This window comes from Cyprinus carpio, unplaced genomic scaffold, assembly GCF_018340385.1.
Source record: "Cyprinus carpio isolate SPL01 unplaced genomic scaffold, ASM1834038v1 S000006482, whole genome shotgun sequence".
NCBI lineage: Eukaryota > Metazoa > Chordata > Actinopteri > Cypriniformes > Cyprinidae > Cyprinus > Cyprinus carpio.
In genome coordinates this window covers 37,430-109,518 of record NW_024879157.1, presented here as the reverse complement: position 1 = coordinate 109,518, position 72,089 = coordinate 37,430, and the positions used below count along the sequence as shown (strand labels likewise).

The 72,089-nt window shown below is 38.7% G+C and overlaps 1 pseudogene; it reads right to left on the bottom strand.

The window, feature by feature from the left end:
- Nucleotides 1-18,155: 18,155 nt before the first annotated feature.
- LOC122143684 lies at nt 18,156-64,246 on the bottom strand (annotated as a pseudogene).
- Nucleotides 64,247-72,089: the final 7,843 nt, after the last annotated feature.

Here is a 72,089-nt window from a genome sequence, read left to right as displayed (position 1 = left end):
ATCATGGCAGTTCAAAAAAAAAAAAAAAAGTCTGGTTTTAGGGGCTTAAAGTGTTTGAAAAAAATTTTACTGCCTACAATAAGCACTACCCCCAAACCTAACCGATAGTGGTTTAAAAAAAGCAAATGTGAGGTTTAAAATGATTTTTCCAAAAAAAAACCCGGCCATTTGACAACTCTTTTACCCTCTTTGATCTCTTTTATAAATGTTGTTTTGGGGGCTTGTATCCAGGGGGCCACATTGCAATTATAATGTTGGTTGGGTGAGTAACAAACAAGGGGTTTTTTAAGGTTTGAAAAAACCTACATATGGAGCTTGTTATGTAAAAAATGTCAAATATATTAAATTTTCAAATCATGCATTTCCTTAAAATGTTTTTTAGGTCCAAACATAGTATTGTGTGATAATTTTTTATTAATCAATAATTCCTCTGTAAACATGATTTGTGGTTAAAATTGTTTTGTTGTAGGGCCCTTTTTGGGTTTATTTTTAAAAAAAACTGAAATAGTCAAATTAAATTTGTTGGGCTTTTTATTTAAAACATTTTTTTTTCAAAGCAACGACAATTCCCGGAATTAACCCTTAAAATTTTTGTTTTTTTTTCAATTGGGTTAGGGGTTGGATTAGGGCCCCGGGAAATATCCAAAACCCGGGTGAATAATATAGTTTAAATTTTTTGACTATTTAAAAAATTTAAAAAAGGGTTGGGTATGCCCATGGGATTGGGAACCCCAAGACCCACCCCCCCTTTAAAAAAACAAAACAATGATATTGGCCCACTTTTACCCTTTCTTTTGGGGCATATGTTTTTCACTTTTTATAGGCCCCCCCTCAAAACCATTCCAAATTGAGGAATCCTTTAAAAAAAATTAAACTTCCCTTTTCCCATTTTATCTACAGCCTTGACTTCTTCAATACTGCTTCCTAAAAATTTATTTTTGCGGCTCATTCAAAGTCCTATAAATTAAAAACCATTCCATTTTTCTCCCGGCGCCCGCCCCCCCGGGAAAAGCAAGATTAAAACATCTCAGCTTTTTGCTGCTGGGGGGGGTCTGGCTGTGTGTCACAAAATTTACTTAAAAAAAGCTGCATTTTAAACCAAAAGTTCATCATTTTTTCCTGCCCCCCTTTTTAAAAGGGATCATATAGTCTTTTTTGGTTTGGGACTGAATAAAAAGTTACACTTAAAAATTTTTGGGGCCCACCCCCATTTTTTTTGCTTCTGACGCCCATGTGCTATAAAAATAATATATACAATGGTGTTTTTAAAAGTGTTTGGCCCCCCTTTCCCGAAAATTTTTGTTTTTTTTTTTGGTTTTCCCCTTTAAGTTTTAGATCATCAAACAAATTTTAAAAATTTTGTAAAAGATAAACAAGTGAAAACCCCAAAATGCAGTTTTAAATGAAGGGTTTTATTATAAGGGGGAAAAAAAAATCCAAAAACAGGCCCTGTTTGAAAAAAGGGTTTTCCCCGAAACCTAATAACTAGTTTGGGGCCCCCCCTTAGCAGCAAAAAACTGCTTAAGCATTTTTTTATAAATTGCAATGGGGTCTGTTACAAACTGTGGAGGAATTTTTGGGCCCTCATCTATGCAGAATTGTTGTAATTACCCCCATTGGAGGGTTTTGGCACGAACACCTTTTTTTAAAGGTTTTATGCCACAGCATCCAAAAAGGATTAGGTCAGGACTTTTTACAGGCCAAATCCAAAATCTTTATTTTTTTTTTTTTCCCAGCCATTTAGAAATTCGTTTCAGTTGAGGTCACGGCCGATGGTCAGACATTCTCCTTTTGGAATTTTTTTGGGGGAAACAAAATTTGGTTTCCTTTTTTTTACAGCAAGTCTTTAGGTCCCAAAACAGCCAAAAAGCCCCCGACCATTTTTACTAACCCCCACCATAATTTTTTCTGGGGGTAGGGTGTTCTTTTTTTTAAATGTGGTGTTACTTTTATGCCAGACATAATGGGACCACAACCTTCCAAAGTTCAACTTTTGTCTCGTCCGTCCACAGAGTATTTTCCCAAAGTTTGGGGATCATCAAGATGTTTTCTGGCAAAACTGAGATAGCCTTTATGTTCTTTTGCTCAGCAGCGGTTTTAATCTTGGAACTCTGCCACGCAGACCATTTTTGCCCAGTCCTTCTTATGGTGGAGCCATGAACACTGACCTTAACCTGAGGCAGTGAGGCCTGCAGTTCTTTGGATGTTGTTGTGGGGTCTTTTGTGACCTTCTTGGATGAGTCGTCAGTGTGCTCTTGGGGTAATTTTGGTCGTGGTGGCCATTCCTGGGAAGGTTCTCCACTGGTTCATGTTTTTGCCATTTGTGAATATGCTCTCACTATTTAATAAACAACAGCCATCAAAAGTGCTAGGCACAGTCAAAGTACAAACCGCGTCAGATATATAGCATTAGGTTATATAAGATATAATGTTATGAGACTTTGCCCTCGCCAAAATTTGCTCTGAACAGATAATCGATAATGAACCAAAGACTGCCTTAGATTTTCTAAAATAATATCTCATTCATTAATACACTGTAAAGGACATAAAGTGGCAAATTTCAGAAGAACTGGCCGAGGTGAGCTGCTCTTTGGCGGGTTCGTTAAGTGCTGAACGGAACGCTGATTGCCCTGGACTCAAAACGTCAAAGCAATTTTCAAAAGACTTATCTTTATTAACAACCCTATTTGAAGTCTACACTACATTCTGCTAATAACTCGTTAAACTACATTACGTGGCACAAACAGTATTAATTTATACAATTAGAGTGGATTAGGCATCCCTTAGACACACTGTAATACTGCAAGCGGGTATACAACAGTGAAATGGTTAGACTCTGTTATCACTAGAATATCGCTTGCGAAAAGCTCTCAAAATCAGATTCGAATCCAGAAAAACTGTTGTATAAAATAATATACCTTCATGTGAGTATACTGAATGTATCGGAATAAAGTTGGACACACTTTATATAAATAGCTGGGTGATAATAATTCAAATTTAAATTTAATTCAAGTTTATTTGTAAAGCGCTTTTTACGATACAATCGTAGTGACTGTCAGTTTATGCAAGACATGGCAGAAATGTATAAAACCACCTGCGCAAAGAATTTAACCATCAAAACATGAACAATATTACGGCACCACAAAATTGCCATATAAAGCAAATTAATTAGACAAAAAAAAACCAGTCATGATCTGTCATCCTGTCTTCCATGTGAGTGTAAATTGCATTTTAATTGTTTGTCTCAAGGCCCATTTTGCTAAACACCACAGTTAAGATTCTACCATGTCACAACATCAGGTACTGCATATAGCATGCAGGCATGGATATACTGTTTTCCAACTTTAATATCCCAAGTAGCCATAAAATGGTTTTCAAATATAATTTTTGACCATATAACCTAATACAAAATATTTGCTACATGGTACATACCTCCTCAACTATGCTTGAAACTGCATTATTCTACTGCATTATTCTATCCTAGCTGTATAATTTCATTATTATTAATTAATAAATTATTTGTTATGTGGGGACGAGCTAATTACTTTTTGGTGATGTGTAACACTGACACAGTGAAGTGACGGATATAAATGACAGTGTTAAAATTTTTTTATAATATCACCCCCACTTAAACACTATAACTTCTCAGTTACTGGTAACCCTCATTCCCTGAATGGAGACATCACGTCAGTGATCAACAAATTGGGATATCGCAATTAATCGAGAGTGACCGAGTGAAAGGGAACTGAGGAGTTAATTGAAAGTAGTCATGGCATAATATATAACATTGTACATTGTATAAATTTATGTACTGGTAAGTTTTTTGGAATTTTGCCAAAATGTAGAGTAAAGGCACATTTTTCCAATAAGCATAGGATGAAAACATACACTAACAGCTAACAGCGGCCATTTTGCTACGTTTTAGCTTATTTTTTTTTTGTAAAATACTGCATAGTTATGCTACTGGTAGCTTGAACAGCTTGCCAATTTTCTTTAAAACCCTGCTGTGTTGCTGCTTGTTTATTCAAGAGGATTATTTGCAATTTTTGGGATGAAATTATATTTATTCATCTGTGTGAGACCGATTGTGTGATTGTGCTAGTCAGGCATTGTGCTCATAAAAGTGTATGTTTTGGTGCGCGGTCCCTGAAAAAAATAGATGCCAAGGCTCTTGGGTATAACACTCATCCACACGATGATGTCAGTCCCTGCAGCGTTATTCCCCTTCACTGGCTAAATAAATGCTAAAAAGCTAAAATATCTCTAATAACAATAGTGCAGTAGTAAGCAGTGTCTGATAACAAGCAAACTGCTGTTCAAATTCGCATCTCAGCAAGGGTTTTCTCTTATGGAAGACTAATGACATGCAAAGCTGCTCTCTCAAAAAGTTTTCCCTGATTAGGAGATGCACAGCAACTGCTATCTGTAATTAGTTTTTTCGGCAGCAATCAATGCATTCTCGCCCGTGGTTCGAGAAGGTAATGCAAGAGTGCTTGTCTGAAGGTTAGCGTTCACGGATGGAATATTTTCATGTTCTTTATAACTCTGCTCCATGTAGTTAGAGGGGTTAGGGCTCTTCCCCTAGAAACCAATTACTCATTGAACGGCTGCCGTTAAACAGAGGCAATCATTAAAACATAAACCTTCTGCATACACACATGTTTACTACACTAACGGGCTGTTTTCCCAATGATGCATCCAAAATGTACACATTTTTTTTGTGTGTCGGCGTTTCTGAAATAAACAAGAAACCAGGACACTATACCCTCTTTTTGGGAGCTCAATATTTACAGTCTGCTGAGACAGGAAACCGAGCGGAATAGCGAGGGGCATTGGGCCAAGTTTCCTGTGGGACCAGCATAGCAAATGTGGAAGGATCTGAAGTGCCCCCGGAGCACACGCACGGTTCAGAACAGCAGTTTGTTGTGACAAAGGTCAAAACCCATCTCATTAGAATAACAGTGTGCTGTGGGGCCGGATAGGAACTTTCAAAATGCTTTTTTTTTTAAATAAGAGATACAATGCAATCCACTGGGAGATAATTTTATCTTTAACTTGCTGATTAGAGAACCGGCAACGCCGACCAGAGTTGTGGAAACAAGAACGGCAAGAGTGCCCGAATGGTCACAGTGAACTTAGAAGAGGTTACACAAGATTAGACACATGCATTACACACACACAATAGGAATATGATAGTTTTTTTGTTTTTGTTTTGTTTAAGGACGTTTAGAGAGCTACAATTATTTATAAAGGACATCATGTAACTGAATCAGATTGAAATCGGGATCGCTGTAGTTGGACATTACTTCGACTTTTAAAATGTTGTTCAAATATTTGTCATATGAAGGTCAAATTCAATTTGGCATGAAACATAATGAAAAAAAATATAATGTGCATGGATAAATTCATTTATAATAAACACTGCTAACATTACATTGAAAGAAAATAACGAACTGTCAATGTTTGATTTCACGGAGGCTTTAAACTGTCTTTGAAATTCAGATATTCATTTTTACTATGTACAGATTTTACTATTTGTACACTTATCTGAGACTTTGTATTCTTAAATCATGGTATACAAATTAGAAATGATTAGGCCGATTACAAAATGAGGTAATCCTAGGAACAAATTGTGAAATAAATTGAGAAATTTTAACTGTTTATTGTGTAGAAATGACCTTAAATCTTTTCTTAAAAAAAAAAAAACAAGACCTATAGTTTTACTGCAATTTTCATTCACACCAAACCGCCACACACTAAACTTTATATGGGCTGCTTTTTGAAAAGAGGTCTGAAGTTAAAAATAACTGCAGTAAAAGATGCAAAAAAAAAAAAAAAAAAAAGTAAAAAAAAAAAAAAAGTAAGAAAATAAGAGTTACCCAACTGTCTTGGAAACGTTTTACCATGCCTTCATCAATAAATTTACTAAAATAAATTATGTACTATGTAAAGATTGGGACTATTTTCACCTTTATCTCAGATTTTTAAATAAAGCAAATACTGTAGAGTCTAGGATTGGATCATTATTTAAAGCAATTAATATGTTTCTGTTATGTTTTGCAACAATTCTTTTAACAATAACTGCTGTAGTGTATACCATTTAATTTCACAACACAACCATGTTGGAATGTACACATGTCCACATTCCAGGAATGTATGCCAAGATTCATCAGGCTCAAATTGCCAACATATATATGGTCCTTAAATCTGATTGGCTGAGAGCTTTTTTCCAACGGGTGCAATATTCTAGTGATAACAGAACTCAAACTGTTTCAACGTTTGTATCACTTTCGCTTGCAGTTTTTCTCATAGCGAAATATATACATAATAAAGGATACAAAAATGCTAGCTATGAAATTAACTTTAGCAAGACAAAAGACATCCATTCTCTTTAAAAATGTAAAATGTCAGCTTTGTTCACCATAATTTCTCCACAGAATGCTATAAAAAAATAAAAACATAATTTGAGATGTGGTGGGAAATGTTTGTGACCTCAGAAAAATTTAAAGAAAAGAAAAAAAGAATTACAAAAATGAATTTGCATGTTTGAATATGTAACATTGGACTTTGCTAAACCAAAGGTCCAATAGCATTCTACAGATGAAGAAACACCACAAAAAATTATAAGACTAGTATGCAATTACGCTTTCCAGAATTCAGTTTTGATTACCAAGGAGTGTTTGTTGTTTATAAGTAGGTGCTTTGGAAGGTCAAGTGCTCTGGATGATGTGTGCATCATGAAAACAATTGAAAAAAATGATTTGCAATATAATTATAGTGTTATGAATATAATTAACTGAGAACTGAATTAAGATTTCTTAGAGGAACCCCCGAGTTAGCTGAAAAACACTGTAATTAACTCTGTAATTTTTACCAAGGCTGTGTAAGAATTAAACCTACGTCTGCGAAACTCCAATAACTTCCTCAGGGAAAACTAGTCCAATCCAAATACAGCTTATGTGAGATAAACACCAGGGTTGTGTGCTTTAAGCACTTTAGATGCACAAACTTACATTAGCATATATTGACATCCACTTAGTCACCCCAATAACTCATCAGGATATCAAGCAAAATGAGTCTGAAACTTTTTCTCCCTGCTGTGAAATTTTGTGTGTGTGGTGCATCAGATGGTACCAGAATGGACGTGAATCCTGGACTGGACCCATATGGCTGCTGGGTCAGGGAGAATACTCTCCAGATGGTCCAGTAATGACAAGCAGACACAGGCTACAAACTGCAAATATATGAGGAAACAAAACAGTGGCTAATCTTCAGGAATTAGGACATTTTAGAAGTATCAAACATCAGGAAATTAGACAGGGGCGAGTTTTGAGTAGCATATTGTGACGTTAATGCACAGACGCACCATTAAACCTGTCATCCGTGTCTAGCCCCCCAGGCTCCTGTTGTGCTCCTCAGACATACTGTCTCACAGCAGGAGATCCTCTGCTCCCCACAGCCAGATCTCCCTAATCACACTCTGAGCTCCAACCCTCAAACACTCCGGCAAATGGTGTTTCACATTACCACAAAACAATACATCAGCTTATGTAATGATCTAGATTAGTGTCAAAATGGTGATTCAAACCTAGCAGTCACTTCACTGTGTATGGATCAGAGTGGGAAGCTTAGCTTTCTTCCAAAACAACTGCCTTCTGAGACAATATCCCAACAGACATGGAACCTCATAAGTGACCAAAATCTGGAGTGTTTCCTATAGAGTACCTTTCAAAAGTTCAAAAAGTTACTTTTTGGAAGGTATTATAATATATAACACTATTATTCAGCAAAGACACATTAAATTGATCAAAATGACAGTAAAGACTTTTATTTCCTTTGATCTTTCTGCTCATCAAAGAAATGTTTTCCTCATCAAAGCAGCAAAATCAGCACATTAGAATGATTCTGAATGATCATGTGACACTGAAGACTGGAGAGTAATAACATGCTGAAAATTATGCTTTGAATCACAAGAATAAAATTGCATGTTATAAGCATGTTCAGCACCAGACTTAAAGACAAGATTTAAAAAACATACAAAAAATCTAACCCAACTCCAATCTTTTGAATGATAGTGTAGACAGCAACCTTGCAGTGGGAGAGATACTTGTGTGTGTATATATATATATATAAAAAACAAAACCCGATCAGCCAATCAGAGTAGTGGGCACTAGGCAGGCTCTATGCAAGCACACTGCTGTCTTCGCACATGCAAACAAAATTGGGTAAGTACATAATCAAATTTATGAAAATTTAAACAATTGAACATTCAAAACAAATTCTTTGGTGACTGATACAATATTTGTCAATACAACACTTGTTTCTCCACAGAGTTCACAGTTTGAACATTTTTTAAGTTATTATTAAGATCTAAGGTAAATTAATTGGTGATTTCATTATGAGTCACACAATAATGACATCTGAACTCAAACCAATTTAATACTGTAAAAAACACACATGATCTGGAGATAATCATTGAGCTGCATCAGCCATGAAGTCCCAGAAATATAAACCATTTTAAAAATAGAATCCCATGTCGTGGCTGTTTAGGCCACAGTGTAAGCAATTCTTGCATGAACATCCTTTATGTTCCACTCTTGTGAAAATACCCAAAGCTGTGTAAAGAACCTAGACAAACTATATGTTGTCACAATCTAATTCTGACCTGAATATTCTTAAGTGTAAATCTTATTCTGATTTATACTTCAACTGTCAAAATGCGTTTTTAAATGTTTTCTGTTAAGCTGTATTTATAGAAACACAAACTTCCTCTACGAATTACTGCACCAGTTTGCCTGTAGGCCCCGCCCATTTATTTAAAGGCCCACCCAAACGGTGCTAATTTTGTATTGGTTGGTGATGTGTGAACTTGTGGAGTGACAGTTGGAACGGCAGTGGAATGCAAGCGAGTGATGCTTAAATAGCGGTGCAGAGAAGTGAAGGTATGCTCCATAATGCATGGTCCACAAACTGCCCTCTGGGCTTTGCCGCAAGATGGAGTCCAACTTCATTGTCTTCTAACTCAAATCCAGTTTTCCACAACCAAGAGGAGAGAAAACCACACAGGCAATCGAGAGAACAGAGATGGATAGTATGAATGAAACAGAAAGAGAAGGGAGTGGGAGATAGACAATGAAACATGGAGAAAGCAAATTCTATTAGCCAGCGCTAATTAAAAGAGTTATTAGATAATTGCACTAGTCTGTATTGGAAAAGTATTAAAATAAAATTCAATGTCATGAAGTGAGTGATGGCTTGTTTCATTTTTTTTTTTTTTTTTTTGCTCATTTCTGTCTTTCATCGTCTGTGACAAGCTGCAGGGTGGGACTGAATGTGTCCCATGTCTAGAGAGTGTTTCAGTCCTGAAACTGTAGTTTTGCTGTATCAAGCAGCTTTTATGGAAGACAGGGTGAAATGAAAGCAACAAACACACTGCGTATAAACCCATGCACAAAGGCACACCAAATCACACACAGAAGAAAACTGTTACAGTGATTGTAATGCAATTTGTTGGAGCATTAAGACCATCCTCCCCGTATCTCAGTGGAATAATGCTATAGATAACAAGACTAGAGGCTATAACTCTAATAGAGAGGAGAGAGACACACACACATATTCAAGCCAGGCTTTACTGGGCGCCATTGTACCTTGAAATGAAGGATGAAGAAAAAAAGAAAATGGTTGGCATGAGACTTCATAAAGCCATACATTTTAATTTAGTGCACAGGCATTGTAGCAGTTCAGAAAAGATTCTCTTTTTGGTTCTGCGAAGAAAAAGGAATTGCTGTATTTCCAAATGAAAAAGCATATGCAAGAAGAAGAAGAGGAAGAAGAAAAAACATTTTATTTGGGATGGTGGGCTTTACATAACATAATGGAACAGGAGCTATCAGGAACATGCTATCTACTGTAGCAAAACCTTGACCTCTTTGTTTAGAGCCGTTTAACTATTTAGTTGAAGAAGCCATTGACTTCCATAGTATTTAAAAAAAATACTATGGATGTCAGTGGCTACCCATCAACTATCTAGTTAGCAGCATCAAAATATCTTTATGGTGTTTAACAGACAGAGTGTTTAACTCCTATTAGGTTTGGAGGAAGGGGAGGGTGAGTAGTAAATTGTTATTTTTGGGTTGATATTAGGGTGAACTATGCCTTTAAGTGCTGTCCACAGAAAAGGGAAGTTAGATCATTTTGGGGGCCACTTATCAATACTGTGCTGCTTAATATTTTTTTGGTGGAAACTCTGATACCTTTTTTCAAGATTTTCGAAAGAACAACATCAATTTGAAATAGAAATCTTTTGTAACATTATAAATGATAAACATTCTAAACATTATACAGTGAGTTGTAATGTAGTGTAGAACGGGTAGTGTGTCAAAATATTATGAAATATTTGATTCTTCCTTACATGACCTAATCAAAACATTATAAATATAAAAGGTTTTGACATACACTGATAAACTTAACAATAAAACCAAAAAAATATGCATTAAGAAGGGCAAACGTTTTAGCCATACTGCTGTTGTAATACAAAGAGGGACAACAGAGTAGTACAGAGAAGAGGAAAACAATTAAGGAACAGAGAAAAAGGACGTGCCATATGTAATGAAAAGAGGACCATCTCTTAGCTAAAGAGGAGGAAGAGAGGAAAAGGCACTAGACTTGCGCACTAGTGCACATTCGCGTACCTCTGGCTGAAATTATTCAAACCAAACATTTCGAAATGTGTAGGACCACAAACATGCTCTTCAAAACACTATTTTCACCTCAGCTGGAATAATAACATCTTGGAATCTTTCTTGTCCAAAAGCAGAATCTGGCTTTAGAGGCGTTAAGCAGTATTCATGCTTTTGTACCGTGGCATATTCCTTTGTAAAAGTCTATTATTCTCCAGGAGTATTCACAGACACAAGGCCTTTATTTCCGCTTGCTAGTTTGATGTAGGTCTGCTTTCTATCCTTTCACTTGATTTGGGTCTGTTTAATGTAATGCTCCATTGCGGATTCTATCATTATGAGCAGTAAGACACATTTCCCGACCCAGCAGTTTGTAACCTACTCACACCATAAAAGTATTCAGCTGTTCACACACACATTTATATGCGTGATGTGGTTATGGAGAGTAAAACTTTACTGCTCACTGCTCAGAAGTTGCTTTTTTAATAGCTCAGTAGACTTAATGCCAGTTTTCAGTTATTTAGATGCTTCTCTGAAAACTCCTTATGAGGATTAAAATGAACACAAATGAGACAATTCTGACATCAATATGAGAATGAAGACATTAATGTGAAGGCTATAGCCAAATAAATGCTCCTCCAAAATTTGAGTAGAAACATTTGTGTTCATATACTGAAACCTAATTTTTGATTGCAGAATTCAATCTCGCAAAATCAGAGCACTGTTTGAGATTGTGGAGTCATAATAATTCACAAGTAATCCACATGACTTCAGTCCATCAATTAATGTCTTAAGTTTTAAGTCAAAAGCTGAAAGTGAAGCATGTTTGTAAAGAAAATTAAACAAGGCATTTAAACTTTAAACCGTTGTTTCTTTAAACAGAGTTCATAATCCGTAATAATGCTTCTTCCAGTTGTCCTCTCATATCCAAATCTACCCACATATTTGTTATATACATAACTGTTTCTGTGCTTAATCTGTGCATATTTCTCTCCTAATTCAGACAGGATGACCTTTTCACTGGAGAAAGCAATATTAATGGATAGACGACTCATATTTTAGCCAGAAGCAATGGTTTGACATTAAAAACTTGTTACAAACACGCTGGTCTCTGCACAAGATTGATTGATGGAATGGATTTGTGTAGATTATTGTGATGTTTCTATCCTCTGTTTGTACTCTCATTCTGACGGCACCCATCACCTGCAAACGGATCCATTGGGGCAAGTGATGTAATGCTAAATTTCACCAAATTTTCTCCAAATCTGTTCCTAAGAAACAAAGTCATCTACGTCTTGGATGGCCAGAGAGTGAAGTATATTTTTGGCAAATCTTAATTGTTGTATGAACTATTCCTTTAGGAAAAAAAAAAATAAAACAAAACAAACAAAAAAAACCTTTGTCATTTTCCTGCAAGTGTCCACAAGCATATTATGGTTTAAGATGTTCTGATTGAAAGCTGGTTTCAAGCAGCACCTACAGTAAACCACCTGAAAACAGGCAGTATGATATTTCATCAGAGGACATTTGTCTTAAGCAGCCTGTTTTTTGAGACACAGCATGGCAAAAGTGCTCTGATTTACTTGATATTTCAGCAGACCAGCATCCAAAATGGTTCGGACTGAATGCATTATGTGAATGACTCTTCTCTTCCCTCAGAGATTGTGGACAGACCCTGTCAGTTACAATGATATAGCTGGCCCAATCTCGCTCTTCACCCCCCCTCCACTCACTGTCACTCACCTCAGTACAGACAGAGAGAGAGAAGGCCCTTGTTTACTCTTCAGGCCATTTCTGTGGACGACAAGCCAAAGTAAACGTCCTGCATCATTCCTTTCGTCATGTGATCTTGAATGTCCGAGCATGTCTGAGCAATTTCAAAAGCAAAAAATGAAGGGTACATTATGATTTGTAGTACATTAGGAATCTACGCATTCAATCATAGATTGGACATGTTAAATTAATCAGATTCATTAATGTAGCTGCTATGGGGAGCACAAAAATCCCACTCACCCAAACATGTCTACCCTCCTATACTATAATTACAGAAATAATTTGACCAATAATGACATTTCTGTCATTTATTCACAGGATATTGCAAGGCATTTCAAACTCATATGGCTTTCTTTCTTCGTTCCTTGGATGAACACAAGGAGATTTTTTGAAGAATGCACTGGATGCTGATATACACTGTAAAAAAATATTTTTTTAAAGTCATAAATAAAAGAGATCATTGGAATATGTTTTACATGGAAATAATATTTAAGTTTTTCTACTTAAAAATGTAACATTCAATCTGATGTGACACTTGCCATCTTCTTGTAATTGTTTTGTGAAATTTTCTAGCAATTTCTAATTGAAATATAGTTCTTCTACAGCAATTTTAAATCTATCTTACAACAAGATAGTTTTTTAATCAACGGTGAATGGGAGGGGACTACGGTTTTCAAGCTACAAAAATAACAAAAAGCATAAAAATATCATCAAAGTAATCCATATGACTATATTTTAAGTCTTCTGAAGCCATATGACAAAAAAAAAGAAAAAGAAAGATGTGTAGTGTTTTTGCCAACCCACCCTCGAGAAAATGTATCTAATTTTTACAAAGTGGTAATTTTGTATGGGGGGGGGATTTCTTACCGTGTGATTTGTATAGAAATGCATTATTTTTTTTTAGAAAAAGGTTGGCATGAAGGTCCACCCCTAAAACATAACCATCATTGGGGTGTAAGCAGATCATATGAAAACTGAGATTGTTTTTTAATTTTGCCATTTACAATGAATAATAGACAAACGTTTTAGCTTGTATTACAGCATAAAGGAAAAAACTGACACATAAAAACTCAACCACTTTAGCTTGTATTACAGCATAAAGGAAAAAACTGAGTCATGCACACGCAAACACGTACACACTCACTACACTGTGAAGGAGTGAGTTTGACCCTGACAGCAATGGCAAAGCAGGAATGTAAAAGGGCAGAGTTAAGACCTCGGAAAAGAAACAGAGAGAAAGAGAGTGAGGTGGGGGATGAGAGAGTTGTTCTCCCTGTATCAGTGATCAATGTCATCTCTATCCTCCAGCCTGCACTAAGTCCTATTTTTAGAGACTCAAACTCAAACTCCCCTTCACACACTCTTTCCCTTACATACACATGCAGGCCTCCCTTTCCCTTTACTTTTGTACAATTTACAGCTGTGCTCATAAATTTACATTCCCCTTGCAGAATCCCCTTCTAAGATGATTAACCTACTTGGTTATAAATAGGAAAGAACATAAAACAGTGTTCCTGCAGTGCTTTTCAGCACCACGGTCAAATAAATCATGGCCTATTTACCTTGTGTTGTGAATGGGAGTTCTCAGTCTGTATTCTGTGTGATTCAGAAGACCTTGTATCGCCAAATAATCTCAAGAAACGACTTTCTGTTGTGTCGTCCTCTCGGGCGTACGCGTAAACAAACTTACTGCGACGACTAGTATAGTTCAATTCACAAATGGACAAATGACCCTTATGACTCGAGCAGCTCATATTAGTGAATCAAAAACCTGCATTGTGAACAGCGTGGCCCTGAGCTTTGCAATGCATGAGCCAGTATAGCCTTATTTTCTGAATGAGCCGGGCTTTTTAATAGTTCAAAAAGACGAGTTTCCTGTCTAAATCAGTGTAATTAATTATTCTCTGAACTGAATCGATCATAGTGATTCACCTAATGAATCAACATTTGATTCACTTACTGCTTTGTGTGTTATTTTTTGGGAAAGTATGTTAAGACATTCATGCATTCATTCATTCATTTATTATGTAGCCTATGTATTTATTTATTTAAAAAAATCTCCATTAAAATGTAAAATTTACTGTGATTCTTTACAGATATAAAATTTCACAACATATATTTATATATTTAATATTCACGTATATACGATTTCAATATTTAATCAATGGATAACTCCATATACATCTGCAGAGGTGTGGGCTAAGCCTAAAGACATTTTTACATATATCCGTATTCTGAATAAAAAAAAAAAAAAAACAAAAAAAAAAAAAGATAAAAATACTCCTACAATGGGTATAAGTTTTTTTTATATGATCCTCTTATTTAAAACATACAAACAAAAAGATAAAAATACTCCTACAATGGGTATACAAACACATGAACAAAAATATGTATCTCATCCCAAATTTTAAAACTCTTCCCTAGTAAATCCCTGCACTGCCTTTCCTTCTCTTTATTATTCACACACACACACACACACACACACACACACACACACACACACACACACACACACACACACACACACACACACGTACCCCTTTGGCGTAACAAAGGATCAAGTGTTCCACTGGACTGGCCAGACCATTACTGACAAAACCAAGCACAAAAAATTGAAACAAAGGACAGAGAAAGAGGGGGATGGAACATGGAATATAAAAAGGAAATAGGAAAAGAAGAACTCTAAATATAAAATGCAGGAAGGAGTTTTATATGTGTGTATATACTGTACGTAGCGAGTGTGGAATGAAGGAGATAGCAGCACAGAGAAAAGCTTTTTCCCCATCCTTCATGTGACCTTAAGAGACAAGACTTCCACTTTTTAGCTCTCTCCTTCTCTCTGTCACACACAATGGGACGTGGGGAGGCCAGGCTTTGATGTTGGGCACAATAATCTTAGTCCCTGGAGAACGTTAGATAGAGAAGGCGGAGCAAAGGATAGCCCTGAAGGGAATATAGAAATACACAAGTTGGTGTGTGTGTGGACTGTAGACTGACTCAAATGATGGAGGCAGGCACGCACAGACCCAGATAATGACCCAGCTGCCAGTAATCACTTCTGAGGTCAAGGTATGCAACGGCATATTCCTTTTCCATTTAATGGAGCCCATTTAGCATGCATATATACAATTATCTCATACCAAAACCTAGTGAGCTGCCTACATAGGCAGCATTTTAGAAACATCTCAGACACAAAGGCTGTTCTGAAAATGTCGGCTAGTTAATTAACATACAATAATTTTATCCAAAGGCAGCAATAGGTGATCCCATAATGCACTGCGTTGAGCTCAGCAAAATAATAATTTTTAAAATGGTGGATAAGGCCAGAGAAATGTTATTATAGATAAGTATTTTATTCAATACTGAAAAATTACTGATAAATTGTTCTGTGTAATGAAAAATGTATTATTTTACATATAAACGAATGCATTTATTTTGCGATGTATTTATCAGTGTTATCATTTTATTGTATCATGCTCTTAGGTGATAAATTTAAAGCCTTGTAGTACAAATATTAAATTTTATATTTTAGTTATATAAACTGAATTATTTTATTCATTTATTTTTACACCTTAGTTTTTTGGGTGCCTAAATTTCGATGCATCACAAATTTTTTATGCTTATGAAGATTTCAAGCTATGATTTATTAAGAAAGCTCTTAGTTCAGCAACATACTAACTCTATTTAAATCAACTGGGAGTCGATTCTCCCATGTGGAGCACTATTTATGATTTGCTTGTCTATATCGGTCACTAGTGAGATCCCATGATGCTTAGGTTCCGTGTCTTGGAAGCCAACTGTCTATCTAGGGACTTGCTAGGTTTCGGAACCAGAGCTAAAACACTAATGTAGCAAAGAAAAAACACAAATCATCATCTCCAAAATTAGACTTTTATTGGTCATTTGGGCTGCAATGGGTCATAAAATCAAAAAGGTAACTGCAAACAGAGCCGACAGAACTCTGGACAGCCATCGTTCATTAAAAAGCTGTTAATCATCTTATGGCTGAGCCTCATGAGTGGACTGGCCTTGTACTTCCATCCTGCTCTTTTAATGGGCCCTCTCTGACGGCATCCAGTGATACACACGCGCACACACACACGGTTTCTCTAACAGGCAGAGACCGGTTATGATGAGGGCTTCGGTCCACCTTTTCAGTTTTAGTTCAAAACATGAAGATCCCGAAGGATCATGCATTTAGGAGTATGGCCTCGAACGTCATCGAACCCTCTTTGATCCATGAGAGTGGCCTGGGGGAGAAGACACAGGGAAATGCAGAACGTAGGTCAAGAAGAACAAAAGAAGCGAAAGGTCAACACGGAATCCTTGACCGCAAATGGAATGTTCATTAACTGGGCCGAAAGGGCGAAACCAAAAAAGGAATGAAAGCAGTGGGGTATTTGGACCAAACTTCTCTGAAACTGTTTGTATTTGCTTTAGTCTCCTTCGAGGTGGGCAATTTCTTAATTGTGTGGAAATAAATTTGACTGTTTTATACCGGAAACGATAAAAACATGCAAAAATCCTTGTGTCTGTAGTCCAAATTATACATATACAAGTTCTTCAACGCCCTGTCGGTTCTTTTTCGTAAGACTTTACATCAAAAAGAGGAAAACAAAATAAAAACTATGTTACACACCATTTAATTTACAGTGGAGTAAAAAAAATGAAAGAATACCAGGATGACCTAAGGCAGATGACAATTTGAAAAAAAATAATAACAGGATGTTTTCATTTGCAAATCCTAACCCACTTCAATAAAATGGCAGAGAGAGAGAAATAAATGAACAAAACAAAACGTTCTTGCTACCAAATAATAATGCTCGTCTCCCATTTCGCAACCAGCTGCATAAGTTAACGTTTTTTTGGTGGAAAAACTGTGAATATATATATATATTTATAAAAAAAGGAGGAAAACGCAACCCCCCAAAAAACGAGAAACTGAAATCTATTTTGCTAGCATACTGTACAAAGCTGTTCTCTTCTGTCTAGATGCTCTCACTCTTCAACAGTCTTCGTTTTAATACTGAACGAATAGCGCGATGGTGAGAAACGCAAACAGCAAGTGTGTAGAAGCATACGTTATAACATACGTTATAAACAGCTCAGGCTCACGGACAAAAACACTCCAAACTCTGAGCCACCAAAGCCATTGAACAGAAAAACATCATCAGTCAAATCAACAAAGACCGAAAAAAGAAGTAAAAATGAACCAAAAAATGTACAAAAAGGCACATAATATCCCAGTGCTTCTGTACTGTGTATATCCAAAGTGTAACTTAGCATTCATATTAACGTTCTTCAAGCGTCCTTCACACGTTTCGTACCGATGATCCTTCAAAACTTAGGGCGAAAAAATCCTGGACTGAACCGAAACTAGGCAGACTTCCTTCATTAGACCCCCTCTGTTGTAGACAAGACCTCGGAGAGACTGTTTTTGTTGCCATGGTGATCTTCCTCCTTCCACTTTCTTGTCTCTTCGTTTTTTAGTCGTTTTCATTCTCTGTCTGTTTCTTTAGGGTATATTGGTTTCTTCTTCCACTTTCTTGTCTCTTTCGTTTTTTTATTCTGCACTTCATTGTCCACCGTCCCCACAATAAAAAAAAAGTGCCCACACTGTTTTTTTTGATGTTTTTTCTTTTAATTTTCCTCCTCCTCCGGTTTCTTCCTTCTCTTTCTGTGGTCCTGCAGTGATGGCGTAAGCTAGTCGTCGTGGCCTCCGTACATGTCGGCAAGTTTGCGGAGGCGAGGGCCCCAGTCGTTGAGGTAGTCATAGTCCTGGTCGCCTCCGGCTGCTGGAAGAGTGAGAGGGAGCCTGAGCGATCCGTTTGTTTGTGGAGACCGCTGCCCTCATAGTCGAAGACCAGCAGGGAGTCGTACGGAGGGGCAGTGGGATCCGTAATCGGCCGCCTTGAGACCCTGGGGAACATGATGAGCCTACGGATGTGGTTTTCTAATAGACACATTTCATAATATAGCACATCAACACGGTCTAGTACAAACCATTTTACATATTACTCATTTGGTATTGCTGTTTAAAAGTGCAGAGGGGGGATGGGGGATGGAGAAAAAGAAGTAGGAAACAAACGAGGAGGCAGGGGAGATGGGAGGAGAGGTAAGTCAGAGAAGGATTGGGGTCGCGTGCAAACAGGATGCTGGCATCTGTGAACAAGGCTAAAAGCATTTTTTATAAGCGGCTACGTTCTGGAAATGGCCCAGCTAAGCACAGTCCTGAGCTCGCGCAATTAAACAAATGAAACCACTGAACCCCCGCGCTCTGGTCAGGGCACTGGATGAGAAACAACTGAAGTGAGAAAAGGAAAGGAAGGAAGGAGGAAGGAGTGACAATACAACTGAAACCCATTAAGTAAAAGCGGTGTGTGCATCCTATTTCAACATGTGATTCTGCCACCATTTTGTAGTATATTGTGTTGTGCCATGTGAATCTGCAAAATTTGAACGAACACAAATGACCACTGTGTACTAGACCATATTTCACTATTGATGTAAGGAAATGTGTCTCGCCTCTCTGAAAACCTGACAGTCATTCACAATGTAACATGTGCTCCAGCTAATTGTTTAACCTCTTAAGGAAGTTCCTCTGAAGTTGTAATCTTTTGAAGCTTCTCATAATCAACTGAATATCTTAGAATACAGTAATTTGCAATGTTATAGAATGGCTAATATATTAACCATCTCTTGATTGCTAGGTTGTTTTGAAAATTCGCATGTATTGAACTGTATTAATACATTCACTTAATTTTAATTTTCTGATTTCTTTCTTCGTTTGTGGAGTCACTTTCGTATTTGCATGCTTTTGTCTGTAATAATATTATTAAAAACTATACAAAATGTAAAAAAATACAAGCAAAGTGCACAAATGCACTACACAGCATAAATGTGCTAAAGCTAGCATTTGAAATGGCATTTCCTTCAAATGGAAAACGAGTAGTACTAAGTGCAGCATTTCGCACACAAATTTAGATACAAACACGCGAGGCTACAAACCTTCTAAACGCAGGTAAAACATTTATGAGCATCACGGACAAATTCAAATGTTTGCTTTACATGTTTCCCAACTGATTTTGGTAGTGAATCACAACATCCGAATGCCACATTAAATTTGAATGTTTAAGATACGCTTTGTGCTTAAAAAATGATGGTCTAGGTAGGCAGCCTCACTTGGTTTTGAAAGGCCTGCCATAGTTGTACAACATAAAGTTCTTTATTCTTGGCATAACACAGTCCAGGCAGAGTGCTAGCATAGACTTAACCGGTAATATGACGTGCAGTTGTGACATAATTCCTGAATCCTGAAATTCACTTGTCACAAACAAATCCGTTCTGCGACAATAAACAAAACTCATAAGTGACAATTTTTGTTGGAATACTAAAAAACAGCTAAAAATCCTAACTGCTGTGTTTCTTTAAAACACAGTTTGGCAAATGCTGCCGTCTACAAAGACTGTCTGTCTTTTAAGTGAGGCTGATGACATTTAGCATTAATGTTTAATTCATTACCTGATTTAAGCAGTTTCTCGCTAATCTCAAACTGCTTTGAGTGCAGTCGCACTGCTTAGAGCATGTGAGGTCTGCATGTGTGCGTGTGCGTGCAGGAGGAGCAGCCATCCACAGAGTGTAGCATGAGGATACTGAATCCCTGAGCCTGGCTAATAATCAGACAAAACTAAAAGCACCTTGTTCCAGGTAAACCAATCAATCACAAACTAAGTCACTATCACTGGGTACCATGACTACATTTTATACTGGCGACATCAGGACGAAAAGAAGCGCCTGCAGTACCTCATGGATGAACTCTCCTATGTCTCCGGGATGGGGTGCGGCCCGGCGGATCGATAGTTGATAGGAGTGCATCGGTGCATATCCAGCCGAGCGGATCCCGACGGAGAAGCGGAACATCTGGCTCAGAGTATGGACTTACTGCGGCTCAGATCATAGTCCTGAAAGAAACACAGATAGCAGGAAAGACAATCACAAATGGGGTTAGAGGTCTGCTCAAAGCCCTTGGTTTCTAGGCTCTGGATGAAGAACAAAGACGTTTTTGGCCTTATTAATGCTAATTTCAATTTGCTTTGTTCCATAAGAGAGGTATTCATGGACTTTACTTTTCAGAAATTTAGCTAAATATGATAAAAGCCTTCCTTGTATGAAAGGATGTTTAGAATTGCTTGGTTGCAGAATACATAAAAAACACACTAAATAAAAGCGTCAAAAAAATAAAATAAATAAATAAAAGTTTTATTGCTACACATGCATTTGTGTCCTTTTAGGTTAGCAAAGTAGTCATAATTAGTGTAAAAAACAAAACAAAAACCACAATCCAACTATATAAGTATTACCTCCTTGCTTAGCTAGCACCAATAGCAAAAACTATTCTATAAAAATATGATTAGGTGATACAGAACCATACACACACCACAGCTGGGCTGCTGTTTTCAAGCACTAGTTAGAAAAAGACCGATGATGAAAATGGCAATAAAAATAAGCATAGTTTAAAGGTTTAAGCAGCAGAAATGGACAATGCAAGGAGAATATACCTGCCATTTAAAAGACTTGAGATAAAAATATGACATGTCTGTAAGTGCCCAGTTTACCACAGAGTATTCCTTTGAAAATGCTTTAGATAGAAACCACTTTATTGCAAGATGTTCAAGCCAAGTGGAAAAAAACAGCAAACCCCCGGGCTTAAGTACATTAGGCTAATGGATTTTTTAGATTGTTTACCTGCGCCCCTCGCAATTCACAATCAAGTATGCCAAATGGTACCTGTGGAGCACGTTTTGTCTAGCCCCCCCCCCCCCGGGCCGATAGAAAAATATCGTTAAACTCATTGGGAAAACATAGAACAAGTCACCAAAAATGATGATAAAACAGAAAATGGTTGAGTGTTTTTTATTGTGTGTGTGTGTGTGTGTGTGTGTGCGTGTACGCAAAAAAAAACCACAGTTTGGCTCAAATGAAATCTGTGAGTCCCCCACCTTTTTGGATGTCTAGGTTGGCAAGAGTCTTCTCTCTCTCTCCCCCACACCCGCACATACTCCACACCACTGGAAGCAAAAGCAGGAACTGTTTCATCAATTTAAAATTAATTAAGCTTACATGCTATGACTTTATAATCAACATTGCTGCACAATGAATGTAGCAAATCAGTCAGTCGTTAAATGTGCACCATGCAGCTTAAATTAAAATTCGTGAACATTTAATCTGACTGGTTAAAATGAAACTTTTAAAAATGTTTGACACATTAAACAAGTTAGGATTGTAAAGAAGTATTAATTCTGGAGCTGTGAAAATAATTGTGTATGCCCAGCCTTGCTTGGCAGCAATAGAGAGGAGTGCATGTACCTGGTCTCTCCCTCTCCACCCCGCCCTCCCTCATAAATATTTGAGTATGCTGGTCCTGTAAGTCGTCCTCTGGATCAGACAAAGCAGCTGCTTGGCCTGTCTCTCTTTGTCGTCTCTTCATCACATCACAAGCTTATCTCAACACCAATTACTGCGAAGGCAGAAAGTGAGATAAAATCAATATAAAAGAGCAAAAAGTGACTTGAGATCAGACAGTTAAAAAGGTGCAGTGTGTATTTTTTAGCGTTCTAAAAAACGTTGCCCCTTCGCTACGGCTTACAATCTGTTAATGGTTGACATCTCAGACAAGCTATATTTTTATTGACTTTGTTCTGTAAAAATGAAGAGCTAAAATGAGGGTCACCCCCATGCTCAATTAATGATTATGCATCGCTTACTTCTGTGTGATATTATTCCGCGTCAAAAGTATTTCATCTGCTGTTTTTTTTTTAAGTTTAATATGTAAATTATGCTAAGTAAAAGTGGGTTTAAGGATTTGCAGAGACTTCGATATCAGAGGTGTTTGGAGAGTTAATCACCAGCTATTTTTCCCATTCCAAGCTACCAGAGATTTAATTTAACTTGAAAACAGGTTTAACCATCCCATGTGATCCGAGAGATACACACCCCCCACACCACCCGCGCACACCACTTTCACAAGAAGTTTGAACAAAACAGAAATGGAAGTTGTAGCTATTGGGAGGAAAACTACTGTGGCTTTTTCTATTCAAGTGTTACATAAAATTACGCTTCCCCGGCGCAGAGACAAAACATTCAGAAAAAATGTCGTTGCTAGTAAATGACTTATATTTGAGAGGCGATGGTGTGTATCAAACTGTTTTGGAAGGTGAACAGTAACCCAAAACCCCCTGCCCCCCCGTTTTTGTTGAAAGGATTTGGCAACCACGTGTTTTTTGAAGACCAGAGCCCAGTTTATGCAGAGGATATGGTCTGAAGTGAACTATTCAAGCGATGACTCGATGCACATGGGCCCATGTGTTTCCATCATAGGTTGATGTGGTTATGTCTTGCTGAATATAAAACATTAATCCACCTCAATAGAGCTTAAGGTTTTTTTTTTATTATTATTTTTATTTTTTTACTGCACATGAAATGAAAATCTTTTGTGACTATAACTCCTCTGGGACCAAAAAGCAGATCAATTGTGTCGGCAACGATGTGACCAATTGAAAAGAACTCCACTGCTAGAAAAAAGCTACAATCTCTGTCTAGTGTGTCTTACCCAACAGAATAGTAATTACAGATATTCATATTTGATGATGGACAGCCGGTGCCTGGCCCAGCTGCCCCATGATGCGTTCCATGTCCACACCTGATCGCCGTGGGCTGATCGCTTTTCCTTTACTTTAATGTTTATGGAGGTTAGGTGGTGGTGGACATGGGCAGGTTCCCCCAGAGTCTGTGATGCTGATGGGCAGCTCGTATATCACGCTTTCCAGGTAACTAATCTTCAGACTTAACTGGGCATGGTCGCCTACAAACCAACCACAAGTATGACAAAACAAATGGTTCAGATAAAGTCTGGCAAGAAAAAATAAAAATAGAATTGAGTAAATGTTAATCCCAGCGAAATCTTTTCGATGTGGCGTACCACTGATTCGAGTCAGTGTCCAGTTCCTGCGAATGTCAGAGGGTCGGTTGGGCAGTTCGAAAGCATAGGGCCCTGCGTTGGGGTTGAGGTCTCCGTCTACGGCTGTGATATTGATGGCGTTGGGTTCGGGACGCTCGCACACTTCTGCTTCTTGAGGAAGACTCGAGGTGCATTATCGTTTATGTCCAGCAGGTTGATCTGCAGAGTACCCGTTCCGCTCGCAGGGGGGACACCTGTTGAGGGACAGAAGGAAAAAGACAGAGGCGAAGTTAATACAACATAAGCTCGTCCCAATTCAGAGGCTGTTCCAAACCAATTTGAAGGCTCCATCAAATGTGGCCTCAAAATGCGGCCTTTGTTTCCCGGACCATGAAGGATACAACAGATGGATCCTTTACAGCCCAGACTATCTCAAGATTCAATGCCATTGAAGACATGATTTTTTTGAGAGAAAATGCTGGATTACACAATTAAATGTAAGTTTTGCGTTTCAACTTGAATATCAACTTGGTTTAAATGTTGACATGTCTTAGTAAGATGCGATGCAATCCTCCGTAGGCTAGTTCCAATTTTTAAAAATTGTTTTTTCTGCTATAAAACAATTAAAAAACTGCATACAAAGTTAATAAAAACTGTCACCGGGAAGCCTAAAAAAGACCTTTCAGCCAGGGTGGAAATCACCCAAAAAAAGAAAGTTTCTAGAGTAAAAGCCCTTAAACTTAGACTAAAAAAGACAAACGAAAAACGGGCTTCGACTTTAGGTGCCCTTTTGGGTTCTGGCATAAACCCAAATTTTTTAACCTTAAGCCCTTAAAACCAATCATGACAAGTTCCTTAATTAGGGAACAGGAGCCATCAGCAGAACTGGAATAAAGTTCTGAAAGGAGCCTTAGTTCTTTTCACACAAGATTTAAAATCCTGACTAAAAAAACAAGAGAGAGGTTGGGCAGTTGGCGGTCTTTCTGCTTATTTTGGCATTAACAACATTTTTTTTAAAAATTTGTTCCACCAAAACCCCAACCCCATTAAAAGATTTAATAGTTCAAGTGCGTTCGCAAAGAATAAAAAGCTTGTTGTAAAAGAGTGGTTCCAAACTGTAGAAAAGGTTCAATTGCTAAAAAATCGGTTAAATGTTAATTCTTTGATGTTCAAAGCTGGGGAAATTTGGGGTTTAAATTAAATTAAATTTTTCTTAAATAACAAAGATGGCATCTATATACTACTTTGCTATTTTTGTTTTGTATTGTTTAGCTGTATTTACAGATGCTTGTTTCAATCATGGGTTCTGTCTTACTCTCTGGATACTAAAACTGCTTTCATTCTTTACAAACTAGAATTGCAAATTATTTTCTATGGGTAGTGGGATAAAAAATCCCGTTAAAAATCCCCTTTTGTTCTTTGGTCTTGAAGCGAAATGGCACATTTTTAACTTTACATGAGTAAATATAACCCAACATGTAAAAAAATAAATAAAAAAAAAAACAACTGCAACAACCTAGCTTAAAAAATCACTGATTTGGGGAAAAGGATCACCCACGTATCAGTATTTTGTTGAACCAACTTTTTTGCTTTAATTACAGCCTTTAGTCTTTGGGATATGTCTCTGTCTCTGTTGTAGGTATCAGACTTTGAATCAGAAAATTTTAAGTTTAAATCAAGAACAGGGTTGAAACATGAGGAGCCAAATTCCACAAAGGAGGCCGAAGACACCAGGATGTTGTAAATCTGTCCTAGCGCCAGACAGTCTAAGGGAAGAAACCCAAACAATCTTTCACAAAACAGCTATTTTGGGGCAAGTAAGCAAGATTGATGGTCAAAGAGATGAAAGGAGATTGTTATTTTGGGGCAAGTAAGCAAGATTGATGGTCAAAGAGATGAACGCATGACCTCACATGTAAATCCGTTGTAATAATGGTCCGAGCCTTTGGATTGACTTACCCCCACAGGACTAGGGGTGTAAGAAATTTTCATAAAGTGAGTATCGCGATATTTTGTTTGGCGATACTGTATCGATTCTCAAAAAGGAATATCGATAAAAAAAAAAAAAAATTTTGTTTTGCGTTATATGCGCGGGTTTTAGGGTCCAGTTCCTGGTCGGTAAAAAATTTTTTATTTTTTTTTTTTGCAGGGTTTCCTTTTTGGGTTCTTATCACTAAAAAATAAACTAAAAACTGAAAATCCAATAGGTTGCTACAGTCGAAATTTTTTATGAAAAATTGTTTTTCCCCCTTATATCGTAATTTATTTTTCTTGTAATCACAGCCTTTGTCAGAACCAACTGAAACAGAGAAAATTGAACTTAAAAGAACCACGTTTATTTGGTTAAAACATTTACTTTTACCTTTGGACTGCCTCAAAACTTAACCCCCTCTCATCTCACAAATTCCCCAAACTGTTGGGTTTCAACGACTGAATTCAACAATCCCAAATTGGAAATTTTTATTTAAAATATTTACAGGTTTTCAAATATTTGGTTTCTTAATTGGGCTTTTAAAAATTTTATTTTAACCTAAAAAAACCCAAACCATCTTAGGTTAATTACCCACTGATGAACCTGTTAGGCTACTTGAATATGCAAACTTGGGATCACTTTTTTTACAAAAACCCGCTTTCCTTAGCCCTTTTTTTTCCTTCGGAATGTTTATGGGTTTATTGGTCGGAAATTTTTGGTTTGAATCCCAAAATCTACTCAGAAAAACTTCATTTTTGGGCACCAAGTTTGTCCTTAACGCCGAACTTCCGCCAATTAATTAGCCCCTTTTCACAATTTTGGACCAAACCTACAGGCAGGACCAAAGCCTCGTTCAATGATTGCTAAAAATTTACCCCCGGATCCAAATTTATAAATTTTTTAAAAAGATTCCTTGAATAAATTGACCTGTTCCCGACACTATTTCATTCCATCTAACCCAATTTTTCCCATTCTTCTTTCGAACTGGTAAGTTGTTTATTGAAGTGGTGTTTGTGTGATATTTATATCCAATTTTCAATGGGGTTTAAGTCTGGGCTCTGACTAGGCCTTCAAGGACATTCATCTTTTCTCCTTCAACCACTGTGTGCTTTGCGTCATTGTCATGTTGGAAGGTAAACCCTTTTCCACTTGACAACTTTCTGGCAGAGGGCAGCAGATTTTCCTCAAGAATTTACAGTATTTTGCCCCATCCAGTTTTCCTTCTATCCTGACAACACCCTATAACAGGACATTACCACCTCCATGCTTTACTGTAGGAATGCCGTTATTTGGATGGTGAGCTGTATTGGATTTCCGCCAGACATATCGTTTGGTGTTGAGGCCAAATAATTCAATTTTAGTCTCATCTGCTTCAGAATCTTCAGAAAGGTGTGTTTTGGCAAAGCTTACTCGGGACGCATGTTGGCCTTTGGAGGAGTGGCTTTTTTCTTGTAACCCTCCCATACAAGCCAAATTGGAGAATTTGTGTGATATTGTTGACATGCACACACGAACAATCTTTTTTTATATATTTGTGCAAACTGCTTCAGAGTGCTGTATGCCTTCTTGGTCCCTCTCTGACAGTTTTTCCTCCTGACTCTTTTATAGGTTAGAGCAACCGTTTCTGATCCAAGGAGGGTCTGTGTTGTACCAAATACCTTCCCTCTCGTAAATAATAGGACTTCATTGTGATTCTAGGAGTGATTAAGCCTTTTGATTTTTTTTTTTTGGTTGGTATCAATCATGTGTTATATCTTTTTTACTTGGATTGCGTTGTAAAGAGGTGTAACAGTAAATAACAGTAAATACAACTGATAAAAAAAAATTCAGGTCCGTCTTCATTTCCCCAGGCTACAAAGCAACAAATGTGATTATTTTAAAGGAGGGGGCTCTTTCATTCCCACTGTATATGGATATATACACCAGATGGTTCTGAGTGCTCGTATGTGATACAGCAGCTCTAATACAAATACTTTTCAGTAAATTCGCATCACGCACCACTGTGAATCCAGACACCTTTAAAAGACGAAAGTGCACTTGAACTGCACCACCAGCTGGATATAACACTAACCTCCATCATTTCATGAACACAGCTGCAATTATCACTGGAAAATGTAATACAAACAAACCCTGTTCAATTAAACATTTGTTTAATTATTTAAAATGAAATAAAATTGCTTAATAAAATTACACCCTGTTTTCCAGAACAATGATAATTGGGCCATGCAACTAAGCCGCTGAGGTGGTTTCTGGTTGCACAAATAGTTGCTGAATCTATGAACAAGCCTTCGATTTACATAGAAAGGTGTGTGGTGGCAACAAGATTGACAATGACTAGAATGCTGTAACATTTGAACTTAACTTACCGGGCCTACTATTTCAGTTGGCGCTATTTAGTGTGCTAGATGAACTGGATTACAGGTAAATTTTTTCTGGCTGAAATATTGCATACAAAATGGACCAACTGTTTAGTGGGTGCTTCTTGGAGACAATCTTTTCAAAATGTACAGCGTGTGTGTGTGAGAGGGGGTTCTGTTTTCACAGCTCTGATGCTTCGTGAGAGATGTTAAAGTGACCATGTTGCAGAATCAGCCCCGGCCTAGCAGACATTCTGTAGTACCGCTTTCTGGCAGTGAGTTTGTGTATGTGCATATGTGTATTTTAGAAAGGAGAGGAGGAGTTTTGCCTTCTCCCAGAAAAGTGAACACATACCGTTCCGAAAGTGAAAGCATACCATTCCATTGGAGTTTGGATAGTCGTTGTTGGTGTGATTCATTAATCGATTCGGGATGTGGCTCGTGTTCGCCTAACGCATGTACGTATCAGAATTCCTGAGATGCGGGACAGGCGATTCTGTTGTTCGGGGTTGCCAATTTCCTTCCCTAGAGTCTAAAAGTTTCATGATCTGTGGTTCACCGTCAATCTCAACTGCTTTGTTGTGTCGCATAACATACACACGATCAAACACAAGTTGCTCCTCCGTTTATCAAGCGGCGCTTAAGCACTTTGGGCGTTGTAGAGGTTGTGTCTGTTTGAGGCGTATCTGGTAGACCAGTCTGCATATGGACTCTCTCCAGGCAGCAATGGTGGAAATTCCGTCCATGTGTTGGGGTGCGATCTCTGAGCCAGTTGGCGGGTCAAACAATTAGAAGTACCTTTAAAACAACACCATACAAAGGTGGTATACATTTACTTTCATTGTCAACAATAAATGGGTTCAAAAATAAAATAAATATAACTTCAAAATTTTTAAGGTTTTTAATGTTTAAGCCTGAAGTACTGAGATTACTAAATCTAAAATGAAACAAAAATAAATGACAGCCTCTATAGAAATATGAAAAAGCACATAAAATTACTACAAACTTAAAAGTAAAATTAAAATGAAACCATACAAATAAAAGCTAATTTTATTGTTCAAATTATTAGTAAATACTATAATGTTACCATAAATAATACTAAAATAACAATCAGTGTGATGTAGATGTATCAGAAATATTCATCAATTGTAACTGCCACAATTGGCATTTGTTTAGGTTAAATTATTTTTATCAATGTTTGATCCAAATGTGGAATCAAATGTTTTTAAATAAAGTATTGTTTATATAATAAATACAACAAAATTATGAGGTCATGTGACAAAAAATGTAGCATGGTAGTGTGTTTAAACATTTATCATTACATAATGCCTACTCTTTTTCATTTTATTTTTAAAAATAAACTAGACAGTGAACATTTAAATGATGAAATATTTCAGTAAGTAGGACTAAGCTAGTATTCCTTTTCCGAGGGGGGGGCATAGGCCATTAACATTAATTAAACAGGCCATAAGATTCATTACCATCCAGTCCTACATGACTATTTTGCAACCTCTTTTGTTTGCTACTGCAACCGTTTAAGAAGACTTCTAATATGTAATAACTTCTGATATGATTGACTGAGTTTATGATTTTCTGAGTGATACATGGTTAGGCAACTTGAGTTTCCATAAACTTTCCATTCCATAGCAAAGAAGCTCTGCTTTGGTCCTTCATAGTACCTCAAACTCTGCTCGTTCCAAAAATCATTGTCCAAAAATGCATACACAAGCGCTTGGCCTATACATGTAAATGTACATGCATGTGTTGTGTTTTAATAACCTAATAGTCTGCCTGCATGTATCTGTCCTGGATCATGAGCTGTGAAAGTCGTTTTTAGCATCGACCACTGTGGAATGGCCTTCTTCCAGTTTGACCTGTTTTGGGGTTGGGGTCAAAATGTTGGGCTTTCGTTCCACCGTCCGATGACACGTATGGCAACGGTGGATGTAGACTGACGATTGCGATGGATCCCACTCCGTCAGCGGCACCTCATGTCAGCGACAACGGTCAGCATGAATGATCGATTCATCTCAAAATCAAGTGCTGTACACAAGGATAACACAAACACCACACAATCAAGTTAACAGTGTCATAATCTGTTAGATAAAAGAATCAAAATGATACAATGAATGGATCATGTTTGCAGTAAATACACAGAAGGAGAAAATGGTTTGAATAATAATGAATGAATGACTCGTTTCTCATTAAGAGACATAAACCATTAACTCAGCTGAACAGCAGCTGGAAGCTGTTTCCATGGGAGACCGTGCTTTTGCTCTGTAATTTGAACCCCTGCCTAAGGACTCTATCTACCGAGATTCTAGCGAATTGCAGTGCAACCCCAATTACAGCAGTTTATACACAATTATTCTCGGTCCATGATCTGATTGGTTGAACAGAGTCCTGGGACTGTTTCAACTGTTTGTAATCCTATCCCGCTTCTCTGTTTATGACATGCCCGACCAGAGTATGTGAGCGTGCGGATTGAAAGTAGAGGGATATTTTGGAGGTACCGATTATTTTCTGCCTGCTCTGATTTCTCTCATGAGTAAGCATGATATGTAAAAACCCGGAGTGGCACCACTTACATACTTTGGTTCCAAGACCATTAGTCAGTATGTTTTCATCTTCTTAGTAAGCTTCTTAATGTGTTGTCGTGCTTGTTACCTTGACGACAGGTGACGAGGCCTTCATTAGTAACAGGATCAGTAGGGGATGGAAAAGCGTCCGGTTTGGGTCCCCTGCTATGATCCTGTGACTGCTTCCAGGCCGGAGAAGCCCTGGTTTCATCTTTGTCCATCACGGTGAGGATTCGTCAACTATCACATTCACACGGTTTCCTCCTGGGACCCTCCACCGTGGAACTACAGAGACAGACAGAGAGAGATCGATTTTCAAGCAAATGATGGCTTTTGGTGAGACACGTGTTCAAGTGTGGGTGTGTGTGTGTGTGTGTGGTCACTCACAGTCTCTCGGGAAACTCTTGGAGTGTTGTCATTGACATCCAGCAGTACCGTATGACAGCAAGTGGCGGTGTTTGACAGACCGTACATGGGGGTTTTCCCTCCATATAATCGGTAGCCTGAATGAGCATGGGTGTACTGAGGCACCTATTCTGCCTCGGCAACCAAAAGCAAAACAGATAAGTTAGGTTGAAAACACACAGGTAGAAATGTTTTAGCAGTTATTGGTTACAAGATGAGGAGTCTGGGAAACAATTATGTTTGCTTATTCCCTTAACTGTATCAAAAATAGACTAGCGGCATATTCGGCACATTTGTTTGGTTTCTGACACAAACCATTTGACAACATTGTTTGTTATTGGTTATCTTCATCCCACGTATTTGTTGGAATCACACTCGCATAAAGACACTTTCTATTGATGAACCATTACAAAACATTGACAGCCAACTCAGAATCCACCTGAGCTCAAGCATTTTAAGTTAATTTAAAAGCAGCAGACAAGTAACTGCAAACCTCTTCATAATACACAAACCGTTTTGCCCCGTCTCATTAGTTGTGAACCTAATATAGTGTAGTCGCTCTTGGTGTTAATATTTGGTTTGAGGAACCTCTTGTTTACAGTATTGTTGTATATTGTTTTATGGATAACATTAGCAAACACTTCCTCTCTACCGCTCACGGATCTAGACCTGCTAGTCAACAGCGTGATGATTTTGCCGGTCCGGTCTTGTGTTGAATAGTAAAACATGTTTGGAAGAGGGGCTCGCTGGGGTCGTGGGAGAGGATCTTGTATCTGAGCCTTCCCTTGGCTGTAGTTGGGTCCATCCTTATCCTGGGGCGGTCACTGTCCATCACAAATGTACCTACAGCCGGCAATACACATCAATTGGTTCAACTTCATTGGGTTCAGGTGTGTTAAGACACCGTGTTAAAAACGCATGAAATGCTGACATGGTGTACCTGGTTTGGCGCCCTCATCCACGGTTTCCGTTCCAGATCTGGTGTGTGAACTCGGCCTGGTTGTCCATTCCATATCAATTGACATTGATTGATGATTGTCGATGGGGTTCTCCATCTGGTTCCCATTTGATGGTCCACAGCATGAGCACGTAACTGTAAACGCAACACACACAAACAAAACTCATTGTGGAGAAAACAAAACTCAATCTGAGCAGCTATGCAAACAAAATCTACCCCATTTTCTACCATTTACTATCATTTGCCTCCTTTACACTACCATTTGGGGTCAAGACCTTTTCCTTATGTTTTTTTTTTTTTTTTTTTAAAGAAGTCTCAATATTCAACAATGCTGCCTGATGTCAAATCACAATAAAGTAAAAACAGTAAGATTATGAAAATATTGTATACAATTTAAGATAGATAAGTTTTTTCTGTTTATATATATATATATATATTATCATATAGATAATATATATATATATATATATAATATTATATATATCAATCTAAAATAATTGATTTCTTTGATGAAAACCTGAATTTTGTCAACATGTCCATTACTACAGTCTTCAGTGTCACGACGATCCTTAGAGAAATCATTGTCTAAACTATGCAAATTTGGTGCTCAAGAAACATTTCTTGATTATTTATAATGTTAAAAACAGTCCGCGCTGCTTAATATTTTTGTTGGAAAATCGTGAATACATTTTTAAGGATGCAAAGTTGAACAGAAAGTTCAAAAGAACAGCATTTTAAGTTAAAGCGATAATTTTTTGTAACACTGTAAACTTCTTTAACTCTTATTTTTGATCAATTTAATGCATCTTTGCTGAATAAAAGCATTAATTTATTTTGTTAAAGAAGGTGTGAGGGTATGTTGCTCTAAGAATCAGGATGTTGCACTAATTTGGAGTCTTATACAAGTTGCCCCCTGCAGGTATTTTTTTTTCAGTGTCTTTATTTGCCTAGTCACAACTGTTTTTAGATACAACATTCAGAAGTTCAAAGTGAACAAATTTGTAAAAAACGTAAAACAAGCAAAAACGGCTAATACGTGGGAGGTAGGGATGGAGGTGGAAAAGAGGCAACTACTCAACCACGCCACACTCATTTACAGCAGGTTGGTTCGCAATTAAGGTATGACTCCTGCGAGACTGACTTGCAGGTATTACCAGTTGTGCGTGCTAGAGCAGTCTGGTAGGTCTGGCTGCATATATGCATGAGCTGACAGCAAAGAATGCCTGATGCTCCACCCTTTTTGCACCATGTTGGAAGCATTAGGGAAAAAAAAAACAAATTACCAGCATATCATTTCATATTCATGTAATCTACTGTGTAAATTGAATCATGATAAATGTGGATTATGTTCGGCAACTGAGGGAGGTTCACAGCCTCGTTGGGTTCCAGTGGTGAAGTTGGAATCGTATTTGAACCAAAGGGGAACCAGCAGGGAACCAGTGCCCCAATGAAAGTGTGCAACTACTTCTATCGTCGTGGTGTGTGGTGCAACTTAGTGTCAGGATAATCTTCCTCCGAGTTTAAAAGCGTTTGTCCCTGCTCGCCCCTCTTCATGGGTACAGTGGATTAAAGGGATGACTCCCAAAGGTCAATTTCTCAGAACTTGCTGCCGATGGTTACCCTGGACACATATATTTATTGGGAGTTTTAGAGCGTTTTTCATCTATATCCCTGATGGAATGCATGAGATCTATAGACAAAGGGTCCTGAATCTTTAAACAATGCCGTGTGCTCAAAACCAAGTTACTGGAAAGTGTTTACACCATCGTTACGCATACATTTAGGAGTTATAAAAATTAAAACTTTTAAATTGAAATTGAAATAATAAACCCACATTTTGACTGGTATGGATTGTGGAGACTCTCCTGAAGTGCCAAATAATGAACGGAACAATTCAAAACTCTGCATTTTCTGTATTAGTAAAAAAAATTTGTTGCCACCTTTATAATTTACTTTAATCATTTGCATGATAAATAAAATTACCATTCAATTTAATGAATAAACTTGAATATGCCCAAGTAGAACATAAGCTATAAAAAGAAAATTTTGGACTGAATGAAAATCTTGTTCTAAAAACCTTTTTTAATACAACATTTATACTAAAAAAAAAAAACTTTTTTTTTTTTATAATACATATATACTTATCTTACAAGGTAATAGCCAGACAGGCATTATCATTACATATCTGGATGGTCACTATGCATATGGCAATTATATGCAGATGATGTCATGGACTAGTAAAACAGAATGATATGATCATTGAGTGAATCTTCCACTAAAATGAATAATAATGGGAAAGTCTTACGCAAATATTCATAAGGTGAATGGAAATGGCTTTTGTTTTAAGGATATTTTATGAAAAGTAACTGAGAAAAAATATATATATTTTTTGTACAATTATAATGTACATTTATGGCCACGTTTGATGTACCATCTGCATCACTTATTTTTCTGTTTCCTGTGTTAGTACTGTTAAATGCATTGCATCACATCTCGTGGTTATTTCAGTAGGGAGTCTTCCTTCCATTAAAAATAGGTATTTTAAGATAAGATAAACACCTTACGCCGCAGGCATTCAGGTAAGGATTTCATAAATCTGAAAAATGTTGAAAATATAAATAAATTTGGATGAAATCTACACAACAAAAGTTTACACACACACTCACATTGGAAAATTGGGGATGTCGTTCTCTATCCAGTGGTTTGGTGACGGTACAGGATTCCTGTATGGGGGTTCGATGATGAAACAGGCCGGTGGGGTTTTGGTCGGTGTCCTGGTCCGGTCACACTATAGCGCAGAGTGTTACTCTTGTTCCTTATCTGACGTGGATCTTGACACCCACACACACACCACACCAAATTGCAGATAAACATAAAATGTGTGATTACTCTCTTGCACTGATAACAACCGCTGAATGATTAACCATTTTGATATGAACGTTTTATCGAAAAAATACACTTCACATGATTACACCCATGTTGTTTTTCTGGTGTACCCACTCACTTTCCACAAGCTCTTCAGGGAATTTGTTTTCTGGCGATTCTCAAGCACGTTGACAGGAGGAATGACCCAGTCCGTCTTTTCCACGCGATTCACACTGCCGTCGCCCTTGACAACCACACTGTCCGCGGAAACAGTATCTCTGGCACCTGGCAAAGTAAAAAAAAACGAAAAGAACACAGTTACATTCACAAACACCCACACAGCTCAATGTACATTACTTATGCACACACACACATATACACACTTGCGGCACTTTCAAACCATCTGCCCCGGTCCCCAAAGAATTACAGCATTAATTTTACCGCTCTGTAATGGGTCAATAATATCACTGCAAGCTCCATCATTAAATCCCACAAGCAGTAACACCCACATAGTGAATGGCAGAGTGTGTGTGTTGAGTTTGCAGTATTGTTTTTCCATTTTCTTTCTCCCTGAGCCTTCGTTATGTCAGAGCCAAAGGGCAGCCAGAGATGTGGCTTTTGACCAGACATTTGCCCTGCTCTTAGTGTTACAGAGAAACAAACCCTCTGAATGTCTATGTTAAGAATGAACTTGTACTGATTTTGTACTGGAATCTTTTATGCAGTACCAAATCACCTCAGAGCATTTTCGCTTATAAGTGTGATGTCATATTTTCTCTCAGTTTGATATCAACGAATCCTCCCTTTTTCTGACCTATCTCCTCTCTTCCTCTCGGGGTGAAATATTGCTGGTACTGACAGACACATGGGGGTGGGCGGCCAGTTCGGTGTTGAAGAACGAGTAGATTCTCCTCGTTGTTCTCTCTCTCTCTTCTCTGCTTTGACTCAGGTGATGAGCTAACTCATTACCCTTGTACCTTCTCACGTCGAGCAACCAACTCTCATACAACTCACCAACAAACATGAAACATCAACTGAATAAAGGAAAAAACACTTTCACACACCTCTGTTCTTCTCGTTAACTTTTCAATTTATCTCATTTGTCTCTAATCATTCCACATTTCATGCTTCTCTCGTTTCATGTTCTCTCTAGAAACAGGGCTGGGCTTTTGATGGTATTCTAATATATATTTTTTCATTCCCTATTCCTAATTTGTTTTTATTTATTTTCATTTCATTGTAACATGCTTATTTTTTTTCATAGCATGAAACATTCAGAATGTTCAATGCAAGAAGAATAAACAATAAGAAATTACTCTACAATAAGCAAGGCATGTTTTTTTTCCACAATTTCACTAAATGAACTCGAGAAAATGTATACAGGGTTCCCATACTTTCCTGGGCCAACAACAGGTCTATGACATATCCATGAATTAGCCATTTCAGATTACTTAATAAGAATTTTTATAGAGTTTACACCTTATCAAGTCATCTGTAGCTAAATAAATACTTGAACTTGTCTAGAAATATTATGATATTGTCTATGGACCATGGCCTTTAAGATTTCATTAATTATCATTAGTTAATTTCCTTGATTTTTGCAAGCCCTGGAAGCACTTTTTTTTTTCTGGAACATGAAACTCCATGATGTTTTTCAGATCATGAGAACCCGTATATACTGTAATTATTTTCATTCACATGCACCAATACATCAATATATAGTAATAAAAAGCTATATTTATCTACACTACTGTTCACAACGTTGTGGGGGAAGTCGCGTGGCGCCTAATGGTTAGAGAGTTTGACTCCTAACCCTAAGGTTGTGTGTTTCGAGTCTCGGGGCCGGGCAATACCACGACTGAGGTGCCTTGAGCAAGGCACTCCGAACCCCCAACTGCTTCCTGGGCGCCGCAGCATAAATGGCTGCCCACTGCTCGGGGTGTGTGTTCATGGTGTGTGTTGTGTGTGTTCACTGTGCTGTGTGTGTGCACTTTGGATGGGTTAAATGCAGAGTGCAACAAATTCTGAGTATGGGTCACCATACTGGGTTGTATGTCACGTCACGTCAAAGGAAGGAATCAATACTTTATTTTCCAAGAATGCATTAAACTTATAAAAAGTAACAGTAAAAGATATAAAAATACTTTAATAATATTACTGTTTTCCTTCTTTCAAAAACATTTAAAAATCGTACCGATCTTTCCCAAACTTTTGAATGGTACATATATTTTAACCCAGTTTTAATCCATCCAAAAAATGCCATGCAGACTTATACCACATTGTGAGTAATGACGAATCGGTAGATTTGAATCAATTCATTAAAACACAATTAATCAAACATATCCATTTTACATTGCTTTTGCAACTTTAAATCACAGACGCAGTTAAATCTCACATGACAAGGAAGGAGACCGGTTGCAAAACTAGTCTAATGACACGTTCTTTAGAAAACTTAATGGCCAAATTAAAAGCTCATTAAAATCGCAGTGATATTCCCAGTGTGGCTTGGTTTGAACATTGCAGCAAACTCATCGGGAATGCATCATGACTAGCCAGCCTTAGTCTAAACCCTTCACCCTCTCCTCCTTTGCCTCCTCGTCCATCTCAACCTTTATCTAGCCCTTATCTGCTCTCTCTTCCGCTGGCTCCTCTCGTCCTCCTTCCCCTTGGCGGCAGTGTGTGGGCATGTGTGTATCAGTAATAAAGAGTAAATTCTTCTTGTCTCCAAGCAGAAGGCAGGGCTATGAGACATATGGTTAGTGTTCCCAAGCTGAGGGTCCAGATCTCTGCTGTCTAATGTATCCTCCTCTCGCCTTTTAATGTCTCCCCCCCGTTATGCATCGTTAAACATTAATTACAGCCACTACTATCAACGTGTTAGTGCTCTGCTAATTTTCTAATACAGTTTTATTAAAGCTTTGGCTTTGTCACAGAGGGCCTACGGATGAAGAAAGACATTTTTGTGAGCTCACATTCGCACAATGGTTGTTTGATGGTGTAATTGCAGCGTAAGGCTAGTTTAGAAAACGCAATGTGCTGTTAGCGATCTGACACGGTTATATAATTAGTGTGAATTTCGCAGTCAAGCATCCGCCGTTCGCTGTTAAACGTGCGAGAGTGCATGATTTCTTACCTGCTTGGGTTGGGTGAAGTTGACGTGCACCAGCCATTGCTCTTGAGACTTCACGTCCTTGGCCTTAATCTCCAAGCTCCGCCCCTTCTCCTGGTCAGAGAGCTGCAGGGTTCGCGCTGCGACAACCGTCCCGTCCGGCCTCTATCCGGAAATCCCGCAGGGTCTCCGCTCTCAAAACCGCAAACCCAGAACCTTCTGCCACAGTCAAAGACGAAATCCATCTGCAAAAGAGAGAGAAGTGGGTGGACTGAGTGCAGGCTCGCCTTTGTTTTTAAACTGCAAACATCTTTTTTTTACAAACAAGCACACAGGAATTCACATTCCACTCCTCTGCAAGGGAATAAATTGTTTTTTACTTGAAAAGTGAGGACAAGGAGAGCGAGAGATGGAAAGTGTGCACTGACAGAGAGAGAGAGATCGAGAATAAAGCAGGGAAAAGAGAGAGGAGAGATGGTAAGGAAAGGAGAGCAGGTTACAACTTTCTGAAAGCTAATCCTGCATTATTCTTATCTGAGACATCCCCTGCAGGCCCCAGGTGTGCTGAGGGACGGAGGAACAGAGAACAGGAGCAAGGAGACAAAGAGAGGAGAGACGAGGCTGACGGGGAGGGAAAAAGGGAGTGGAGCGAACAAACTGAGTAAAAAGCAGAGTTTGTAGCGGTATCTGCGGCAACGCACTGGGGGGAATCGCCATTAGGAAGTACAAGACATAACCAAGATGCATTGTGTCTACCTTTATTATGCCGCAACCCCTTAGGAAAACACAGGACAGACAATTAAACGACCAGAAACTGCAAGAGACGACGGGTTACGCTCTTCTTATCAGGGACGCCAATTGGTTTGCCGCGCGAGCCTCGTATGGGCTCATTTGTCTGACCATTGTCATCTTTTAAGCAGAAAACGGGCCAGCTCTCATTATCGGATTCCAGGTGGCCACGCGCACTGATTATCGCCAAGTGTGTAACGTGACACGGTTATAGATGCCAAGAGGACCATACGATTTACTGACAGGGAGTCATGTTACTGTTCATCAGTCTGTCTGGGACATGAAAACTATTAATAAAAAACAACTGTAAGCACATAAGCGTGGGTGTGATGGGATACTTCAATTTTGGCCACATGCATACACCGGTAAATATGCATTATCCCTTGCATATTATTTAACAAGACGGTTACACGACTAAGCACTGAAATATACATGAAAATGTAATGGAGGCAGATAAGAGTCATTGGCATGGGTTATAGCTATTAATAGCATGTCAAATTGTAAAACAAATGATCTCACAAGGCTATCACAGAAATTTGGACAAATACTTTTAAAATGATGTTCCCAATATTCCATTCTCCAAATAACCTCTGACATCATATTTTATCAGATAATAACACTTCACATTTTTGCACACAATTACCGTCTGCGGGTCCTTGTGTGTGTGCAGGCCAAAAACACACACAGAAGTGACCTATATAAAACTAGTCGCAGATCCCAACCAACTGAACTCTAATGTGCCTTTACTCTTTTCAGTGAATTTAAAAACTACCCCTGTGCCCCGAGTTGTAGCCCAAAGTTATGCAATCTTAGTGGACATAGAAAAATCTTAAATTCCTTATTCTGTCTTCAACACGACCAAAGACCGATTACATTCCCAGTCTGCAAATCCAATATAACAATTGTTTTTAATAGACTTTACCAGCATTAGCCGAGCTCCCCACTTCTTTCCATAGGGCAGGCCCTGGGATCTTTATAATAAAAACCCCCTCCCACCTGATTGGCAGCGAATGTAAATCAAGGCTTTCTGACTCTGCATGAATCGTGAATCCAGGACATCTGTATCGACACACAGCGTCTACAAAAAACTATACACATTGTGCGCCTCAGGATAGTAGTCACCCCCTGCCCTCCTGAAACATTACATTGTACCCTTTCGTCCTTCCTGCGCCATGCTTCTATCCAAAGTGACTTTTCTACCAAGTGAGGACACTAGCTATGCACTCAAAAACTCACCAACACACAAGTAGCAAACAATCACGTCGCCACAGCCGTTGCGGTGCCAATATAAACCTCCCCTGGCCAGGGGTACCCCCTCTCTCTTAATCTCTATACCTGTATGATTTCTTATCTCTCTATATCTATTTCACCACTACTTATAAGAAAGCGATCTAGTATTTTTATATTTTTGTAGTTTTTTTTTTTGGGTTGTTCTGACGACTGGTCTAAGCTTCTCGGATTGGCGTTGGATTGCATTGCATGGATGTGTCGTCCTCCGGCACAAGTTGAAGCTCATGTCATACGTTGGTGGAAACGCTTCTTGTTTTTTTGTTTTCTCTACTATTCAATGTCAATAACCAAGGGATGCCAAAGCCATATTTTTCCTTTTCTCCATGGAAATTTCATCCTTTCTCGTCACCAGAGAGGACCCTTCCCCAGCGAGCACAGGCTGAATTTTAGCTCGCATAGGTGGTTTTTCCCACCCATATGCTTTCAGTCCGTGTGTGACTGTTGTGTGTGTGTGCATTGTTGTTGGCGAGTTGGGTTGGCTTCTTCGCTCAAAAGCACATGTGAGCGGTTTAAACCGCTGATTTTCCTCGTATAGCAATTAGGCAGGTTTGTAGGTAAATTACACCTTTCACTCTTGTTACTCCTATTTCTCATGTGGACCTACTCAGGCTGACCCAGTAGGCTAAAATACATCGCTTGCACTATTAGTAGGACATGGCAACAATAAGGAGACCGTTATTACCGCTTATTAGCTAAACGCCCTGCGGACAGGGGGTGCGCCATTATTATGTTTATGATGTTAATCTTGGTAGTCCGTCGTCCTTGCAGGACTTGCGTGTTAAAAGTGCTCCTATGTTGTTTATTTTTTGTTTCTTCCACCTTCCAAGGAAGACTCGTTCTAGCCCCGGCACAAAGGGTCACCATCACAGAGTCATGGCATTTAACGTAACGCGATTATTGCACTGACGGAACAAGATGTGTCCGCCTCCAGCAGGCTCTCCCTTCTTTGAGGTCGGTGCTTGTGGTTGTGTTGTGTGTTTGTCTCAGTTAACCTGTCGTAAGTGCACAGAGTACGTTTTATTAGCTGGGTGCATCCGTTTTGCCTGCAGCTGCATTTTCTCGTGCAGTTGTCATGAGGATGGGGGGAGGGTGTCTGTTGTCGAAAGTGCTATATGTCTACCGCGCGTCTCCTTCCATCCTGAGGCTCCTCTTTCTACGGATGAATTAAACCGAGAGCGCCGTGTTCTTTCGCGTCTTTACTCTATCGCAAACTCTGCCCAACTCGGCTACGCCGCCGTAAAGCACAAGCCACATACCAATCACGTCTTGCAAGGTAAACACCCCTACGGCAAAACCGTTGGCACGTGATTTAAATTTCACACGGGTCATTAATGTAAGCCAGGCGTTTGCTAAAAAATCATTAATTCATTTACATCGAGGATAGCTGCATGTGTTTCTCCCCCCCCTCAAAACCCTGAGCCCGTTAGGGCTCCTTCCCCACCCGCCCATTGATTAGGATAAAATTCTACTTTTCTTATACCAACCAGTGTTGCCTATTCGGTTCCCCTGTGTGAACATGATAATCTCCTCACACTCCGTTGCCCCCCCCCGTACTTAACAGAAATTTATGGTCTTTGGTGATTATTTGTCGTTAGTATTGATGATTGCGAGGAGGCACACTCAACATAATACGTAGTCGCCTTGGTTGCTCCCCCAATCAGTTTTTTTTTGGGCCAAAAAAGTTCTTGACTGCTTCTGTGCTTGAACTGATACGTTAGTAGCGCAATGATACTGGTTGTTGTGATTTTTTTTGGGCCATTTTTTATTAAAGCTATTTATTTGTTCTGTCCCTTATTTCTTGTGCAGAGGGCTTGTTGGAGAATTGATGATTCCCTCATCTTATGGGTTTGCCTGGCACTGACAAATGAGATGGAAAAAACATTTGTCAACGATGCTAAATGGCAAGCTGGAGATTAGGAGGCGTTGCTATGCGTCAAGGATGCGTGTTTGTGTGTGTGTGAGAAGGTGATCAGACCACCCACAGCCCCATGTTTGTGAGACGCAAGACGAGAGTCAGATGTGCCCTCACTATGTCTCCTCAAAATTCACCCGAATGAGTTTTAAGAGGCATGACTTGAAGGGGACAACTGTCAAACCTGTAGCTGTTATTTTCCTTTGAGGAGCACGAAAAGTACAAATCTTTTTCGCAATTCTTGTCCTACACCGCACTGGATTGTAACCAGAGGCTTGTCAAGCTCCACAAAGCATCAAAAAAAAAAAACAACACAATAAAAACGATCAGCATATGATATCTGTTTACCATATTCCAACTTTCTGAAGGAAATTACACAGCTTTATGTGATTGACAGACTGACAAGTCGTTATTCAGGTCATTTCCCAGAAGCCTCCCAACTCGCAATGTGTGGACCATGACCAACAAACACACAAGGACTTTCAGTGAATTAATTTGACTCAGCACGCCTGGAAATGCTGTTCTAGTATGGACATGGTGGTATAGCTGCATAACAACTGTTTATTTTTCATGCTCAAAACAACAAAAAAACATAACAAAAAACTAATATCCACATCCAGGTTTGAAAATTCATATTTTTCCAAACCATCACAACTGAAGACCGGCCCATGCGGCACACATTGAAGCTTAATGTGCTCTGTAAGCTATCTCTTTCTGCCATTCGCCTTTCGCATAACAATACATTTTACCAGTCCCCGTTATTCCTCCCAACGGGGACTCTTGTTTTGTTTAATACGAGCCAGCTTCAACGGTACAATCTTTGAGTAACAGCCAGACATACATGAGTTGCATTATATGTTAAGGGAAAAATCATTATTTGTTTGTGTTTAGTTCCCCACCCCCATGAAAGAACGTAAAATACCTGTTTTTAATTCCCGCGTTTGGGTTTTCATGCTCTCTGAGTACATGTATGAGTATTCCTGTGAAAAGAATTCCGATAGATGTGGCCACTTACCGATCCCACTCTGCCCTGCGCAACGCTGTCTTTTGTATATCCTGCCCATATTTCCGCCCTGTGCGCCTTCCGGCTACCCCGCGCGTTTTTCTACGGGTGAGCTTCCTCTACGGCAACCATCGGTAGCTGAAGGTCCAGATCATAAGAGACACGTCCCCGCCCGGGAATAGCGCATGATGAAGAGAGCTATAATGGTGACCTCGTATGCACTTCCCTCATCCACCAAAGAATGGCAAACACAAAAAGAAAAGACAACATTCACAAACACACCTTTAACACAGACTGAGAAAAGTGCCACCGAAATGGAGGGCGAACTAAATTCAACCTTACAATAAAACCAATAGGTGCGCATTAAAATGTTAGAGCTTTTCAGCTCATGTAAGGGATTTCACTTATCTCTTTTGGAAACTATATGCACAAATATGTAGATCTATAATGAGCCAATGGCTATTGATAGGTGCGCCAAAATGATATAATGGTGCAATAACAGCTGCTTTTAGGTGTTCCCTCTGTGTAATGTGAATCACTTAAGCGTTTGATACCAAAGTAGCCAATAACAACATATATATCTACTCGCCTACATGAGGTTTGCCCCTCAAACAAGCGAGGAGTTAACATATAGACAGAGACTATGACATCGCCACCTTAATAAGACTTCTCTCGTCTCTATTCCTCATTTGTTCAGATGTATACTTTAGATATTTAAAATGAACATGGTTGAATCTAACGGTTGATTAAGTTCGCTCAATCTCAACGTGTAAATGACCTCCTGATCACATGCACATGCATGCCCTGCCTAAACATAACTATGTTGTAGACAGAAGTACAGCGACAGATTACACTGCCTTTGTATCGCCACACTATAGGTGAATGTCAGTGTAACAGATAATGATTTATTTAATTCATCCACAGGACTGGGAGATTTGTATATTTTTGTATGGTCACTAACAAAAAGCGCATTCAGCTGCAGATCAGGTAAGTATTCATCTTTTTTTTGGTCTTTACTTTTCCACCACCTAGAACACAACACATTTTATTTTAAAAAAACATACTATATGGGATTGTCATTAAAATAACTGTTTCAAATAAAAAACAATGCAGCTCTTGTTGTGTATATTAAAACATGTAATGTAACTCCATTAAATGTTTTCTTTCAAATGAAATAAAATAACAAAAACTAATTATATTGTATATTAAAAAGTTTAATGTAAAAAAAAAAAAAAAAAAAAACCTATATTATATCTAAACTGATAGATACAAATCTATATTGTATATTATAAAATGTAATTCAACTCCAATAAACTTAAAAAATTGACCTTAAAATAGAATAAAAATATAAACTCAGTAGTGGTGTTTCATATGTAGCGTTATGTAACTTTAACACCTGTAAAATGTTTACAATTTTCCACACATTTCATAACAGTGCTTCTAAGACAACTCATTCTTGCAATTTCTACATATTGTTGAGCCCTGGGAGCCATGTCTGCACCACAGTATTACATGGTATTTTTAAAGTACTTTGCAGTAATACTTTGTGCTAATCTAATTATTACCATGTAAAATAACCATATGATATTCCACTATTACCATCTACAATCCTGATCCCGTCACTGCACCATAGTAGCACACCAGTCTATTTCTGATATCGGGTCCAGGTTTGGTTACTCGCTGCTGGACAACGCTGCACAACTCATCATTTGAATATTTTGGATATTTACATACAAATCTGAGTTTTGACAAATGCTGTGCCCCTAGCAGGTGTGTAGATATGTTGTTGTACACAATGTGGATGCTTAAACATGCCAACATAAAACGCAGAAATTACATGAACTCTGTCCGGCCTATACCTCACACTGTCCAGCTTCATAAATACCAATACAGCAGACACTCCAAAAACAGACCACAAATAAAAATGTGTGGCATACCATGAATGCAGTGAAAAAACCTCTTTTTTTATTCTTGGCATTCACGAAGGATAATCCCGTAGTCACCAGACAAACATCTCGATTGTATTCAGTCGCCTCTAATGGCACTAAGGGCCTGTTTACAATAGGTTATTTTTTCAATCACAAATTTTCATAGCGACGCCGCCCAGTTCTCGCATGTGTCGTTTGTGTATGTACGCATGAAGCGTGCGATGTCATTTTAACCTCTGGACTTCGCTAGATTGGTGGTGTCTGCGACAGGATGAGTCGGATTGTTCTTAGCAATGAGAGTTATGGATCCTCCGCCATCAGAATGCCACAAACATCTGTTACTTAATTAGCGGTAGAAATACAGAGCACCCACTAATCTACAGACCCACACACACCCCACACACGCACACATGCAACGCAAGTATGGCCAGGGGTCGCCACGCGGCCAGACACCTCCGCATCACTTTTAATGAGGCCTAAAACAGGCAGCGAATTCCTTTAGTGATGACCTCTGCAAACACATAAATAACTGTGTGTTTGGCAATAATACTCTGACACACCAAAGCTGCTATTTAAGGCCTCTGTCGTTTACCTGACACGCACAGTCTCTGGGCTTTTAAAAAATGCAAGCCAGCCGCTTTTAAACCAGCACACTGTCAGCACTTCCATCACTTCACCAGTAACCAGGAAATAGAAATTTTTCAAACACAGTCGGACCAATGTCACTAGCTAATGCGCCTCCATCTTTCTGAGGCTAATCTCAAACATTATAAACATTTAGGCCAAATTAATTGCATTAGAGCTCATAACAGAGCAATAATTTCATTATTACATGGTGTTGTAGACTTTCACTTGTATTTTCTCCTTTTTAGAAAAAATTGCACTATTCACATGGCGCCTTTTAGAATGTGTGATCATGTGTTTGAAACCCCCAGATAAGTCTTTTGTGGACAATGTTTGGCCTATGTGGGGATGCTGAATGGGTCACATAAACTGTTCTTGTGTCAATGAGACGGGACGTACTGTTGCAACCCTTCTTCCCTGTGCTCCGTGGACCTACACGTAACACACATTAAAGTACTCACCATTTAATACAATCATGAAAATGTGAAAAAGTGATTGTATTAAATGTGCAGTTAGGATTAGGGATTTCAGAAAAGCCATACATAAGATACACTATTAACCATATTCACAACCCATTTAAGTGTGGTTAATGAGGGTATGTTGGCGTGTTGCAAACAGAACCGTTCAGCAGGCGATTATGCCCTGGGCCAGGATATATCTTAGTATTTTGATTGGATCCTGCCAAGGTGAAAACATTGCTTAACTTTATGATATATATCTTAAGATTATTTTGCAACTGGCCTTGGGAATGTTTCAAAAGGTGGAATAAGGCTAGCATGTAGAGATCATTGCACATTTCTTTTCACACTGAGGACCTTTACTGATAGATGTAGTTTTGACTTCATGTTGTCTTTTTTTAAAGCAGCTCTCTGTGGCTGTTACTTAAAGTGTGGTCGGGGTACTGTAGTTGATCTGAAGTAAGGAATAACCAAGACTGTAGTTGAATGTATAGGAAACGGTTCCACTGACAAACCATATTGATCTGAATATAAATCTGTCCCCTCTCAATTGACACTATGGTGTCACAGCCCTGATTCTGCTTGAGGAGCAGAAGCACAACGAGAGAGCATGGTCTGACAGTGACACAAAAGAAAATACATTGATCTACTGCAGGTATTAACCAGCACAAAGCACTGCATAGCATGAATGGACATCGTTACCAAGACGGCCACTAGCGCAGGAATTCAGGGAGAGGTTCTATGTATAGTCGTTCAGTAACAAAGGGAGCCGAAAGATAAATAAATGGACAAAAAAAAAAAATTGTACATGTTGATCCAAAAATAACACAGACAGGTTTCCATCCCCATTTGACCAATGGAATTTCCATGACTGACAATTATTCGGTTCCCTTCGACTTATCTTTTAAACCAAACAAAATCTATTCACTCAAATTTGTGTCTCAATATCTAGCTACATGGCCCAGAATCATTCTAAAAATATCGAACTATAGAAATATATTAAGAAATTACCATGAATTAATATAAAGTATCTATAATAGTACATTTATTTAATAATATACAGTTATTCTTCATGACATTTTACGGCCTGGAAAACCACACATTTAAAATATTGTGAGTCCTCCAGACCAGTAAAGTTACCCTTTAAAAAAGATCAGTACATAAAATACTTTTGAGGACTAACATTTACTGGGTCGTTGTGAACCTGCAAACACATACTCCTATCAAGTGTGCAGAGTTTCTGAGTGTGGAATGCATGGTAAGGCCACAGGAATCATTAAATGGAGGTTGATGGAGGAGGAGGGGATTATAGAGGATTCAAGATTATGTGGGTGTGAGTGATGGAAGACTCCCTCGGGTTTCAGTAACGCTGACCACTGTAATCGCTCCTTCATTGTGTGACTGACAGGAAATAAAAAACAGCAAATAATTGCAAAACATCTGCACTTCATCTCGCAGTGCTGAACGCAGATGATACTGTAATTTACCAAGATGATCTCAACAAACCCAACTCTGTTTTGAGTTTTTGAAACAGCACTGTGTGTTAATTTATCTGACTGCCTGTGGTAGTACACCTTGCTAAAAACAGTCACTTTAATCTATGACAGATTTTTATAATCTTCCTCTTCTAAAAAAAACATCCCAGTATTTTTTGTATGTACCTCTGTTTGTCCGTGCGTGTTTTCACGGGACTTCTTTCAATCCGTATTAGAAAGCACAGATTGAAAAAGCAAACTGCACAAACAAACGAAACAAAAGCAGGATAGACTTCCTCAAATCTTGAGTTACTGGAAAACAATAGTGATTTGAGCTCAAGGCCCTGATTAAATTTATAGTGCGTGTGTAGCATGTGTGTTGGGCATCCGGGCGTTATTGGTTTAAAAGGTCTTCCTCTTTGATATCTTCATCTGACACACAGAAGCCGAGGATGAGGGCGTGCAGTAAAACCTCACTGGAGTCAATAAACGGGTACGTTCACACAGACAAACACCACGCACAAAGAAAAACTGTAACCCAAAACCGGAAAAAACATTGTTGTGTAGAATCACCGGTAAACCCTAAGGGGGGGGGGTCAATACTGGGTTGCGTGGTGTATGGCGAAACTTCTGCCGTAGAATCTCCGATGAGGGCCAAATACGATGCAAACAAAATTGTGAACGAACCCCGTTGCGCGATTTGCACACTCGGATGTGGTGAGGGTTGAAGTATTGATTTTGGCAAGCAGAAATCCATAACGCGTCCTTGTTCATAACAGATGCCCATTAGATCCCTGCAGTTCAGAGAGAAACATCCATATAAGAAGATAACAATTGAGCCAAAAATGTTTTTGAACAGGGTGTGCGAGGAAGTGAGTACCCGTCCTCAGGTGTGTTTAATGATACAGGCAGGGGACTGTGTGAAACGTGACTCCAGCGAAGCCTACAGAGTTTTTCAAATACGCGTGTGCACACACTACAGCGCAAAATGAGCAATGGAGGATCGTCTTTCATTATCGACGCTCCTCTGTGAGACACCGTGCGATACCTTTTAAGGCAAGGGAGGGTGTATGCTGACTACAAAATGCTAAAAGCAAATCAAATAATCATGCAGAAGGTAGGTCAAAAGTAATGCATGTGCCTGAACAGGTGTTGTTTCTAATACTAGAGTGCAGAAATACATAACCCATAGTGCATCAGATAGCAGACTGGAGTGTAATGAGATTTGACGAGTTGTACAGGCACTGACCCAGATAACCAAGCCCCCAATGGATAAGTCTGTGTGGAGCGTGAACGCATTTCGATTTGCCTTTCACGGAGTTGTCTGGAATAAAGTTACAACATGCTTTTCCTTTTAGAGCTGGACTTAACGCATCCTCTGTTAGCAGAAGAAACGAACGCATTTGATGTCTGTTAGCATAAGTGTGTTTCAGCTCTGTGTGTGAATGGTGACAGCTGTAGAGACAGTGGGATATAGTGTTGCGGACAAAGGGCGGACTTAGTACTTTGATACTGTGTGCGAGTGCTGGGAGGTGTGGGGGTGTGTGTGAGGATTATCGCCAACCGAGCAGAAGAAAAATAAGCAAGAGAGAATATTCATCATTTCTCAAATTACATAACTATGTGCAGATGTAACACGCAGCTAAAACTCTCAAAAATCCCTCCTGGACAAGCATACGCTTTTGATTTGTAAGTGGACGTCAAAGATTCTCCGGCTCTGTGCGGTCACATTCTGCGCCTGGCTAGTTTTCTGTTGAAAAACCTCAGGAACACAATAGTCCCTGCTCAACCGAGCTCAGTCAAATGGGACGACATTCGCCAGGTGCCTAGCGCCATGCTGGTCGCCCCCCTGACAACCCCAAGGCTCCAGCTTGGGAGCAAAAAGGGAAGGGTTTTGCAAAGGGCGGAATAGTGTTTCATTGCAGCCGCATGCTCTGCACAAAACACCTCCCCCAGTGCTCGTAAAACAATGCCGGCCATGGTCAAATCAAGCGGCAACGCCCAAGGAATCAATATGTGGCCAATAAATCTCGCCCATCGAGGGAAGCCCAACATTCTCACCTCTCTGGCCCTATGGGAAACATTGTAATAATTTTTTTGCATCCGCAACGCTCGGACAGCACAGATATTGTGAGGATTTACATTGCAGCACATGGGCGGCGCCGTATTAACCGTATCATTCACACAGGTATTGTGAAAATAAAAAGACGGAAAGATGCTAGCGGAATAAAAGTGGGGGGCTCAGAAAAGGGGGCCACGGAGAAACGTAACAAAAGACACAAAAGTTGTTTCCTTTGAGAAATGGCCTGAGTGTAAAAAACTGCGAGAGTCGTACACTAGTAAACGATTGCTTCAAAGGAAAGGCTGAGGACAATACAACAACAAGACAAGAATAATCCGGATGAGGACAAGCCGTGGGGAGATTGAGAAAAGAGAGAGAGAGAGAAAACGGAAGGGAGACAGTGAACGAGATGATTTCCAGCGCTGTACAGTTTTCAGATGGGCCCCTCAGAGGAAAGCTGACTCAAGGTCCCAGCTGTTCTTTTTCCAGACAGTGACACTGAATTGGTGATTTATAATGCCAAAAACCATAACAGTACGGCTTATCTAAGTCTTAATTTTGAGAACTTCTGTAATAAACAGAACCCAAATTCACTGCAAATCTTCCCTTCAACTGAAGCTCACAAAAGTCAGGTCACATTGTGGCCATCTTAGAAACCCCAACAATATTGGGTATTAACAGATAAACAGGAAATACATAAATGTAGGGAAAATGTAGAACATGTATTAATATATGTTAATATATGTTTGTTCATGTTAAAACTGTGTAATCCAATTTGATATGCAATTCAAAAATGTCAGTCTTAAGTTCAGGCCAAAATATGGCAACATGCACCTTTTATTTATTTATTTTTTATTTTTTTGTGCTTTTTGATGTTTAACATTAAAAACACCATCCACTGTCAAGAGCTGCTTGTCCATTCTGCTTAACATCTCCTTTGTGTTTCACTTAAGAAAGAAAATAACACTGGTTTGGCTGTCACCAGACTAAGTAAATTATTTTTTGGGTGAACTACTGCTTTATGCTGGAGAACAGAAGTCACATGAGCCGGTCCAATTATCACCTCCTGCACCCTAACTCCTGCGCCAGCTATGTCTTTTCTCATTAAACACCAGAGAAATCATTTTTAATCGCCATTCCTTCCTCCCGGTTGTGTGTGTGTGCGTTTAAAAAAAGCGGACCCATATCGGGCACAGCTTCGATCCATTGTCCCTGTATTAAGGTCATGCTAGCTTTACCCTGATCCAAATATATCCCTCCATCTTACGGGAAAACGCAAAGAATTCCACTTCACACTCTCTCCCCTCGCTTAGCTGCTGAGCACACACCTAAATTGGTGAGCGAGCTGATAGCAGAAGCAGAGGTGTGACGAGAAGGGGAATGAGAGGACGAGTGTAATAATGAGGGGATGAGAGCATTCGTTTGAAGTGAAGATGGACACATGCCAGTCCAGCTGTCCCCACTATGATGAAGGCTATCCTAACTCCTGTAAAAACACATACACACACACACACTTAGACGGAGGGGGAAAAATTACGAATTTGTCTGAGACATACCAATCTAGGCTTATCCTGATTGTCGGGGGCTTGAGGGTAGGGGGTACTTGCAGCTGTCAACCAGTGGGCTCTGATGGCATACATCCATATATATACACACACACATGCATATGTGCAAAACGGAAATCCAGTGTTGTTGTCAAATGCCATTAGGACAGGATTAACCCGTCGTTCACCATTATTGAATAAATGGCGTGAATAGCTCGCACACTCATGCACAATAACGTCTACGGCTGTAACCCTTTATGGATGAAGATTAGAATAACTCAAATACTGCTCAGATTAGGGGTGAGGGGAGGTGTTTTGGACGGGTGGCGAGACGGAGACAGGATAACGTCTGCAGGGTTCACTGGAATGTGTGTGAATTTGAAAAGAAGTGCGTCGACTTGCATTCTTCACGTCTGCGGTAGCCGTATGCGCCACAAGTCAAGGTAACATAAACACTAATAAAGCATTAAAGGAGCTCCTGCCAGGCATTTTAAACCATCCAACAAACACACACACACACACACACACACACACACACACACACACACACACACACACACACACACACACACACAACCGCTTCAGAGACTCAACACTAATCAAAGAGTGTGTGTCCCATATCTTCCCTCTGCAGTATGGGAGAAGGAGAGATTTGGCAGAGCATGAAATAGACCACAGCCATAGGCGCTCTGATCTATACACACACACACACACACACACACACACACACACACACACACACACAAAACAGACACTGGGAGAAAAGCATCGCTCTTTTCAGTGGGCTGTTTTAGCACTGTGGTGTTTTGTTTATGAGTACTATGAATCATTGGGTTGGTATTGATGACATCATAATTGGCCTTGCCATGTAATTGCGACACTCTAACAGGATTCAGGAGGATTCATACATACATCACAGCCACCATCTAAAATCAACAAGAAACACAGTAAATCCAGTCATTTGTTTCTGTCCATTTTTGTCCTGTCTAAACAGTTTTCTTTCATGTAATGTGAAACACACACACACACACACACACACACACACACACACACACACACACACACACACACACATAAACTAGTTAACTAGATAAAAATATTTAAAACTTGGTTAAATAGTTATTCATATATTATTTGTTATATACATATTATTTAGTAATATTCATAAATTCACAACCTCATCTAGTTTTTTATTTTATTTTATTGTCTCATCACTCAAAATCATATTATTATTATTATTATTATTATTATTATATTATATCATATTCTATGCATATTATATGAAAAAAATATGTTGTATACATATATAAAACTAATACAAATCAAATATAATTCTTCTTCTTCTTAATAATAATAATAATAATAATATAGAAAAAAAAACTAGATGAACTAGTCCTCACTAACTGACTAGTTGGTTCTTGGACTAGTTGACCATCTTGTTTTTAAACCTTGACTGTGCTCTGCATTCCACTCCAGCATTTGGATCAAACCTTCATATCTCTCAATCATCCTCTCCCCCGAAAGCCCCTGCCTTGGCCTGATGATTGAAACCAGACTTCAGTGTAGTTCAGCCACCCCCGCATTCTCCCAGGCGCTCCAGCACCCAGTCACCTCTCGGCATGCACCCAACCGCAAACTCCAGGCATGTGGGAGGGTCAGCGGCGCTGACCAGTGTATGTGTGTGTGGGAGAGATCGTGAGCAGTGGGCTTCTGAACCATGGGCTCTGTTTAGCAGCGGTCAGTCAATCATGACACATTGTGGTCCGGACCCACAAAAACAGCCTTTTACAGCCAGTGCTGCATAAATACGAACTCAAACACGCTCAGAAACAGCGAGAGTCGCGATCCGATGGAGATCTCTTAGGCTCACCGCGTAACCACACTATGATTAGCATAAATGCCATATAATTACCCGTTTCCTGCAGTTAAACACCATTACTGCATAAATGATGTCAATGCCTTCTGTTCAACAATCAATAATCCTCTGAGTATGAAAACTCAAACCACACCCAAGTTCCCCTCTTTTCTCCTCTGTTTCTCTCTCTCCACCCCTCCTCTCCCCTCGATCCAATATGGTCAGCACAGTGGGAAGGAATCCATCATTACTAAGGAAACTAGGGCATCCCGTATGAACTTGCGTAGTCGTTTTAAAAGCATGTGTGTGAGTGCTTGTGTATGCGTGTGAGAAATAAAGTCAAGAGCAAAATTAGAGACAACAGAGTTTTTGGGTCACCTGACCTCTGACAACAAAAAAAGCCTGAGAAGAGAATGAAATCAGCCAGTTGCCATGACACCAAAGCACCCAATAATAATCCCTCAACAGTCAAAAGGGGCTTACGTGTGCATGAGAGACAGATAGAAAAGGACAGAATGACTTGATGTTGTTTGCTTACCGTTCCAACACCCTCAAGTAGCCTTAAAAAAAAAAGACTCAACAACAAAGACGGCCCCGAGCCCAGTGGGAGAGTCCTCTCAGGCCAGTTAACAGGACAGTCACTTGCTCTATTGGCCCACTGTTACACTGTCACAACACATTAAAAAAATTATTTGTTGTTATGCCTTTTGTGTGTGTGTGAGATGTACTGAGCATTGTTGAACTCTGCTGATTTTAATGTCAACTTTTTATTATTTCATTTAAAATATTACATTCAATTATATTAAATATAAAAAGAATTGTATAAACAGTTTATTATTATTAAATAAAATGCATTTTATTTATAAATATTTACATTCATATATTCATATATTTTATATTAATATTTTTCTAACACATTTAAATATGTCACCAAGTTAATGCTATGGCTTGTGGTAGTCTTACACAAGTTAGAATGGGCTAAAAATGATAAACAAATCAGTTTTCCATTTTTTATTAACTATATTGTTAAATTAAATAAAGATTTTTTTATTAAATATGTTATATGTAATAAACATAATATTAAAATATGATATATTTATATTTCATATTCATATTTTATAGTTTATTTATATTTAATTGTAATAAATTATATTTAAGATAAATATATTAAAATATTTAATTTTTAAATTTATATTTTATATCATATTTTATAGTACATTCAGATTTAATTATAAGAAATTGTATATTTTACGTTTTCTTAAATATGTAGGCAGGTAATGCTACGACTCTTGACAACATTTTCCATGTTTTTAAAATTATTTTATTAAAAATTGTAAATATTAAAAATTAAACTATATATATATATTTATATATATATATATATATATATATATATATATATATATATATATATATATATATATATATATATATATATACTACATTTGTTGCTCATAATCTAAATTATATAATATTTTTATATTATATAATTTTTTTTTCATAAAATACATTTATTTTACTATTTTTTAATACTGCTGTTTTAAAAAATGCTAAAAACAGAAAACTTATTTATGGTGGGGCCTGCGAAAAAATGTTGGCAGGCCGAGTGCAAATCTGATCTACTGGCCAGACTTGGTCATGAGAAAAAATCCTTATTGTTGATCCCTGCTTAAGCTTTGCCAAAACTACAATCCAGCACCATGAGGCAGCCAGTGATGACCATCAAACACAGCTTCGTGTCATTCTTTACTCTTTGAGAAAACACAGCTTACATGTTAGAGCAAAGCAATTCTCTAAAAATATCTGTGGAAAGGGTTGATGTCACCCTGGATGGGCTCCACGCCTCCCCCCGCGACACCAAACCTTGAGACCAGCTGACTAAAGAAACATTGTGGTGCTGTAACTGAGATTTTTACAGTAATTTAATGCAACATTAACAGGTGTACATACCCACAGACGCTAATGAGAGCACACTAGATCTCGAGGTCCACAGTAATCCTAATATGTCTGGTACAGACCACTCGAATTTATATTGAACTATGACATCCAAAGATCTATTTTTCTGTACTTCCCAGGTTTACTACCCAAGGAATAATCCTTTCTTTCTTCTCTCATTCTTTCATTTCTCACATGCCTCAGCTCTCTCACATATGCATGCTCTGATCAAGACTCTTAGGGTCTTTGTTTTGCCAGATTGATTTAGGCTAATAAAGTCCATGTGGCCAAATCAGGGAGAGAGAGTAGTGGTCGACCGATATCGCGCCAAGGCGATATATCGGCCAATTTTTTTGCCATTTTTGCAAATATCGGCACTAGCCGATAAGTTGTTCTGCTTGGCTGATGTGTTTGAGGTTTATTTTGACAGCGCTGAGAAAGGCAGCGCCTGAGTGCACACAGCTCACATTCTCCCTCTTGTTTGCTTTTGTCGTTAACAGTTCTGTCTAATACAGATAGAAGTCTGTCTAATAATCAGATAGAACGGTTAAACAAAGGAATTAATGTATACAAAGTATTATAATGATTGCTTTTATATTATTACTAATAAAAAGGCAAACATTATAATACTTTCTTGTCTCGCTTTTACCGTCAGCATTAAGCAAATCACGCATTTAAATCATTTAAACAAATCTTTGAATGGCCAATGAACATTTAATTGAACAAACCTTGCAAACATAGTGGAATCCAGTTGTGAGATCTTGTGAAGTGTGCACTTTTATCCAGCATGATCGCGTGTTCTCTGTGTGACGGTCGGTCAGTGTGAATTGAATGTTTTAAACATTAAACTCGTGATTTCAAATTATGCTGCACTTTATGCATTTGCCCACTGTCATATTCATGTCATTTTCTCTGTGTGCTGTATGTAAAATGAGCGTTACCCTGTGTTTATTTGAAAGAATATGATTCCCAATGCACACAAACTTCCCAGAATACTGAGTGCCCTGTTGGTTAAAGTGTTTACTTCCTTTTTAATTATATTTTTATTAAATATCTATTTATTTATTTGTGAAAAATACTTTGTATTAAAAGTAACTTTGTACATAAAGTATGTTTATTTAACACATTTATTTTTTAATCCATTGTCAAATGATTTCAAATTTCTTACATATTAATAATAATAATAATAATAATAATAATAATAATAATAATAATAATAAAAAATAAATATATATATATATATATATATATATATATATATATATATATATATATATATATATATGGCTACTCCCGGCTCACCTACTTTCAAGATATCGGCGCGGCTGTCAAAAAAAAATATCGAGTCGACCACTAAGAGAGAGAGCGATTATCCAAGCCAGTGGTTTTGACTGTATGCGGATCACAGCTGACACTTTACAGAGGTCACATTTTACTCTCATCCGGTCTACTTTACCTCTTTAACACAGACACGCCAATTTACGCCTGAATTTATTAAGCATGTCCCGCCCTCCTGTTGCATTTAAAGAATTGTGAAGATGGTTTGTTAAAGGACAGCTCACAAAAAATAGAAAACTGTCCTAAATCAATATGACTTTATGGCTTTCATTCTGTTGTCTTTTTGACAATATATTCTTTTGTGTTCCACAGGAAAATGGACAGCATTGACTTTCAATGTATCGGGAAAAAAATAAAAAAACTTTTTATCTAAACATTTTCTTTTGTGTTCCACAGGAAAAAAGAAAGTCACAGGAGTTTGGAACAACATGAGGGTGAGTAAATGGTTTCATTTTTAATTTTTTGGGTGAAGTATAGTTTTAAATGAAGACCGAAAGCAGAGTCGTTGGCGATGTGATCTTCAAAACCTATGACAGCAAAGCAAAGGCCAAACTGGGTGACTCGCTCTGTCACTCAAGTAAGCGGGCAAATTAGGACTGAACTGAACTCTGTGACTCAAATTTTGATGGTGAACTAAGCAGAGAACAATCCACTCCTGCCAAAGCTTCCTCTCACCCGGGTTTTTATGTTTTTCTTTGGTTAATTAAAAAATGTCAGCTCATTATCACATGTAAACGGACACAACAAAGGATTACAGTGCCTGAACAAATAAGACAATAGCATGCTTAGTAATCTTTAGACAGCTCATTAGGTACTTCATATTAAATTTTAAAAACACTGAAGGGACCAAAGCACCAGGAGGCGCGTGCCCACCCCCAAATCTACCTCTCTTCTTTCTCTCAGTGTTTTTTTTTTTCACTTCCACTCCCCTTGCTCTCTGCATTCCCAGAACTGTTCTTTAACTCCACCTCAGTCAGGCCCATTGAAGGGCAGTGACCCGCATGCTGATGACCTTACAGCCGTGTTCCGATTGGTCAATCTCAGTGACCAACAGCCCCTCACATGGGCCAGACAAAAAGCCACTCTGTCTCCGCTCACTCTCTTCCCCCTCTCTGTGTTGACTCCATTGTGTTTTCGGCTCTTTAACTTGTTCACAAAACAGCCAGAGTTGAAAGTTGGATTTGGATTCTCGCTGATCGAGGCTGATCAAAAACAAACACCACTCTTCTGGCGCGGTGCGATGTGTGCAATACGGCAATCACCTCTCACCTACTGCATCTACCTCTGATCATTTGCTCTCTCTCCTTTTTTAAAGCAGATCAAACGAGGTAAAAAACAGGTTACTGTGAACACAAGGAGGACACAGAGAGAGAGAAATCTGTGGAGTGCAAATTCTCAGTGGTTAAAAGGAGGCTTGAGTAAGGTATTTCATGGGGAAAAAAGTTACAAAATGTCTCCTCTAGTAAAACAAGTTTGTCTTAAAACTTCAAAGCAATATCTCTGTTCAGAATAGATGAGAGAATTATATGAGAAAAATAAAAACAGATGAAAGCTGGAGAAGAGGATTAGGATAAAAAAATGGTTCACTGGCATGTAGGGCTGTCCATACCATGAATATTCATGATATGTTTCAGATGGTTTTGCTGACAATATAAAACCAAGCAACTTTGGATAACACAATGATTTAAACATGCATTTTTATTTGGCCATTAGGTTTCTGAAAAAGGACGTGACACTAATTTCTTGATATGAATGTCTCAGATTTTAAACTTAAAGACAGTCATTTGTTTGACTTCACTCACATTAGGTCAAAAGGGTCAGTATGAAATTAAGAAACTTTTATTCATCAAGGACACAATAAAACTATTGCAAATGTTTATATTTCAAATGAATTACCATTTATCAAAAAAATCCTGAAAAAAAATCTAAATTTCCACAACAACTGTTTTCATCAATATTAATAATAACAACAAAAAAAAAAAACATTTTTATGACCAAAGAAACAAAATGAGCATATTAGAATGATTTCTTAAGGATCATGTGCTGAAAATTCAGCTTTGCAGTAACAGGTATAAATGAAAATGGAAAATATATGAAGTAGAAAACAGTTATTTAAAATTATTACTGTTTCGATTCCGAAACAAAATGCACCCAGCCTTGGTGATCCATAAGAGAGGCCCAAACTTTTGAATGGCAGTGCATTCAAAAAATAGAATAAAAATAAAAACTTTTTACATAATTTTATATAATTACATGTAAATTTTGCTGTAGACTACTATATTTGTATATTTAAGAAATAAGATGAAAAAAAAAAAGCTTTGATCTTTAATTTTGTTAAACTAAATGTTTACTATATTTTATTTCTTACATTACACATTTTAAATCTACTTAGCAAACAATGGCTATTGTAAATTGACACGTACAAATATCGAAATATAATAACAGCCAAAAAAAAAAAAACTTTTACTTTGTATATATACATCTTCCAGACCCACAGGAAGCTTAATTAAAAATCCTTTGGAGCAGCAAAGCCTGCATAAACATTCTTTGGTTAGGAATCACCAAGTGGGCTCCAGTGCTGAGACAGCACTAACTGTACATTCCTCTGTCCCGCACTAAAAAAAAGAAAAGGAGGGACAGAGGGGAGAGAGAGAGTGAAGAGAGGCTGCAGGGGAGAGAAGAGAAGAGTCTTCATCCCTAAGTCATTTGCCTAAAAAAGGATGCGATGAATGAATGTCAGGACACAAAAAACATCCACCTCATGTTTAACAAGAGACTCCTCAGTCAGGAGGGGGAGATGGAGAAAAGAGTGAAGGGGAGGGAGGATGATGATGGGAAGCACATTCTTATGTCCTTTGGCAAAAGGCACTGTGCGGAACAGAGTTCACATTGACTTGCTAACCATACAGGCTGAAATGGTAATGAAACGAGAGCCGCTTTTTGTGTTTGTGTGCCCAATGCAATACAGCTCACCTTTCCACTGAAAAGGACATAAGAAGTGAATCAGTGAGTCAACTGTGAGATCAAAATGACTGGGCGGTCTTTGTGGGCGCGATACAACTCGGCTATCAGCAGTTCCTGACCCACACACACACACAAACACACACTCACTTGGAGAATTCCTATCAGGAGGTGTGATATGTCGAGCTCTTAGTGTTAAATTTAAAGCAAGTGTTCTCACTTTTTATTGTAACTATCACAGGTGTGTGTGGCGTGTGTTTGTGTCCCACAGTTCACAAATAGACCTCAAGAGCCACAAAGCTACAGCTTTGCGACCGTCTGTTCGTGTTCCACGACTCACTCTTCCTCAGTAATCCATGAATAAGTCAACGATATGGAAATGTAAAAATATGTAGCTTGTTAGAAGTCGAGTAACACTTTTAGACAAGAAAAAGAAAAAACTCCAAGGTTCTCTGGGACAAAAATATTTTTGCTTAGTGTGCCGCACAACCAAAAAAAATTCCACTGAAACAGCAAAAAAAAGCAGTTTTGGTTTCAGTCTAAATAGTTTTTGATGGGTTGAAATCATTGACTGAAACAATGATGTTTAATCATCACTAATTAATAAATAACATTTCGACTGAATCACAAGCCATGGGTGTATCTACTGGAAATGTAAAACACATAGTTATGCTCTTTTAACAGTGTTGTAATTAGACTTGATGCCTGGATGTTGCATAAGGCCTCCAAAGTTTACAAACGCAGCACAAATATGGCCCCTGCGGTTGAGCTGAATGTACTGAGATGGCTGACAGGGATCTGTGGCATCGACTGACTGTATGGATCTGGCTGGTCTAATCAATGCTATTGATCACAACAAGGGGTTTCAAGCTTACGGCGGGGGAGGGCAATTCAGCCCCCCAATCTCACTCACACTGTGACCCTTCAAAACACAGTTCCCCCAAATACTGAGCTGTCCTCTCACACACATATCCCCCTTTATAAACACCCCCTGCTAAAGCAACCCTAATGCTGTGTTCACACCAAACGCCTTGAATAGGCGTCTGGCCGTGAATGATTTCAATGTTGCAAAGTCAATGTAAGAAGCGTTTGGCGTTCTGGCAGCGTCCTTGAGAATCAAGGTAGCCGAATGAGGCGGCGTTTGAAGCGAGACGCCTGGCCAGCGAATTAAGCCTCATACGCCAGCGTCTAGTTCATAGCGAATGGCCGCGAATTGGCGTCTGGCGCGATACGCTGGCACTACGCCGCGAATGTGCTTTTGTGCATTTATGTGTTTGGCCGCGAATTACCGCCTGCTTCGCCCGCCAGTTGAAAAAATTTGAACTTTGGCGTCAATTGGCGCGCGCGTTAGCCAATCAGGAGCCTGCTCAGAGTCACTCATTCAACATGGAGGAATGAATGATATTGTCAGTGAGCAGTCACCCCGGAGCTATATGACAAGCGATTCATATTTCTATAGACAGGAATAAAAAGAAAACTTCGCTTGGAAAGAGTGTGTTGTAAATACACATTTAACTTTTTGAGTCCGTACATGTTTTATCGACCACCTGGCCTTCCCGCTACCGCTTTTACAAGTATTTTCCCCTACTTTTAAACTAACAAGATAATGTGTTTATTCAGAGGGCGCGGTGCAGGAAAAAGTCGAAAAGCCCTCAATGCTCGGTCAACATCAGCCATCATACACACAAACAAACCGCCAGCACTTGCCCCTCCCACAAGAAGCGGATTTCGCCTTCGCCGCTGGCGCCAATTTCGCCTCAACTTTGCTTTCTACGCTGCCTATTTCGCGCTTCTACGCCAATGCATCAAAATGTTCAAGCGGCAAACTAGACGCCGTAGATCTCTTGTTCTTTCACATACACACATAAAGCAACGCAGCATAACACTTAACCCCCTCCCCCCATCTTGTTCTTTCACATACACACATAAAGCCCACCCTTCCCCCATCCTCCCTTCTCTCTCTCTTTTTCTTCCCAACAGAATCAGGGTGGAAACCGAAGCCTGGCGGGGAGCGCTTGTCGCACCAGTTCACTTGGCGTTTATTAGGAGAATAAATGCAAACATCTCTGTTTACCTTTGAGCAGAACTTGTCCCTCGGTGATGACGTCGGCGGTCATGACGCGTTGTACTCGTTCTCGGTGAAACCCGGCTGACATGGCATCGCTCCCGTGCCCTGGACTGCCACCTGCCCAAAAAACACAAAGCACAAGACAAATTAATCCCGATTAATGGTGATTAATAAACAGCACGAGCCAACCTACACCACAGCATGAGCCAAATATCCAGCATCCCTAGAGGAATCGATGGACATAACGATCACGCTCTTTCACCATAAACAGAGGAAATGAGGCAGAACTCTGCTCAAGAAGAGCAACCGTGATGAGCCTTTCCAGAGCCGCTTGAGTCCATTGATCAAGCTCCAAATGAACTCTTTGAATTACCAATGCTATTGTATTTTTTCGATTACTCGCTAATTTGCAGCAGATCAGCGAAATTAAATAAGGCTCATTGCATGACGATTTACTGCGTTGCTCTATTTCTCCTTATTCAAGGAGAGCGAGGGGTTTCTCTTTCACCTCCTCCCCCCTCCGGCACTAGGGCCATCTGTTATTTTGAGGTAGGTGTAATTAGACTGATGAGGTCAGGAGGGCGAGACGTTAGAAAAGCAGAGCTGACCAGGCTACGCACACTCTACCTTGAATGGCATGGTCTGGTGGAGCACTTATCACATAAAAACACAAACACACACTCACGCAGCTGGTGAAAGCACTCCGGTGACAAGTCACAAACCCTCCTTTATGGTTTACGCTTAAAACAGGCACACACACCTAGCATTTAACGCTCAGGACAAAGCCTCATTCATTCTTGAATCTTGACTTGTCTCATTAGAAAAATAAACAACCAGCTTTGAATCATTCAATCTTAATAGCATGAACAGCATCTGATATGACACCCAAAGTCAGGATCTCAGTGAAGGCAAATAGGTGAATTTGGTTTTTAAAACTTGTGGGGAAGATCAAAGGTGACGTCCACTGTGAAACAGCCTCTTTGTTGGGATAGAAGTCAGAGGACTTGAAGAAGACGGATGGCTGTGTTGTAATGCCCCATAGTCAATGTACAAACTGTTAATTACTGTAGCTCAGTGGATGCCGACTAATGGGTTCCTGAGCACACACGACCCATCCAGCATTTGCTTGTGCTGCTAAACAAAGATCATCATTCAACCATGGCTGTTCCGGTTTTTGATGTTGTCAGTCTCACAGCTGCCGTGCTGATGATATATCTGCAGAACGCCTGGTATAAAGTTGGCATACAGGGGTGTGTTTGAGAAAAATTTGACTTTAAAACTGTCCCTGTCAGCAGATTGCTTAGGCAAATATTGCTGCCTCTTGACACATCCACACAGAGCGAATGATTCTAGAGTGGAGCTGCACCAGCGGCCCTGCTGAATGAAGAATCAGAGGGCAGAAAGAGGCAAGCAGGACACTCTATAAAGCCAACGTGATTGAATAAAGACACTGTGCACATATGGCTTTATACGTGCCTGATGATATAATTACAATGAGATTTGTGTTTAGAAAGGTACATTAAATCCCTAGTTTTAAAAACGTGCATATGAATATTGTCGTCGCTGAACAGGGTCAACTTCAAATAATCTTAAAAGACAAAAACAAACAAAAAGATTATTTTACATCATCACTAATTACGCAATCACGTGGCTCTTAATTGACATTACGGTGTTGTATATTACATGCCCCAAACTCGATTAGTGAGTAATTAGCGTTGTTTTCCTACTACGTATCGTTGTTGTATTATAATTACATCGTGTTATTCAGTGTCAGGGTTGTTGCAGTGCTGATGTAGTTAAAGATAAAATCACTTCTTCGTATCTCTTGAGACATGAAAGAAACGTTTTTGTTTAAATTGACCATGTTATTTTTTAAACAACTGCGAATTGTAGCCGATGTGAACTGTTCTTCAATCTGTAGTGTTAACATATTTCCAGGGCGCGTAATTTTTGAAAGGCTCATTACGAAGACTCGGACGATTCTCGGTTCAGTAAACCAGTGTAGTTGCTGGCTCGACAACCAGCGTCAGCCCAATTCGCAGCGCTCGCAGAACACGTTCAAATGATTCATGGAAATTAAATCTGACTCAACATAAATGACTCGTTCACCAATCGGACCATCGCTATCAATACAGCAGCGGGTTTTTAAACATTGTGGAACCTTTATAACACACACAAAAACAGTTGTAAAATGCGACATTAATGTTACACTTTAAAAAAAACATGTCGCAATGAGACATTGTCGACACGAGGCAGGGACTGCAACTTCTACTTACTGCCAGGACCACAACAAAAGCCAATTTAAAAAAAACATTAAACCCCGGGGCAAATGGCCGATGGCCAAATGTTAACTTTACTGTTATGCAGACTTCACACGATTTGCTTCCATCATAACATTACAATTTGCTCTCGCAATTTTCCTCGACTCTGTAGCATGACTGCTCCCTGCGTTCAAATCTTAATTCTGCTGGAACTCCCCATTTTGCAGAAATTCAGAGGGCAGCAGACCCGAAGGACCTGACAGCAACGACGTTTCTTTCTCCGATCGCTGATTCGGGTCAGAGTGATTTGTCATATTGGTGGGTTACGCAACAGAGCCGTTGTTCACCGTGAGATTTCTCATTTGCAATTCTAAAAGAGACAGAGTCACGCGGAAGCGGGACACCTCAACGGCAGCTGTTCATTTAACTGATTATTGTTACATTTGTTTCATCCAGTCGGAAAGGGGACCATTGTTGCGACTCGTAATCACCTCCCCGAGGGGCCCAACTTTTCCATCTCACGTGCCAAAAAGTAAGCGCGAGCGCGTGTGAAAACCCCCCAGAATTTAGTGTACTGCGCCTGGACTCCGAGTTCAGCACGGGATCGGTTTAGAAACGGGGCTGACATGTACAATCTAACGGCTCTACAAACACAAAAACCAATCGCACTATCTGGGAGGTCTAACACCTTCTGTGAACCACAATCTGAAGACAGGAATTGTTGTAAGACAAAGAGAAAAGGCCATACGCACTGCACGAATGTGCATAGTAAGCAAAATAGATGCGACATTGAGTCTTTAACCCTTCGAGACAAAAACCGACAAAATCCCGTGACTCTGAATATTGCTCTAGGCACTAAAATCGCCCCGTGTCATATGGCTCCGACTAAGCAAAATCGATCAGTTATTTGTATTGTGACTAGATAAGACGCCCACAAATACTCACCCGCAGTTTACAAACACCGCAGAGTATAAATAACAGCAACATACGCCAAAGCCCAAACATAAAGCAGCGCTCAGGTGCCCGCGCGCACATCGCTTTTCGGACGCACCTCAAGTTTTACCTGCAGAGCGGCGAGAACGCCCAAGCCTCACGCCACACGAAAAACGGTACATCGGTGTGACATGCCGGCCCTTTGGAAGAGAAATCCGAGGTAGAGGTTAGGGCCGTTGTCGTCACGCTGAGTTATAATAGTTCCGTAAACTTGTAGCGGCGGCAGTGGTAGCGACGGAATCGGTCCTCCGTCGCTCTCTGGCAGCTGATCCGTGTGAATCGCGGTCTGGTACTGAGGATACGCTCGCTCGCGCAGATTTCAACAGCAGAGCAGCGCTCTGGCGGCGCCCTCGAGCAGCGCCAAAAAGTGTCCGCGCACAGTGGGGCTCCTTTCCTTAGTCACCCGCACCCCTTTCAGCTTCCGGAAGTCACAGCGAAGAAGACAAGACCCCATCCTTCTTCACTAAAACAAAGGGAAAGATCTTCTTTCTTTACCCCAGCCCCAACCCCTGACTGCCCGGCTAATCGGCAAAGGGGACTGATAATACTGCGAAATTAAAGTGCATGTCTCATGCTGGTGGGCTACTTTAAAATCTTGTGATAGTAAATTCAAAAAGTATTGTCGACGACCTCATGCGAGGAATGAAGCGCAGATCAGGAGCTGGGTGTTATTGCAAAATAAACCTAAAAGGGTGATCTGGAACCTCAAGAAGTTGTCATCTGCTAAAAAATAAATAAATATATTGACCTGAAATTGGAGTTCAAATTATTTTATTTATGTGAGGTGAAACTGAGAGTGTTAAAACAAATTCACAAATTGTTTGGAGATTTGTTGGGAGTTTATTTTGCCTTACAGGGATATTTTTAAGACGTATGGACTGAAACAGCATTTGCAGTAACCATACACTTTAAAAAAAAATTATATATTTATATATATATATAAATACGGATATAGGATATATATATATAATATATAGATATATAATACATAATATATATATATAATATATATATATATCAGCACATGAAATAAAGGTTTCAAAAAGAGGAGTTTTACACAGTGATGCCATAGAAGAACCCTTTTTTGGTCCCACAAAGGACATTTTTTAGTGACGAGTGTGAATAACATTTTAATAACTAACCTGTTCTCTATGATAAAGATCCTTATGTGGAATGAGAAGTTTGCTTCGATGTTAAAGTTTCTTCATGGAACCATCATGCCAAATAAACAACAACTGTATTTTTAGAGTGTAGAATAACCATTTTTTGGGGTTCCACACTCTTAAAAAAGAAACGTTAGTCCAATAGGGTGTTAATATGTACTTATACCTTTTAGTTAATTATTATATTATTATTATTATTATTATTATTATTTTTGATTGCTTCATGGAACAAAACAAAAAAAAAAGAAAAAATTTTGGGTTCCCCAAAGAACAGTAGTCGCAGGAACAGTTCTTAACAGTGTGAAAGAACATTTGAAAAAAAAAAAAAAAAAATCCACTAATCCACTATAAGAACCTTTTTGTAAAATGGAACCATAGATGCCAAAAAAGAAACTTTATTTTAAGTGACAATGGAACCTTGCCACGTAGGCTCAAGGTTCTTTATGGACCATCAACAGCAAGAACCTTTATTTATACAGTAGTTTTTCAAGATGAATGGTCAGAATCACGAATCAGTCTTCCCGCAATCTCTGTATAAATTCGAGATAATAATGCACATATAGGCCAATTTGGGTTTGAGTTACGCCAAAATCTCATGAGTATCAGATGGGGAAAATCATGCTTGTCTTCTGCTGTGAATCTTAAACAGTGGTGAATTGACAATGTTAATGGATTATATGACAGTGCTGAAACTTTATTAGAGAATTTGCTCAGGTGATGTCTAGTTCCACTGCTGTCTTGTGGGCATGACTGCGTCTCTCGTTGTGACAGGCAGGACAGGGATGGGGAAACTGGCACTTGGAGTGCCTGTGACCGCAGCGAAATGTCTACGGAGCAGATGTCCTGCGCACTCTGAGAGAGTCTCCGGTCATCAGCGTGCACCACCATCTGCTCATCATTACCGGCCCGGGCCGAAACACACAAACACACACGAACTGGAGACGCCGGTCTGTCTGAGTGACGTCAGAGAGGTTGGCGTTGACAGAAAGCGAGAAAGATATAAGCGATAAAGAGGGAAGAACAAAGGGGAACCTGTAGTCCTACCATACATTTTAAAAGGGGTATTCAACAAAAATTATAATTGCACCATTTTGCTCATTCAAAACCCACATTATTGATTTCTTCTGTGGAACAGGGTAATTTTTAAAGAATAATAACATAATTTCAGTCAGGTTCTCACACAAAAGCTAAGACCTTTTATTACACTTTTTGTTGTTGGTTGCTGTTATTTTAGATATTGCCGAGTCCCAATTCTATTTAATTTCAGTATGAAAAAGTGAGGATATTCACCTAAAAATTGGCCTTTGGGGTTCCACTGAAGAAAGAAAGAAATACAGGTTTAGAATGGCATGAGGTTGAGTAAATGATGACAGAACTTTCAAAAAGTGTATTCACAAAGTCTATCTTTGTACATTGGTGTTACCTGGGAATTTCATCACATTCATATGTTTGATTGGTATTGTCTTTAGCAGTGTTATTTTTTCTCTGAATTTAATTTTGACTGGTATACTAACAGAACTGGACGAGTGATATCTTGTGTTCTCTATAAGAGGCTTAAAGAAGATTTTAAAGTTACCTGGACTGCAAACCAAAATTAGCTGTAATCTCATCGTCCTTCCATCTCATTAAGGGACTGAAACTGCTTTGTGAACCTTAATTCATTCTATCAGCTCATGCCTGATGCACTTTATTCTGAAAAGTTAATAGAGAAGTGCTAACCTTGCAGGATTAGGCACAATTCCGAATGTAAACTGGCCCCTCGTTCATATGATGTGAATTTTAATTTACTTGGTGTCCGTTCCACAGGATGTCGAATTGTAATTTGACTGGGAGTAACAAGAAGAGGGAGTTTCTTGTTGTGTATTTGAAGGATATCAATAAATCACAAACAATGCATACATGCCAGGTGTTTAATAAAGAAAGCAACTATAGTTCCTGATAGGTAGAAAACATTTTTTCTTTTTTAAATACATTTCCTTTAAATTCATAGTTAATACTGATCGGCAACACTAACTTAATCCAACCCCAAGATTTGAATAATATCATACAGCACCTAAAATGTACACATTTTTAAGAAACTTCATACTTTTTATAACCTCAAACTACTGATATAAAAAGGATAGCAAATAATATTTTTAGTAGGTATTTTGAATACAATTATTCCAAGTCCACCATTATTATCTAAATGATCTTATTCTAAAATAAATGTAAAGTTAGGCGCAATTAATACCAATAATAATCTTACCAATACACATTTCTATACAAGGAATATTAAAACATTATTTTGTGAATATCAGTTTAATACAGTATTTCTAAAAAATACCTCATAAAACCTAACACCTATACCTGATAGCAGGTGAATAGAGATATAATTTTATTTCCTTTCCAGTGTTCTTTTAGATACGATTGAAGTTTTTTTTATTAATAAGGGTAATAAAACATGTTATTTCGATAATTTCTGTTTTAATTGTAATTTTAGTAGTAATTGTAAAGTAATTAGTATTTTTTTGTTGTTTTCAGAATTTTTAGACATTTTTTAAAAGCCTATATTAATTAATTTTAATTTCCGTTTATGCTGTTATGTTGAGTATACAGTGCACAATAAATCTAAATAAGAGATGCTAAGAGTTGCTGAACTAATAATAAAAAAAAATTTTTATTACGTTATTTTGGTTAACATTGTAGTTTACTTTATGATTTGTTTATGGTTTTAATTTGTAGGTAAATAGTACTATCCTTGATTCCAGCCATCTCTACCCCACCAGTTACTGCTGGTAAACTCAAACTGCAAATCTGTTGCACCCCTTTTTGTTCACCTCATTTCAAAATTGAGGAAGTGAATGTTTTGAATTGACTTAACAGTGACATACTAAAATTCAATTCGAACAATCTTGTGCTGTTACTTGATTGTTATAGTAATAGGTGATTTTCATTGAGGTTGAAATGTTTATTGGCCCCATTGTACAATATAATTAGATGCGAACTACTTACTAGTCACACAGTATTTAACTGTCTTAATGAATAATTTGGAAAACCATAAGAACGCAGTTGCTTTTGTCCTTTCAAAAATCCAAATGTAGAACGCAGTCCCACTACTCCTAGCAATGACCTAAAAGGCATTTATGGGTCATGGTAAAAGCATTTAGGCATTATAGCTAACTGAGACCAGCACTACTACCTCTTGGGAGGCTCGCCCCTCACTTGAGCTTCAGACTCCCTATCCAACTCCCGGAAATAATTTGTTTTCTCACAACGACATTTTCCAGGCCCGGAACCTTCTTTCAACCAGACCAGTTTTTTCGATACCCTGCGTGGCCCTTTGATTCCTGAGTTTATGCTGGAATTGCCAGCATCTGCTATATCAATAAAGTGAAATTGTGCAAATATTTATGCTGTCCCATACGGATAAATGGAGATATTATTTATCTAGTCTTCACATGAGTTTAGCAATATTTAGAATCCAGCATTATGATGCAGGAGACATTGCCGGAAACTGTAGCTCATTATTAATTTACTGCACGGTGCTCCGGGGCGTGGCTTTTGAATGGGCGTGGGACCGTAGAGTCCTCATTGGTCCGCTGAGAGATGGATAATGGATGTATTAGAGTACTTTAAAACAGTTTATTAGGGCCAAAGGTTGAGCTGGGGAAGAGTGTTTTTGTGTGTATCGTAAGAGCTTATACTAGATCCTTTTTCACTAGTTTAATGTCTCATAGAGGACCGTCTTAAAGAGATAGTCATTCATTTTTCTGTCATCATTACCATATCCAAACACAGTGGCGAATGCAGTACTATGAGACACTCCATCTGACCCTGAGGAATGTTTTCTTTGGTCAATATTTCAACAGTAATTATGTGTGTCCCATTATTTTTTGTCAAACTGAACAGGTGAAGCCATTTATTTGTGAATGAATCATTCTTTTTGACTTGGTTCTTTCTTTTCAGTGAATTGTTCAAAACAGATTTTACACAAGGGTGTAATCGATTCACATTTGTTCGGATACACTCTCTCACTGACACATCTAATGCGGTTTCATCAGTTCCTAAAACAGTATCAGGATACTAAAAACTGAGAGAGATCTGGAGAAATTTTTAATATTATGTCACCTTGCTTCACCAATGGATTCACCTTGTGCAGTGAAATGGGGTGCCATCAGGAATGAGAGTTACCACGACAGCAGCATCTTCTCAATCATCCACAAGTAATCAATCATAATTCCAGTCCATCAATTAACAGCTTGTGAAATGGAAAGCGGCATGTTTGTGATAAACAAGTTCGATTAATAAGACATTTTATCTTCAGTCTATAAGCCAAAATAACACTTCCTCCAGGATCATCCCCTGTTATCCTCTCATCATCAAAAGTCACTGGTTTATAGAAGTTTTGGACTTGTTTTCACTTATTAATGACTGAGACAAGATGACATTTTCACTGGAGAAAGCAACATTATGGATAGTGGACATTAGATAGACAAAAGACATTTAATTGATGGGACTGTGGTGTGGATTAGCTTGTGGATTATTGAGGATGTTGTTTATCAGATGTTTGGACTCCCTCATTCTCGACGGCACCCATTCACTTGGATCAACTGGTGAACAAGTGATTAATGCTAAATCTCCTCCACATCTGTTCCGATGAAGACACAAAACTCATCTTGGATGGCCTGAGAAAGGAGATATTTTAAAGAATTTTGTGTCCCACAATGAAAGTCACTGGGGTCCAAAAAAACAAAGACATAGATGTGCATAATGATGAATGACACAATTTTTTATTTATTTATTTTCTTTGTATCTAATCCATTAAGACTAAATGCGATTAAAGGATCAGTTCATCCAAAAATGAAAATTAGCCCATAAATTACTCACCCTCAAATCAGTCCTGAGGACTTTATTCTTTCAGACGAATCTAGTTGGAGTTATATTAAAAACTGTCTTGACATTTTCTTTGTTGCAGTGGCATCAGTCCAAAAGAAGTGAAATAAAAAGCAACCATCCATTAAAAAATCTTGTCTCCACGTGGCTCTGGGGGTTGAACAATAGGCCCTCATATAGCGAATCAATGCATTTTTGTAAGAAAAATATCCATATTCAAAATGTAATAATCGACTTAATGTAGCATGTGCCTGACAGTTGTCGACACAGAACGTCCATGCAAAATTCTTGGGAGCATGATCGCAAGCGAATGCGTGCCCACAGCTAAAGTTTAGCTGCTAAACTGTGAACACTAGGTGGAATACGTTAGCCGAGTGCTAACGTGACTAACTGATTAAACAATACAGTTTGTAACACCAAAATATGTCTACTGTAATGTTGTGAAGAACGACAGACAAAAGACGCTTGGTCTTAACTTTTAAATCAGAACGCAGAACAGTTGTACCACAGAGCACCAGCCGAAATCACTCATCTCTCCCCGCATTAACCCTGTAAACTGCCAGTGCAGCACACATAAACAGCAGTTTCCACAATTATTATAAAGTCTGTGGGCTACATACTACATTCTTTTAATATAAACGTACAAAGTATACTTTAGAACAACGTCAGTATACAAGAATCGACATATGTCTTAGGTTCACTGCAAAATTTTTTAGAACCTACTTCAGTAAGACAGTACATATCGTGCTTTAACCTGGAAAACCTAAAGCTGCACTGAGGTATACATCCATTATATGGCACAAAAAAATTCTGATTTCACTGAGCAACAATCAAGGTGAAATGTACACCTAACGTATCAATCCGTACTACTTAAAGGTTCGTGGTTCAGAGAGGGCGTTGTTTAGTCCAAATTAAGAAGATTAGAAGCCAAAGAAGATAAAAGCCCAGATTAGAGAGAGCATAGTTCTGATAAAATGACAAAGCAACACAACAAAAGGCTCGAATTGTATTTCTGTGGGTAGTCGTGAACACCGCAGTCTTCTCTCAGATCTGATGTAAACGCACTAATAGCAAGAAGTGTTTGTGGGCAATGATCAGACTCTATTCGTATTTTCGCGGGCAGGCGGGGATTATGCAAATGTGTTACCCAGTGACGTTAACAGGCAAAGGAGTCGAAAATATAAACGACGTCGTTTACCGGCGATTCAGAACCGACTCTTCTCTCTTTGAGAGACAAATATCTTTATTTTATCATGCAATCTTTTTTTGATTAACAACTTTGCAGATTGTTTTCATTTACGGATAGCTACGTTTAGAAACTGCAAAATATCGAGAGATTTTTCAAACAAAAACACCGGTTCCGACCTGCTCTTTAAAAAGTGATTACTGCACAACTTTTAATATGGTTATTGGTCTTCTCTTACAAAAATGCAATCGATTCGCTACAGGAGGACTTTGTTCACCCCCCGGAGCTGTGTGATGACACTTTTTTAATTACACAATGGGTGCTTTTTATTTCACTTCTTTTGGACTGATGCACTGCAACACCCGCTGAGTTCCATTAAACAGCTTGAAAGATCAAAGACAATTTTTAATATAACTCCGATTGGATTGTCGGTCTGAATGAAGAAGAAAGTCATATACACCTAGGATGACTTGAGGGTGAGTAATTTATGGGGTCTAATTTTCATTTTTTGGGTGAACTAACCCTTAAGGGCTACATATGGTCAATGACTTCAGTTTCGTTCTCTTTCTTTCTTTTCTGTAGTGATTTTTCCCCTGAGGGAGGTAAGTTATGAGTAAGCTCTGATCTCCTACTTATCTCATTAGCATGCCCACTGTGTGTTTTCTTAGTGAGTTTGAGAGGCTCTGCATGTTCAGTATGTGGTGTGTGTGTGCATTGA